This window comes from Wolffia australiana, chromosome 11, assembly GCF_029677425.1.
Source record: "Wolffia australiana isolate 7733 chromosome 11, ASM2967742v1".
Taxonomy (NCBI): domain Eukaryota; kingdom Viridiplantae; phylum Streptophyta; class Magnoliopsida; order Alismatales; family Araceae; genus Wolffia; species Wolffia australiana.
In genome coordinates, this window is record NC_135845.1 from 13,278,557 (window position 1) to 13,342,500 (window position 63,944).

At 36.9% G+C, this 63,944-nt stretch overlaps 4 protein-coding genes and 1 long non-coding RNA gene across 10 annotated transcripts; 3 read left to right on the forward strand and 2 right to left on the reverse strand.

Annotated features, from left to right (window-relative positions):
• Positions 1 to 6,770: 6,770 nt before the first annotated feature.
• LOC144709759 (arabinogalactan protein 41-like) lies at positions 6,771 to 7,397 on the reverse strand. Its single transcript, XM_078583391.1, has 2 exons — positions 7,169 to 7,397; positions 6,771 to 7,050 (listed from the first exon to the last, which is right to left on the reverse strand). The coding sequence occupies exons 1-2, from the start codon at positions 7,284 to 7,286 to the stop codon at positions 6,947 to 6,949; spliced, it is 222 nt and encodes a 73-aa protein (XP_078439517.1). The 5' UTR covers positions 7,287 to 7,397; the 3' UTR covers positions 6,771 to 6,946.
• Positions 7,398 to 10,906: 3,509 nt separating this feature from the next.
• On the forward strand, positions 10,907 to 14,167 carry LOC144709900 (uncharacterized). 4 transcript variants are annotated; one of them, XM_078583564.1, is made up of 3 exons: positions 10,907 to 11,155; positions 11,846 to 13,753; positions 13,880 to 14,167. In XM_078583564.1, the coding sequence occupies exons 2-3, from the start codon at positions 11,878 to 11,880 to the stop codon at positions 13,987 to 13,989; spliced, it is 1,986 nt and encodes a 661-aa protein (XP_078439690.1). In that variant the 5' UTR covers positions 10,907 to 11,155; positions 11,846 to 11,877; the 3' UTR covers positions 13,990 to 14,167. The 4 variants fall into 4 exon arrangements, with proteins under 4 accessions (XP_078439690.1, XP_078439691.1, XP_078439689.1 ...); XM_078583565.1 differs by having other exon boundaries at positions 10,908 to 11,155; positions 13,830 to 14,167; XM_078583563.1 differs by having other exon boundaries at positions 10,910 to 11,155; positions 13,838 to 14,165.
• Positions 14,168 to 34,223: 20,056 nt separating this feature from the next.
• LOC144709574 (ethylene-responsive transcription factor CRF1-like) lies at positions 34,224 to 35,969 on the forward strand. The gene is made up of 2 exons (XM_078583153.1): positions 34,224 to 34,784; positions 34,873 to 35,969. The coding sequence occupies exons 1-2, from the start codon at positions 34,771 to 34,773 to the stop codon at positions 35,792 to 35,794; spliced, it is 936 nt and encodes a 311-aa protein (XP_078439279.1). The 5' UTR covers positions 34,224 to 34,770; the 3' UTR covers positions 35,795 to 35,969.
• A 13,764-nt stretch (positions 35,970 to 49,733) lies between these two features.
• LOC144709683 (uncharacterized) lies at positions 49,734 to 52,943 on the reverse strand. The gene is made up of 3 exons (XR_013583086.1): positions 52,117 to 52,943; positions 51,480 to 51,565; positions 49,734 to 51,271 (listed from the first exon to the last, which is right to left on the reverse strand). It is a non-coding gene; the product is annotated as an uncharacterized LOC144709683 (long non-coding RNA).
• Positions 52,944 to 53,719: 776 nt separating this feature from the next.
• Positions 53,720 to 59,446, forward strand: LOC144709298 (S-type anion channel SLAH2-like). Of its 3 annotated transcripts, XM_078582802.1 has the most exons (8): positions 53,720 to 53,844; positions 54,010 to 54,074; positions 54,182 to 54,375; positions 56,644 to 57,003; positions 57,082 to 57,855; positions 58,113 to 58,144; positions 58,217 to 58,575; positions 58,730 to 59,446. In XM_078582802.1, the coding sequence occupies exons 3-7, from the start codon at positions 54,187 to 54,189 to the stop codon at positions 58,542 to 58,544; spliced, it is 1,683 nt and encodes a 560-aa protein (XP_078438928.1). In that variant the 5' UTR covers positions 53,720 to 53,844; positions 54,010 to 54,074; positions 54,182 to 54,186; the 3' UTR covers positions 58,545 to 58,575; positions 58,730 to 59,446. The 3 variants fall into 3 exon arrangements, with proteins under 3 accessions (XP_078438928.1, XP_078438927.1, XP_078438926.1); XM_078582801.1 differs by lacking the exon at positions 58,730 to 59,446 and having other exon boundaries at positions 54,171 to 54,375; positions 58,217 to 58,641; XM_078582800.1 differs by lacking the exon at positions 58,730 to 59,446 and having other exon boundaries at positions 58,217 to 58,641.
• Positions 59,447 to 63,944: the final 4,498 nt, after the last annotated feature.

Below are 63,944 nucleotides of genomic sequence, written 5' to 3' on the forward strand. Positions count from 1 at the left end.
ATCATCTTCTCACTTGCCACATCCCTCATTTCATGATCTTAGATTTTACACTTATCTCATATCATATATATAATTTCCATTTAATCTTAAAAAAAAAGACTGAAAAACTCTGAAATGGTTACATTACTAATCAATAAATATTACAAGAATTAGTTTTTTCTTGGTACAAAAACACTTCAAAATATTTTTTTCTAACTTGTTTCTTGTATTCACGTTCAATTGAGAATTAAGCTAATATTAAATCTTAAAGTATTTTCTTAACTTAATATTGCCACATAGATTATGTAAATATCCACATTGAATTCTCTGATCCATATTCACAACATGTGGATGTTAAATCAATTTATTCTTGGCCGTAAAAGGTATAATCGCCTCCCATAGCTCAAATAATTAAAACCTTATAAACATATAAATTTGTATGTATAATTTAATATAATGCCACAAGCAGTATATTAACTTTTTATGTTAAAGACTATCAGCAGAAAATCAATGTCCCACTATCAAGTTTCAAAAAAGATCGCAGACTGTGTAATTCAAATTTCTCATCTACTGTTTTACATTTTCAATGTTCATATATAAATACGAAATAGTGTGTATAATAAGGCACTTCAATTTATGGAGTGGGAAAAGGTAGATATAAAAGACTTTAGGATGACTCCAAATGTTAGCAGAATTTGATTATAATTTTAAACCAGCAAATAATATCATTTATCTATAACTGATAATATTATATAAATAAGAAGATTTATATCTCTTTCTCTTGATCAAACCTAGTTCATAGCTGATTTGGATGCCCGTTATCAAATGATGGCATCTTTTGATTCACGACTAAATTTCAGGTAATTGAATATTAAATTGATAACTCTTTCATAACATGGGTGTAGTTTTAATATCATGAATTACTAATTTTTTTCAATACTTAGTCTATTATGTTCTTAAAATTTTATTTTAAGATTCCTGACATGTTTATATGAATATAATATTCCGCACATAATGGATATTGTTAACTAACCCTAATTGAACGTTAGGAAGACAAGCAGTTTTACTACTGATAAATATTTCCTAGGCACATGAGTGCATTTACAGGAATTAAACGGTATGATGAATAAGTCAAGAATAGAGTGATTTGCACTTTTGACTTGGTGATGCCCATTTTTATGTAAACATATCGCCAATCCATTAAAAGAAGAGGGACAATAGTCACCAACATGCAAGAATACTCCAAACACAAAGAATGAGGGGATGAATGTGTTGTAAAATGGATTTAAGGCCTAATTCTTTGGGATTCTGGGTTGGAAAGATGCACTTGTTATTCCTTTTGATTTGGAGTGAGATAAAATTGCAATTACATATAGAAAAATAGAGGTCTTGATTGAATCCAACTGTTCTCCTCAAGTTTGCCACAATCATTTTGTGATAACTTTGGCGATGTTGTTCTTACTCGTTACTCAACCAAATGTTACACTTTTGGTGGTTTATATATGAATTTGATTACTCTTTACATCGATATGTACTAATAGAATTGAGATTTGATCCCCCAAAACCTCATTTGACTAATGTATCTTCATGGAAGTTGCAAATTTTTAGGATTGATTCACGAGATCCATGTCTTGATATTTTACTCTCCAAATTGTGTCATTTCTTATATTTGTATTACTCTGTTTATCATTCAATTCATAACTAATTCATTCAATTCTTTCATCAATTTCTTTGTTAATTTCTTGACTTTTTCTGGATGCCTTGATATTGAAAAATTGGTATGAGCTTTATCTCGTGCCAAAAAATTACTGAAGTTATATGATAATTATAACTTATATCTCTATTTTCTTAAAATATAATTTTTGTAACAGTATCTTACCATTCTCACCCTAATCCATCTATGTCAAATGCCTTGGTCAAAGTCAACACTTTGAACTGTCGCTTGATTTTATTTTTATTTAAAATTATAAAATTATAAAAAAATTTAATAACCTTACATTATCCTCTTTCTGAAAGTATTAAAATCTTAGAAAAAATACCTTAAAAAATTATACATTTACTTGATCATTGATTTTTAATCACATTTTTAACCAGATTTTGATTGTTTTTACTTAATTACACTAGAATACTTCTTCAATAGTGAAATATTATCTTAATTCTTAACTCTTCTGTGTCATTAAATTTTACCTACTTTCACAGACTTAACCATTTTAACTCTTGATCTATGTTCGTTCACCCAGCCTCATCATTATGCTCATGTGTACACAAGTGAGTGATTTCAGAAAAGTTTTTATTGATGAATCTGGTGTGGAATCGTCAGCATAATTTTTTTCCATCAGTCTTCAGGGGCCAACTTGGAGAAGGAACATTCTGATCCCTGTTGATGATTTTGGCTGTAAAGGACTTCGCAACTACATCAAGTTTTCAGTTTCTTGGTTTCCAAGTTTTATAGCTTTAGGGTCATCACACAAAATCATATTAGAGCTAATCACATTACCTGGATAAATATCCCCACAATGTATTTAAGGGATAGCCTGGGCTGTATAAAACATAGCTGTCTCCAAAAAATATGTCCCAATATTTCACTTGCATCGAAAAGTATATCTAAAACACTCTATACATATTTCCACCTTTCACCACCACAACTGTTATGCCACCAACTAACGTCTGTTCCCAACTTCTGGATGTTTGGCACCCAATCCTTTTGAAATGGCTCCATTTATCTGATTCCTGATACACTAAATAGACACCACACCAGCTCAAATGTTTTCAGACTGCTCAATATGCCTCCCCCCAAACTAGTGTGGGTATTATCACGCCTGCTGCTCTTAATAGATACCAAATGCCGTTAGGAGTGGTCAAACCACGAAAGAATGTTATTATAGTTATTTTTAATACACTTTTACTCTAGAACATGACCATAATTCCCATACATTCTCTAAATTATAAATAAATTATTTACAGATGACAAGAGTATGTTCCATAATTTTAGAATAAGTTTTTACTAGTGTGGTTTATGTTTAGTCAACATAATTCTTAAAACATCTAAATATACATATAGTAGCTGAAATTTCTATCTCATTAGCTGGTCCATGTTGATTTGACCCTTACCCTGTAATGGGCAAACACTTAAAAATATTCTTGCATATAAAACGGTTCCCTTGGAAATTCATCTGCCGGATGAAGGACAAGATAGTTTTTTTCCCTCTAGGATGAAAAAACCATCACATCCACATGATAAAGGAGGAAAAACAAGGACGAATCTACCAAAATTGTATATTTTTTAATTTTTATCATAATTTTGGAACTTATATGAATCATAAATTCTATTAGTTACCATCCCGACTATATGTTGAATTGAGACACCAAAGGCACACTGGTTCCGAATGGTATTTATCCCTAATGGGATGGTCATATGAGATGGTTTTGGGGGTGAAAAATTCACGAGAACTCCAAAAAATGGGAATATGATGTATCATAAGATACATGCCAATATATTTGGAGGAACAACAAAGTAAGGAAATACATGTAGAAGTAAAAAAAATTTCATGTGAGGCTCCAACTCCTGTACTTATATATCAAAATCAATATGTCTTATATTTATAAACCTTTTCCAATCCATCATCTATAGTATTTCGTATTCCCAGGTACTTCCATTGAAAAAAAAATAAAGTATGAGGTATATGAACCCAATATTTTTTGTGCATTGAATTTCTTGTTTGCGTGGAATAATGGTTTATATGTGCACCAGGGATTAAACAACCTTCATTTTATTTATTATTTTGTATATTCTTTAAAAGACTACGAGGAATTCTCAACAAGAGTAAAACTACTTGGATTGGAAAAACAATCAAAGTAAATTTCAATTGATTTAGCTTAATAAAGGGTAAGAACTAGAGGAGTTAGAAAAAACTAAGTGGAAGTATTTATTGATAACTCATAATTGTTCTGCTGTATCATTTTCCAAAATGTGGTTCATCAAAGTTTTTCATTTTCCACCATCAGTAATAAATCTCGGCATATCTTCATCCCCTATATTAGGCTTGCAAAGTAAATCAAATATCATACTAATTCCCAGTGGGAAAATTCAAAATCAAAAGTGTAAATCAATTGGTCTAGGTATACCAATGCCAAATAATGGTCAGTAAAAATGTAACCTTATAACACTATTTTCTGATACTAATGTTTAGTATGAAAGATTCAAACTCAAAAATGTAAATTACTTAGTCTAAGTATACCAATGTCAAATAATGCTCAATAACACTCTACAAAATTTAACCTCATAATAAATATTTAGGGATATCTATTGACTTAAAATGAGAAATAAATAGTCAAAAGATTTAATAGATGAAGTATGATTGCCAAAGGCCATAGTGTATTTCTTAATTATATTTTTTGAAGTAACATTTCAGAAAATGAACTGAAAATAGTGAAATGAAGTTTATCACCATAAGAGTAACAAAATCATCCCAAGCCCTTCTATTTTTTATTACTTTTGTGTCTGGAATTATGTTATATTTTATATTGAATGTCCTTCAAATATTTTGGTTGTAAGTTTGTTTTTATTTATAATGTGTTTTTGGGTTAACAAAATGTGATTTGATTTCTGTAATCTCACAATCCTGTGAGTCAATGTTCCAAAATTTGCCTGTCATGGGGACAGCTAAATTGACATTATTTTGGGATTTTGTTGCATTTTTCATCGGCAAACTGCTGGTTAGATTTTAGGGCTTAGTGGATTTTGATGATTGTATCTTTTTTCAATAGATTGCTGGTCTTATATTGTTGAAACTCACTATCGTATGACTCAGTACCAAAACCTAGTTTTTTCACTTGAAAGTACTTTTGGAGTTAAGGTGTTTACTCTCTAGTATGTGTGGTTTGAGGTTATAACATGCTGCTTGAAGAACTTGGAATAATTATCCGATAATATTTGTGAAGACTCTGTGCCTCTGATCAGATGAATAGGAGAACTGTGTTTATCACTTTGTAGTCAATGCTTCTTTTAGCTCATGAGTATTTGTAAAAAGTCTCTTTGAATCTAAATATTTACCCTTAGTCATTCTTTGGTGAAGTCATAATCTGAAAGAAGTTTGATTAGAACAGAACAAAATGAGTAAGTCAGTCACCTTTTTAGGCCAGACCAGACTTTGATCGCCACTTTGTTTCAGAAGAGCAGATCAAAGACCAAATATATAATTATTATTTTATTTTTATTTTGGTTTTTAAGCAAAAAACTTACATATAGCTCATTAAATGTTTGAAATAAAACTTCCCCTTCACAGAAATATTTCCACTTTCCTAGTATCACTGGTCATAGAGTTGGCTGGGTTCAGGAAAACTTGCCCTTTGCGGAAATATTCCCACTCTCCTAGTCTCAAAGGTCGTAGAGTTGGCCAGATTCAGGAAAACTTGCCACTCACCACCACCAAGCAGCTGTCCCTTGGCACTGATAACCCTCTGTACAGCAGATGTAGGTAGATTGTCTTCCTGTTTGGTGATATTCTTTCAGAGCTCTTCATAATATTATAAATTCTGCTTTGCTATATTCTTCCATATCAGCAGATACCTGCAATTATGTTATTGGTTATTAAATATGTGTAGTTATATCTTTATATTACTTTTTCCATACATTGGTCTTGATTTTACTATATCTATGCAATGATATAATTCTAGAAATTATGTGATTACTTTACTATTTCTTTCAAGATTCTCTTCAATATATCAAAGTTCTATTAACAATTTCTGGAACAAGATCTGTTTATGCATTTATGAAGTAGGGATGGGAAGTTTGTTGTTTGTCAATGAACAAAGAACTAAAAAAATCATGTTTTACAGAACATGATAACTCTTGGGGAATCTTTGGGGTCCCGAGTAATGATCCAATTGATGGTGACTATCAAGAGAAGGGAGATAGCAAGAACATACCCAGTAGATTGGGAAATCATGTTGTTTCTAATGGTGTGGGAGATGAGGACAGAGAAGCAGTATATTGTACAGAGCAGTAAATTGTGGTGAGAGATGTGATTCAGAAAAAAACTTATGACACTTTCTTTGTAAAAGGGATGTATTGTTTGCAATCAAAGTTTGTGTTCTTGTCTTAAATTCACATCCCTAATCTTAAGTTAACAAAATAATATTTGCCTCAATTCTCTAACAGTGTTCTGTACTAACATTCAATATTCATCTCATTCTTCACTCCTGGTAAATAGTAATTTACTCTGATCTCTTCAAAATTTTATTACAAAATCATATGCAAGCTTGCCTCAATTTCATTGATAAATTCAAACCTTGATTGATTTGATCTTTTGAGATATTTGATCTGAACTGAGTCCTTGATTGATTTGTGATCAGTAAATATGAATTGTGGATACATTACTAAACTCATTCCAGATTCATCCCTTACTTAAGTCAATATTTCATTATCTCTTGATCTTTGATTCAATTCAAGCCGCTGAACTTCTGGAAATTTGTCCAGCATAGAAAACTTTTATTTTGTTAACAAATTTCTGATCATGAGCAACCTCCTATCTTTATTTTTTAAAATTGTACTTCCCAATATTGCACTTCCCAAGAAATTAAATTCATATAAGAGATACTAAGTAAGTTGAATAAGGATATCGTCCTCTCCTTGCTCATTAAAAGGTAGATACGTAAATTCACACTGAAGTATTTATGATTTTCAGAAAACTAAAATTTGCCCTTTAAACTATAGGTGAATGTGCAGAAACCATGGGCCCAGAAGGATGATAGGGAGCCGGCACGTAGAAAAGAGAACGTGGTAGGCCATGTTTCAAAGATCTTCGAAGCGAAATTCATTAAAAATTTGTCTACAACGAAATTCTCGAAGCAGAAGGGATAAACGAATGGTTGACCGAAGAAGAAATTACGAACAAATCACACAGGAAATGAATCTGGAGAAGAGCCTAACAACACAATTTCACCTGTCAATCGGCGATCAAGGAAATCAGAAGAACTTATACTCCGCGGCGTCCAGAGGATGGAAGAGGTAGGTGAGAACCAAGGCCACGAGCATCAGGACGTAGGCGACACCCTGATCGATCGAAATTCCTGCAAGGAGAGGGAAGCATTCGTCCGTTTCAAGCAAGATCGAGCTCGAAATCGCAGAAATTGACGGAAAAATCTTTGAATTGAGGGAAAAAAAGGGGATTTGAAGGGGAGATCGAACCGTCGCTCGTCGGCAAAGGAGCGGGGGCCTCGGCTTGAGCGCGGACGGCGGGGAAAGCCACGGCGAGGAAGGCGGCGACGATCAAAGATCCAATGGCGCTATAACTAAGACTCGCCATCTCGTTCGCAGATCTTCTTCCGATCGCTGCTCGCAATGGCTTCCCTTCGCCTTCTTCTTCTTCCTCCTCAAGATCGCGAGAAGAAAGCTCAGCCTAGGGTTTCTTCGAGGCCTGCAAATCAACACGTCCTTCAAATATATATAGAAAAAATGGCGTGGGTCCCGCATCTACACGTGGCCAGGCTGGCTGCCGAGCTGGCCCCTTCATGGAGGGGCATGAGAGTAAAATAATGTTGTTCGCTGGTATTCTGTCCTCCTGAAGGAGTTCAATTGGCTCATGTAACGGCCACGATGACAGTTGTCGGGCTTTGAGAGCGACACGTCAACCGCTTATTTGGCATCGCCACGCCAGCACTTCTTTTGGACCCCTCCTGGATGATGGATGACAGATGGCGGTTGCTTTCGGCTCCATCCCTATCTCTGTCTCTCAATATATCTCTGTCACTATCTCAACCTCTATCTCTATATTTCTCTATCTCTACACCTATATGTACCCTATCTCTATCGTTGTCACCCTTCTCTGCCTGGGCACCATTTGGCTGTTGTCTCTCTCTCTCTCTCTCTCTCTCTCTCTCTCTCTCTCTCTCTCTCTCTCTCTCTCTCTCTCTCTCTCTCTCTCTCTCTCTCTCTCTCTCTCTCTCTCTCTCTCTCTCTCTCTCTCTCTCTCTCTCTCTCTCTCTCTCTCTCTCTCTCTCTCTCTCTCTCTCTCTCTCTCTCTCTCTCTCTCTCTCTCTCTCTCTCTCTCTCTCTCTCTCTCTCTCTCTCTCTCTCTCTCTCTCTCTCTCTCTCTCTCTCTCTCTCTCTCTCTCTCTCTCTCTCTCCTCTCTCTCTCTCTCCTCTCTCTCTCTCCTCTCTCTCCCTCTCTCCCTCTCTCTCTCCTCTCTCCCTCTCTTCCCCCCTCTTCCCCCTCTCTCTCCTCTCTCTCTCTCCCTCTCTCTCCTCTCTCTCCTTCTCTCTTGTTGGGTTATAAAGGCCTAGATCTGGATGAACAAATGAAAATGATGTGCAGCGGAAAACTTTTGCGAATCAACGGCATCAACAAAACATTGAAACGAAGTACCTTTTCACGGATCGCATCCGTGATTTTTTCAATCCCGGAGCGAGAAGACTCGAGCTGCTCAAGTATGCAGCCTCTAAATGTATCCACGCGGTCATCGGCACGTCGGATCTCCTCCTTCTTGTAGACGAGCTCCGTTCTATCTCCGTCGGCGTCGTTATGTCATCCCGATCACATTAGGGATGGAGAGGGGTGTGGGGAGAGTGGAGAAGAAGGGGAAAGGCCCCTGAACAATTCTGGCCTGGGTGAATTTTGTTCAGGGCCTTCCCCTATTTATACTAAGTGTGTATTTTTCATAAAACCCCCAAAACTTAAGTATATCTTCCAACGTCCAAAAGATCATTTGCGTGTGACCCTCTAGGCCCATGTATCAGTCTAGTTAACGACTCTAGCGGCCCAATAACCTTTATTGGCCTTCCAAATTAATTAACTATATCATCATATAGATTAGTTAATGTCGGATTGATTTAACCCAATCGATAGGTCGAGACTCCGACATGTGGGGTGCCAAGCTACACCTCGTGTCCTAGAAAATACAAAGGAGTGTATATCGACTCACTCATGGAACTTGTTCGTCATCAGTTACCGTGTATGTATAATCCCTCATCCACTTGACGCTCTTTGGACGACTTAAGGCATGGTCAACTGTCAAACCCTAATTGGTCATCCGAGTCAGTACTGATGCATTCAGAAATCATCAGAGAACTCTTCTATGATATCTCACTACCTTGGCCAAGGACTTAATCGCATCATCTTCCTTGAGCTGTCACCTCTTATACCGAGGGTGGACGATCCCATCTTGACCACTCAATCGCCTTCGTGTACTTCTTGATGCACCCGAACTAAGACCGTTTAGAATCCCATGATTAGAGACTCGTTGTCCATAGCCAAAGTACAACCGTCCGTCCACAAGACGTCTTTGGTGTCTTAAGTCTAAGGACCACTCACACAACCGTGACGTGAATCAACCTGATTGACAGTTCGGTATAATACCATTTAGGATTAAATGCGGATCAATTCAGTGAACTCTTTCCACTAAAGAGCACCCACTATCTATCCTTAGTGTCGCCACACTAATGGCTACGGGATTGGCCATACTCATCATATGAGTGAGGCTAGATAGTGCTATTCTATCCGGATACTTCGATGTCCTTCTCGCGTATCCTTTGAATAGGAATGTTTAGAACACATGCTTAAAGACTAGTGATCTCTGTATTATGATCTCATCCTAATTCACCAAGTCCGATCATGTATTCATGGACTTTAGTATACGCATCACACGTGCTCTATAATGAATATGTTCTATTAATGAACATGGAACGAGATGTGGAATGTGTGATTGGCTTGCCGGCCACATATATTTCCATCCTCTCTCCTCTCTCCTTCTCTTCCCCCTCTTCCCCCCTCTCTCTCCCTCTATCTCTCTCTCTTCCCCCCTCTCTCTCCCTCTATCCCTCTATCTTCCCCCCTCTATCCCTCTCGCCCTCTCTCTCTCACTTTCCCCCTCTCTACCCTCTCTCTCCCTCCCTCTCCCTCTCTCTCTCCCTCTATCTCTTTCTCTCTTCCCCCTCTCTCTCTCTATCTCTTTCCCTCTCTTTCTCTCCCTCTTTCTCTTCCACCCTCTCTCTATCTCTCTCTATCTCTTCTCCCCCTCTCCCCTCTCAATCTCCCGGTCTTTCTCTCCCCTCTCCCTCTCTCTCTCTCTTCCCCTTTTTCCTCTCTTTTCTCAGTTATATGTCCATCATTTCCATCATCAGTCATCAGCCATCTCAGATGGAAACAGGAAGGTACTTTTTACAATCATGCATCAACTAGTTTGATGGATGACGTGTTTGGACAAAACAAATTATGATATCACCAAGGACTAGGGTTCGCCATTTTGGACGGGGGACCGGTCAGAGCAGACTGAACCAAGATCAACAGTCCGCCATTTGAAAGAGGACAAGTCGGTCCATCGCGATCTGGTCCAAGAGCCTAACCAGACCAGCTCCAAATTTTGGTCAACTCCCACTCCCTTTTTCTCTTCTTCTAGTTTACTTCTCTTCTTTACTTAATGTCTTTTTCTTCTTCTCTTCTTCATTTTAATTTTCTTCACTTCTTTTATTATTCTGATTCTCTTCTTTTCTTTTTCTCCTTCATATATTCTTTTTCTTTAATTGATCCAATTCGGCTTCTGTTCAACCTCTCACAATCTTCTTTTTTTGTTTCTTTCTTTTCTTAGTCTTCTCTTCGTCTTTTCTTCATTTTTTTTCTTTTTGTGCATGTCTTTTTCTTTTACTTTTCTTCTTTGACTTTGGCATTCACTAGTCAACGCAACTTGACCAAGGCAAACAATACCTGATCATTTAGTTAAGGTTTAGGTCTTTGCTAGAAGCCGAGACTGGACTGGGTCACGATGCCACTTGTCAGCTATGTAGTGAGACACGTCAGCAGTCCGACAATGCCTTGTTTCTCCTTTAAGCAGCAACAGCGTTGACCGTCAGGCTAAAAGACCATCGCTTTTGTCGCCACGTGGCGGGGTGGGGGAGCACGGAAAGGACGGTCAGATGTGGGGCGCGAAAAGGGATCACGCAAAGGACGGCTAGATGGGGGGTAAAGAGGAAGGTTGTTGTTGGTCAGGTGGTTAGCAGTTAGGGGTCAATATCACCAGGTTGATACGACACAGAAAGGAGACGAAATCGAATCGGTGTCGGAGACGTTTGATCTTCCGGAGAACCCGGATCGGAGGCAGATGAACAGATTTCCGCGCGCGAATGCTTACAATTGTTCCTCTACCTCAACCAACATTCGTATCTACCGTTTTATTTCAAGAGGTATGACTGTTTGCCTGATTTTCGCGTTTTTTTTTTTGCGTGCGTTTTTGCTGTGGAATGGATCTGTTTTTGTGCGGTTGCTTCAATGGACGATCGGTTCTGAGCTTGATCCTTTGATTTTTCGTCTTCCTGGTTTGTTTTTTTGTTTTCGTTGATCTAGTCTCGCCGATGTGGATCGGATCAAGGTTAATTTCATGTATAATTGATTTCTGTTTTGATTCGTATGTATGATTGATTTCTTTTTATGGATGAACCTTAACGGAGCAGTCATGGAATGAAAATTTGCTACATATTTCACTGTACAAATTTCTAGTTCTGAGTCAACATTTCAAATTGTTAATATTGCATCGTATGATTATGAATGAAAATCTGATTCGTTTAAATTAATCTAAGAAACGATGTCTGACAACATTAATAAGAAAGAGAGGCGGATATGTCGTCTTGTCGGCAAGGGGCTTATTAAAATAAAAGGCTGCCGTCCGCACGTATGTGACATCCTGTATTCAGTTGAGTATTTTAAATCCTAAATTTTAAATATTCATGGATTAGATGGATATCTTGGTCCATGAAAAATATGATAACATGAATTAGTATTTTTTTTGCGGTCGAAGTTTGTTTTCTTATTCCTTATTTTGAATTAACCGATGTTTGTTTGTCCGAAATGATATTTAACTAAACTCTTTCTTCCAGTTACCAGTATTTGATGAAGATTTGGATCTATCATGGAGGAACTTCGAAAGATTGGTGAGGCCTTGGGAAGCCTCAAGTCTCTAATGGTATTCGAAGACAATATCCAAATTAATAAACGGCAGTGCTCTTTACTCTATGATGCATTTAACCTTGCATTCGATGTGATCACAGAGCAAATAAGGATGAAAATGATATTTGAGGACAGATTTACCAAGTGGAAAGCTCTTGAGAGCCCTCTGAGGGAATTTAACAGAATACAAAGAGAAGGAGAAGAGTACATTCGACAGTGCATGGAATTCAATGAATGGTGGGGAAGAGCTATTTCCCTTGGAAAAAGTAATGACTGTCTTGAGTTATACCTGCATGAGCTACTATTTTTTGTCTCTGTCATTCTAGAAGCCATTGAGAGTTCTGCTGAAAAATCAGGATATGTCCAACATGGAATCAATCGCAACAAAATTATTCATTCGAAGAAATACGAAAGCGTGTGGATGGACCCAAAGATGTTTCAGCAACTATTTGGGAGAGAATATCTAATATCCACAAGTATTTGTGACAGAATGGACTCGTCATGGAAGGAAGACCAGTGGATGCTTCAAGAAATGGCCTTGGAGAAGAGATGTTCGTCAAGACAAGAAAAGAAGTTGTCTGACATTTTTGGTAGATCAACAGGAATAATACTGCCAGTTTCGATGCTTGTGGAATCGCCAGATTATCAAGTTAAAAGGAGGTTGGGAAGTGAAGGTCATCACAGAGAAATAATATGGATGGGAGAGAGTTTTGTCGTGTGTCATTTTTTTGGGGATATCAAACCATTGATTCCAAAAATTTCCCTTTTATCATCACTCTCCCACCCAAATGTGATGCCACTAATTTGCTGCTTCTTTGATGAGGAAAGGAAACAGTGCTTCCTTCTTACAAATCTAATGTACAGGAGCCTATACAGTTACATGAAGGAGATCATCAGTCCAAGAAGAAGAATTGCATTCTCTCTTCCAGTTGCTGTAGATATCCTGCTTCAAATTGCAAGAGGAATGGAGTATCTCCACTCACATTGCATCTTCCATGGTAATCTCAACCCTTGCACCATCCTTGTCAAACAAAGAAATTCTTCTTTTTCATCGGCATCATCATCATCATCATCCGAGGTATATCTCATTGCCAAAGTCACAAGTATTGGGATTTTATCTTGCAAAAATATAAAAAAATCAGCAAAGAATATCTCTTCAAATCCTTGCATATGGTTCGCTCCCGAGGTTCTTCTAGAGCAAGAGCAGAAGGGAGATGCAGTGGAGTCCAGAGTCACAGAGAAAGCTGATGTATACAGCTTTGGGATGATTTGCTTTGAATTATTAACTGGTAAGGTACCCTTTGAAGACAGCCATATGCAGGGAGATAAGATGAGTAAGAACATTCGAGCCGGTGAGAGGCCATTGTTTCCCTTTTCATCTCCAAAGTGCCTCACCAGTCTTACAAAGAGATGTTGGCAAGCTGACCCATTGCATCGCCCAAGCTTTTCCTCTGTATGCCGAGTGTTACGTTATATTAAACGTTTCATCGTCTTGAACCCAGATCAGAATCAATGTGATTCACCATCTTCAGTTACAGACTTCTTTGATCTTGACACAAGATTCTCCAGACTGTTTCCAAATTGGGTTGTTCCAGAGGTCACACCCATTTCCATGGTCCCATTCCAAATGTTTGCATTCAAGGTTATTGAAAAAGAGAAGATGATGGAAGTTGGAAGTGAGTTGGCATCAATTGATGAGGATGAGAAATCATACGGTTCGAGTATATCTGATGATCATCAGTTATCTCCACTAAAACAGTTCCTTAATGACTCAAAATTGAAGAGTGTGTTGCCTCAGAAGAAGAAAATGAACAAGGGGAGGCCAGCCAAGCAACAAGGTAGCATAATTCAACATATTTTATGAAGTTTTGTTTTTATGTACTTGTAAATTATGATTTGATAATGAAATTTAAGACTCACAGGAATTAAAAATCAAGAACCCATGAACACTTCACAACTTGCAGCACGTGGACGCACCATGCGAATGAATTCTGAGAGCCAACTGCCAAAGTTTCAAGTTATACTAGCAAAGAGAAGACCATCTGGCCATGTTTCTGATTCAGAGGTACCTTAGATGAATGTATAATGCATTTTTTATTCAATACCTTAATATTAGTTCCTCATATGGACTATTCATACTCATCCCATAAAGTTACTTCAGCTAAAACTATGACTTAAATATAAAAACAAGTAGATTGGTACCACATCTCTCTATTTTCTTAGTTATATCATTTATCATGCATATCTTTTTTTTTTTAATATCAGTATCCATCTCCTCTTTCCCTTAACTCATTTTCTGGAAAAACTCAGGAAATAATATTAAGGAAAAACTCAGGAAATAATACATAAATATAGCTGGGCTAAACAACTAATATAACCATAATAATGAATAACTAATTTTAAGTATTAAAATTTAATATAATCAGACATTGGTTGATAAATTAATATACATATATACACTAGAATAATCGTTAATGATATTTCTAGAAATGAAAGTAAAAGGTTTCCCTTCTTTATTCCAGATTACATCATTACGCATAAATAGTTGTTTTATTTATTTGATCTCTATAAAAAAATTAGTGGTATTAATTTTATCATTAATCTTGTAACATACATAATCTATTTTCAATTAAAGCATGATTTATTTTATCCAGTACTTCAGTTTGAGTTCATGGGGGATTCCATAAATTTGACAAGTATACCTGCTTTTTATGCACCCCTATGGATAAAAATAGATCAGTATACTAAGGAAAGTTTTCTTATGTTCCTTACTGATTGCTTGGTAGATTGATATTATATTAAATAATTTAAAGATCTCCATTAATAGAGTTACTGTAATTAGATTTTTTAGTTTATTAAATTAATAAATATATTTGTGATTATTTCATTTAAAACTTATGTTCCATCTATATGTTATCCATTCATTTTATCATTAATAATATAAAACAGTGGCCTTTATGTAAACTATTCAAGTATCAATCTTTTTAGATCTCTGTGTTTCATTGGATAAATTCCATATCTTAGTCACAACATAGTGATAGAATAATACCATGTTTATTATGCTTGGACTTCTAAGTTTTTTTTATATTTAAATAAGTTAATACCATGTTTAGCATGGTTCTTAATAATGATTTTTGCATCTCTTCAAAACTAATTCATAGAGGTCATCCATATTTCATATTATTTTGAAAAAAAACTTACTCTTATCCAATTAATATATAAAATACACAATTTTATTGATATAATATATATATACACATGACTACCAGGCAGTAAAAAATTATCAGTAATTATTTTATAGTTCTATTTTATCTTGTCCAGTAAAAACTGTTGAGGTACTATTGTATTGCTCTTTTATAATTCCCTTTAATAAATTAAAATGGAATTTCATGTCTAGCTTTTTTTAGAAAAAACAGTGCAATGTTTTTTTTTAAATAGATTCTGATCTGTGAGGTATTGTAACTATTTAAAATTTTTATTTTTCTAAAGAAATAATTCTTTGAAATAATGATTTACCTATATCACATGCATCGATACAATTGACAAATCGAGTTCGAGAATATCAAGTCTTTGATGATTCCTTCATACGTGATTGAATTGGAAATTCTAAATTTTAATTAATCTCTTTATAGTGTCCCCCTGAAATGTAAGGGATTAGTCCAAAAAAATATGGGGTTCAAAAACTCGTAATTTTATTTAAAATGATTTATTCAACCATATCTCTTTGATTTCATGTATCATTTGAAATCCCTAAAACCAACTAACCCTTAAAATGAACACTTATAACCCTTATGATGATAATATTAGCTCATAAATAATAAATTACTGCAATGAATTCAGTGATAACATTCTACAAAAGTAATAGATGAATAATCGTATAGGAATTGCAACCTCAAGTATGAAAAAAGAATGAGGATTTATTGTTTTTCAGATGAATATATATGAATATGAATTGAATTATTTAAGCTTGAGTTTCTAAACAAAACATTTGAAAATAGAAAGTAACTTTTGGATCTAATCCAATAATGACAAAGTATGAAACCTTAGTAAGGGGTCAGTATTAACTAGATATCCAAAGATAACTTTCATCGCATGTGAACGTTCACTGAATGAAATATGGTTATTATGGTTAAGATTTTATAAGGTTATTAAGGTTAAGACTTTCATCGCATTATGAGCGGCCAAGATTTTATAAGTTTACCTTATTAACCATATCTTATTCATTGAACATTCACATATCTCATCCAATGAGCCTTCACATATCTTGAGCAAATACTAACTCTTAAATTATTAAAATACATATGTTAATGAATCTTAGAGGTTAAGACTTTATCATTTTGTTAATGAATTATTTTAAAGTGTCTTCAAAATCAAGGATATGATGTTCATATATAATTCCTACATAGGTATTTAAATAATTTAAGAGTTAGTACTTAATTTAAGAGTTTGTTCTCACAACAAAGTGAAATCATAGTTTAGATATATGAATGTTCACATTAGTAATTATCCGTTTTATCTTTTATGTGTCCTCTAAGTATATAAATATCCGTGGCATATAACTGATATATAATATGTAATTAAGAACAGTAAAACAATAATAATATATGATACAATAAATCAGTCAGAAAGGTTATGAATTCATGAAAACCGGTGAAATTAAGAATCAAAGCTAAGTCACTTATGTAAAATTCATAAATTCACATTCTGATGAATGTTCAAAGTTAATATTATCCCTTGAAGTATGAATTATTGGGCAATTCCAATTTCAATTTCCAAAATGAGATTCCCACTGCAGAGGAAAATCAGAGTTCAATTGACTTAGAAACATAAAACTAAAGTATTTGATTATCATACCACCACACGGGGAATAAAATCTTCTACCACTTGATTGTTTGTTTTTGTTACTTCAAGTGGCAAAATGACCAAAAACAAGACATCCAAAATAATTATGGAGGTGAAAAACGGCGGAACTATAAAACCATGGATCATTTCATCCTCTTATCTCGAACACATTTCACTACAACTTGGTTTCTTGGATAAGTTTCTTCAAGCTGTTCACCTTCTCAACAGGATCTCTCAAAAGGTAAATATCCAGTTGACTATATTTAAAACCTTTTTAACAGATTTCAGATATTTTAACTTTCCTATCACACTAGAAATTGAGATACTTTTTATAGGGAGAGAAGCCAAAGGGGGCACCCAATCCCGGTTCCCCCTTATTTAAATATTTTGGTTGCTCTTTATAAATCACTTATAATATTGAGCATATTCATGTATCTGTTAAGCCTCGCTAATAAGTATATTATCCTGATAATATTTATTGACCAGTCCTATGACTTTATTATATCGGAATATATAGTAGTAAATTCAAGATTGAGTTAAGCTCATCAATATGTAAAGCTGCCAGACCACGGGATGCCAAGGTATACCAAATGCTCTAGAAGATATAGAGGAGTATACCAACTCCCCCATGGAACTTTTGACATTATTGATCACCATATACATATAATATTTCATTATTGTATGACTCGCAAATGACTTAATGTAAGGCTAGCCATTAAATACTGATTTGACGTTCTATTTAGAACTCATGTGTAACAAAATTATTGTAATCACAAAATTAAATGTCTCTTCTTCCATGGTACAATATCCAATTTTACAAAGGACAGGTGGTCCCTTCTTCACAATCCAGTCATATCCATGGACTTTTTTTGCATCATGAGATTAATTAAAATCTAATTATTTGAGACTCATAAGTAATTTTCTAAACACAACAGTATGTCCACAAGGTAACTTTTGTGTCTCATATTGTAGGACCACTTGCACGACTGTCACATTTATCAACCTGATTGATAGCTAAGACTTTCTTATAAACATAACACAATAATAATAATGAATGAATATTCGTTTCGATGAAAAGATAGGAGTATGCTTGGATTAAAGGGAACTTAATATCCATCACACAGTTCCTACCCTTCTTATTCATTCTATAAGTCCACGAGGATCTTCTCAATGTTCTAGGCACACAACAAGGGAAGGCCAATCAAGGATAAAACATAAGTGGGGAGCCCTAGGAGATAATTGTGTCCGTTTGTACTTAAGAGAGTATTCTTTGGCCCAATACTCAAAGTATATCATGTGACATCTAATTAATCATATCTGTGTGAAACTTCTAGACTCATGTACCAATATATTTAATGATTCAATTATCCCAAAAACTCCTTATTAGTAAGTCTAACTTTTTAACTATATATAACAAACATATTAATTAATCTTTTACCAAGTTAACCAATTTGATTGGCTGTCTCCTACACATAAAGTGCCAAGGAACCCTATGTGTTCCAAAAAAGTTTCAGACTTAGATAAAACTAATTTCCAAATTGTTACTATCTTTTTTATGAAAATTCTGAGGATAAATATATGGGAGATTAAATATAGACACGGGAGTAGATATATATGGGGTATACATTTTGTATCCTCTAATAAATCCACAAAAAAAATTATCAACGAATAGATTTTTGTAAGTAATAAAGTATATGATATTGATCTACAAGACCCTGATTAGCTTTTTGATAATTGATGAAATTTTTTTTCTCAGTTTTCATTAATACACTGGGAAAACATTGGTATATTCTTTACTCTCTATTTCAAATATGGTCAAATTGGAGATATATACTCAAATAAATCACGTGCATAACATGCCAATGATTTCAATAAGTTACTGGATTTTATATATAATTATATAAATACTTTAATGATAATTTTTGCACGTTATCATGTATTGAAATGATTGAATTCAATTTTAGAATCATATTCTAAAATTTCAATTCAGAGTTAATTTCTGTCACATCAGTTCTGGATATAAACTTAAACTATAATCAAGTTTGAATTTATAGTGTTTTTTAATTAAACCTACCACAGTTTCAAAATCAAATAGTTGAGCTGTGCTAGTTAAAAATGTTGTATAATCATTAGATGTCAAATGAATGATTGCCAAATTATATTTCATATTTTCTTATATTGAAATATGGCAAATGTTCTAGCATCAATAAGAAAAATGACCCTTTTAATTTGAAATGAAAATAGATGTGATAACACCAAAAATTAGGTCTTTATTTCAAGAAATTAGCACAAATTTATGCATTTAAAGAGTTAAAAATGGAGTTGTTATCATATATTACATGTGAATTAATTTTTCCAAGTAAATTTTAATAATTCCCTAATTTTCTATTAATTTGAGAATTTTAGGGAATTTATTTAAGCTTGGAAAAATTCTGTTTAAATGAAAATTTCAGGTTTAAAAATTAATTTTAATTTTAATTAATCTGGGGACGAATTACTAAATTTTCTAGATTTTATAGTATTTTATTGGATTTTTGGGAATTTATTCAAGGAAGAAATAAATTCTTAAATAGGAAAAAGATATATTTATATGGAAATATGAGTTTTTAAGCATTTCCTAAAGTTAAAGGGGTTTTTCTTAAACATTTGCTGTAATTATGCCCTTAAAACAGGTCTTGGTCGTGGTTGTAAGCAATTAAAATATTACTAGGTTTTATTGAAATTAATCCGTATTTTTTATTTAATGTTTTCAGCAAAATATGGAGGAGAGAGAGCAAAAAGGATATATACACAAATATTTTTCGGGCAGCGTCAGTTTGCATGTGCGTATTTAATCATGGATTTTTTTGCAAAATTCTAGGCCATTCTCTCTCTGGGAGGTAAGTTCACCTCCCATGCTGTGCATACAAAGCGCACACGGAAGGTGACGTGGCACTTTGTGATTGGGTTAAACTTTGAAGGCACACAAGTAAGTGCAAATTGCTTTATATCATGTCTATTTTATTGTTTTTTTCTTTATTTTGATTTCAGGACAAGGGGTATGTGGCACGCCAAGAATCAACCAGCCATTTTAAGTTCAAAATTCTCCAGCCAATCCGCCATCGACACATCATTGCGTGTGAAGAAAAAATAATAATTAAAAAAATGAATTTTGATCCAACGGCTAGGATTGATCGTTTATCAATAACTTTTGATCCTTACGTCCAGTTGAGATGATGTTTTTATGGATTTGCTCGTCTCAACCTCCACTTTCTATCTGTATGGTTGAATCATTCACATCAAGCCCACATTCATGGATAAAAATTAATTACTAAATGAGGGTAAAATGGTAATTTTTACCATGTAACCTAAGTATAAAAGCCAAATTTCGAGAGGAGGGAGTCATTCTGGAGGTGGCTCTATCACAGCTACAAGACAGAGAGGAGCTTCATCCTGGATCAACTCTATTAGGTGCTTTCTATTTCATGGTTTTTGAATTTTAGTGTAATTTGGATTATGTTTTAGTGAAGTTTGTGATTTTTCCTCTTGAACTTGGTTTGAACTTCTAAATCGCTTGGCTTGATAGGGTGGTTGGATCCTTTAGTTTTCTTCTTATTCCCTCTAATTGACTCCTTTGATCCTTTAAATTGGATCAAAGAAGTCAATTTAGAGCTCCCTATTTCTTCTATTCTTCTCATCTCTTCTAGCCCCCTTTATACATTTATCATCTAAATAGGGTGGTTGGATCTTCATTGAAGAGAAAATTAACTCTAATTAGGGTCAAATTATTCAATTAAATCATCAATTGAACTCCTTACTAGCTTCCCTTGGACGATACCCATACTTATCACTACACATCTTAAGTAGGTTTTTTATAAATTTTCTTGTATAAGCTAAAATTAACAACGACAAGGGATTAATTTTTTTTCAAAAGTCACCCCTATTTTTGGCTTATCAAGGGGCATGAGGCACAACACTATTTTTCAAACTTTATGATTTTTAGCTCATATAATAAGTGTGATGAATGAAATAAACATCCCTGCACATGCGCAAAATGTTAACTGAATAAAAAGGGGAAATTTTATGACATGGCTACACATTTTTAAGCGCTATTTTGAAATTTTTTAGTAAATATTTCATGAGTATTATCATATTGCATATTTAGGTAAAACTTGTTTGCCTTCAAAAGCCGAGAAAAGTATTCTTCTCTAAACTTCTAATATATGTGCACTTCTCAAATTTGTTAAGGATATGGAAGTTTAAGATGACCCTATCTGGCAGGTTTAGAGAGGGGATGAAATCAATGATCCTGAGTTATAACCTTCTTGGCATGCCATTTTAAGGGTAGAATCATCTTTCTAACCTGTATTCATCCATATGAGGAGAAAACAAAAACAAATATACTTCTCATTCCCCACTAACCTACTTTTACAAGAGGAAATAAGGCATCAAATTATCATTATCAAGTATTCAAAATTCATCTTTGGATTCTGCTCTCAAATTATTGTTGGCTGCTATGATACATATTTACTTGATCCATTTTTTTATCTACAAGAGTGTGGGACAGAGAGTTAAAATTTGATCAATATTCTTAGAGGAAAATCTCCACTCAACTCCTAGGGTTGGGGTTTGTGTGGTCACTTGTATCTTTATTAAAAATGATTATTTGTTCCATTACTCGTGGAAAGCATTGCGGAGGATAACCTAAAAGTTAAACTTTATCACACTCAAACGTCATATTAAAATTTATATGCAGCTCAATTTATTGTGAATTTACACAATTTCAGGTTCCAGCCATCACCCCTACCAACCGCCACAAACCACTTCTAGGAGCACAACACCAACAGCTACTGTCTGATTTTGTTGCCACCCGAATCCATCAATGGTGGTTAATATTAATAAAACAACCAATCCAACTAGGTCAACTAAAAAACCACTGAATCAACTTTCTCAGCTTCTATACATTCGCATGATAGATTTCACAACCTTTCTCTACAAAAATTAATCCACTATTTTACTAAAACTGTGACTCATATTAAAATATCCTCTTTTCAGTTGTTTGACCCTTTACTCACTATATTGTTGGTTTATAGTGTTTATGGTAAATTAAAAAAGGTACATTTTACAAAAGCGTTGATATATTATAATCCTAAAAATGACTTGTCATTTATGCTTTCATGGTTCATTAAAACCTTTATTAAGTAAAAAATATGTGTTTACTCACTAGATTCATGCTTATGAAAATAATTGAGTTTAGATATGAATGCCCACGCATCGAATCAATGATTTTCCTTGTATTTTCCTATTACATTTGAAAATTCTAAAACTAGTGAATATTTTTATCTTTTGCAAATGATAGGGTAAGGAGTCACATGCAGGAATATTTCGATTTATCCCTTGGTTTATATATCTCGCTACATTTGAATGATATTTGTATTTCTGATTCCGAAAATAATTTATCTTAAGACCAAACTCAAAATATTAAAAAAATAATAGATTATTCCAATTTTAGAATCTAAAATATCACTAATGGCATGTGAAACAACATGCACACTGAAGTTTTTTTAAAAAATAATGTCCCTTATAGATTTTACTAATCTTTTTAAATCCATGAATTGTTTTTACTCTGGACAGAACACACCACCATGTTTTTTTTAAGTTCATTGAAAAAAAATATTACTTCATTATTATTCTATAGTGATGTTTATATTGATATCAATGAATACATGCAATCACATAGTGAATTATCATGAGATCATAATAAAATGATTGCTAGTCTTTAAACATGTATTCTAAATATTTTGATTCAATGGATATTTGAAATGGAAATCAAATTATCTTAGATACAATAGCATTAACTGATCCTATCAATACGATAAGTATGGTAGTTTGACGACACTAAGGAGAGATAGTGGGCGATCTTTGGCAAAAGAGATCATTGAATTGATTCGGAAAATCCCTGAATGACATTATACCTAAACGTCAATCAGGTTGATTCATATCATGATTGTATAATTGATCCATTGACTTGAGGCACCAAGGACATCTTGTGGATGCAGTTCACTATAGGATGACAACTCATTCCATCTGCAAAATGATGGCGAAATTGAAGTTATAAATAAAGAAATCAAGAAGACCTTTAAAAACATTGTATGACCTGATAGAAAATATTGGAGGGAACGATAGCTTGATGCTTTTATGGACCTATAGGGAATCCTATAAATGGTCAATTAGGATATCATCCTAAAGGCTAATATTTGTAAAGCATGTCATCTCCTAGTAAAGATTTAAGATCAAAATTATTGGTAAATTAAGAAGTTTAATATTTTTGTGAATATTTGAAGAAAAATTATATGTTGCCATAGCAAGAGCTAATTTAGTCTACCTAAAGCTAAAATTAAATGTTTTCATCAACGATATTAAACACTGACTTTTTAATTTAAATCAGAAGGTGTAGTGTTAGTACTCATGATTAAGTTTGTTTTGAGAGAATTTAAAAAATGCTGATGTGATATCCAATCAACATTGTTAAACAACTTGATTTATCTACACCTGGGCACTACAGTAGATCTTCCTGATAATCCAAGAGCTAATCTTTTACAATTTATTTTTTCTTATTCTTATACCTTTTTATCATGTGTTGTTTCAGTATTTTATTTAAAAAAAATATTCAATGAAAGCTTATTAACTACTATGGTATCAATATCTTTAATTCCAAAGTCTTGATTTTTTGAACCAGGATTTCAAACAGGAAAACATGTTAAACCAGCGCAAGAATTATGGATCATTATTCCACAAGATGATGGATCACAATAACTATTTTTTCATTTATTTTGTTTCATTTTCTCATGGATTAAGACAATATTTAGGTTGGGGCATGAGAAAATGGGATTTTATGATTTCCAATTTGTCATATATCGATAAATTCTGAGGGATGAATCTTTCAAAGATATTAAAATTGTGTCCATTTTTTTTACTGTATTCCACCTTGGAAAGCTTGTTTACCACATAAGCTGGAAAATTGAGAATAGAAGCTAGGTTCCTGTAGCAGATTGAAAGCATCTCTAAATAGTATGATCATGATCTAAAAAATGTTTGTCAGATTCAAATTGGCTAGGATTTATAGTAAACTGAGGAAACTTCATAAAAATATAAACTTAGAAGTATTATTATCATGTAAAGGAGAGATTGTTGAGTTGAGTAACCTCACATACCCACTTTCTCTCTTAGCTTGCACATATCAAACTCATGTATCTATCATCCTCTTTAGATGAACTATTCTTATGGGATAAGATTGGTCATCTCTCCTAACTATAATACATAATTACTTCTCCTTCGGCTGTCTGAAGCTAAATTTCATGCCTCCCATCTTAACCCAACCCCTCGCCATTAAAATTTCCATCATATATATATATATATTTTTGTAGGAAAAATATGTAATAAATTTATGTTGCATGATATTCCTACTCTCAGGTATTATCTTCTCCCTCTTTTATTATCTATTATTCTCTTGTGCCTCTTTATTTTTCATATTCTTCTTCTTTGCTCATTTTACTTAAACTCTCACCACCTGAATTCTTTTTGAGATGGGATGAAAACTGCTCATGTTTATCGAAACAAACACTTTATAACATGCATATTGCTTTTACTTGTCCACCAGGGTAAGAGATCAGCCGTAATTTTAAAGTTCATGCACATGTATCTATCATCCCATATTATTCATTGACATAAATTCCTTGATAATAATATTATTTTTGTTTCTCCATTTGTTCAAATTAGGATTGATAATTTTCCATTTTTTTCTATAACCTCTTTAAGAGATAGAAATGATTCCAAGTCATCTGCCTCTATAAAAAATAAGGGGGTGTAAACATAAAAATATGATGGGGGCTTGTAGTTTTGAATTTAAATTTCAGTTTCAAAATATTTATCTTTCATCTCCATGGGGATATCACCATGATTTTTCCCCTTTATTTCTTCTCGATAATAGCCATTATTTTCATACATTTTAGATGATTTTGGTCTTTTTTTTTCTTACATTTTAGATGATTTTGGTCTTTTATTTTCATACATTTTAGATGATTTTGGTCTTTTATTTTCATACATTTTAGATGACTTTGGTCTTATTAATCTTGACTTTATTATTTTATTACTTGGAGTAACTGAATATTTATGCATCAGCTATAAATCCCAATTTCTGTACATTATGGCTATTTTTAACTAATCTAGTTGACTTTAAAGAAGTCAAGAATTTTTATTACTGCTGTGTATTTTATAGTTCCACTTGTGCACAAATTTACAGAAATGAGAAGATGCAACTCTTAATGAGTTGGAGAATTTTTGGGAGTTCATTGACTCTACAAATGGGCTTGAAATGGTAAAATGGTGTTGTGGACCTGCAAAAGATCAACCAGAAAGGGATGGGCCACGACATTATCTGACTATTTTGGCTCCCAAATACTTTAAAAAAACAAAGAAGCTGAAAATTAGAAGGAAAAGCTCTCAACCAATGGGAAAATGAGGCAAAATGTCAATGAAAAAGATTAGAAATGACCAAAGGGGTATTTTAGTAATTCTCCCTATGTATAAATACTCTTTTCCTCCCTCACTTTTTCACATTCTTGACATCCTCTAGCATGTCGCTGGCCATCAAGACAAGGCATATTTCAGAATCCTGGTTGCTCAACCTGCTTGAAGGCATGTCTGTTGAAGTTTTCATTCAATCTCATCTCTTGTTTGCATTTGAAACAGTCTGATCCTAGAAAATATAAGGATTCAGACTTGAGATGAAGCATTGAGGGCTTAATAGACTTGCACTGAGGTTTTACGAACTTAGATTTCCAGTTTCCCATCAATCTCTATCCATTTCCCCTTTGAATCTATCAATTTCTCACTCTAAATACCTGTTTTCCAACTTTCTCTCTCTAGAATCAACTGTTTATCTTTCTAGAACTTTATCCATATCTCTAATTTTTTTTCCAAAAATTTCGTAAAAAACCATACCAATTTCATCTTCAAATTCCACTCCAAACCCCTTTTATACCACTTCTTCAATTTCTCTCTCTATCTCCTCATTTTGACCACTTTCTCTCTATAGACCTATTTCTTGCTCTCACTTTGTCTCTCAAGAAAATTTCATAAAAATCATGTTTATACATTTTAAAATCGAATTTTCACATCAGTCGTCACTGCTGTGAAGTGGTGTGTGTTGCACATCATCTCGCGTGCGCCAGCCCACCCTTTAGCGCGCTGGTCACGCACGTGTGCAGCGGCGCACCCGCTGGGCACAGCGGTGCTCCCTATGCTGAAGACTTATCTGAATTTCAGCTATGTCTGGGAGCGCCGAGACCGGTTTGAACCAATCTGAACGTGACCAAACCGACCTCAAAATTTTATTTTTTTGCATTTTAAAACATAATAAAATTCAGAATTTGTTTCTAAAATTAATATAATACATTTCTAATAATTCTAGCATTTAAGAAATTCCAAAAAATCTCCAAATATCATTTTTATTTTTTGTAGTAGTTTTTTGGTGTGAATTAACTCCAGAAACAGAAAATGTAGACTTGTAGAATTTTATGGAATTAAAATATTTTAGTGTTCTATTTTTATTTATGTTTCAATTAAATTCCTAGAAAATTATATAAATTAATAAAAAAATCTCATAAATTATATTTCTCACTTTTAAACTCATTTATTTCATTCCAAACCTTAAGAAAATATCTGAAATTAAACTTCTGCCTCTCTATGGATCGACCCCTTACTTCCCTTTGTTAGTTATAGAGTCTTTAAGTGGAAATTTTCATAAATATTGTAGGCTAAGTCTACATTGAAACAACGATATAAAACGCATAAATTTGGACTTATCACCCCTCCTTTGAGAATACGTATACATCATTGTGAATTCACATTCTATTTCACTTTGTTTTATTTATACAAACCTATGTTCTTGAGCTTTCTCGTCTCACTGTAATAAGATAGCTAACCTAGTTATATTACTATTCTGGAACCTCCTATTTTCACATACCCCACGAATTTTTTTTCATGTCATTCCACCTTTATCTTTCCTCTTTTATCTAAAGTTGTCCATGCTTAAATTGATAGTTATGCATTTTATTTTCTTCTTACTCATTTCACATTACGCGTTAAAAATGAGAGGAGAAGAGTTTCTCTTTTTACCTATCATGGGATGAATGTTGGTGGGGATTTTGATGCATTGAGTAGCCACACATGGTAGAGATACCATGATGGCTAAAGATATGAGGCCCACTTTTCACCAAGAGAATGATATATTTCTATGATGATAGTATTATACCTGGAAGAACTATGTTTATGCCATTATGACCACTAGCCCTTTCCAACCCATAAGATAATTAATCATGAAAGTTTATACTGAGAAATTTATCATGGATGTTTGATTAAAATAAATTTATGCCTTAATATTATTAGAGACGTATTTATTTATGCTAATATTTAGTTTAATATGCATGTTATTTTATAATTTTTAAAAATAGACGTATATCACAAATTTTCTAATTAGTTATGTATCCACATTATTCCCTGCAACAAAATTATGCCCTCATGAATTTGTTAACACCCAATACATGTTGTAAACATTCGTCCATCAAATTATGTGACACCCATGATAAGTGCCTATCTTATTTGATGTTTTTAAATTAATGCAGGTGGGGTGCAGAAAAAGGGAAGCCAATGATTGGAGGCATTAGATTGCCATAAGACCAAATAGAGGGGAAAGATAACTCTGCATCAAAGAAGCACAACAATTGTATTTGTTGGAGATGCATAGCATGAGGGAAGTATCGCAGCATCACATAAGAAAATTTTTTTTTTCCAAATCGTATTTATGAATGGTATTATTGTTTTAGGTATTTCAGCCCAGGTATCTTGAAATCTACATGAAGAGAACCTATGACGTTGTTATGTTATCTTGAGTCTTGTCCTCCATCAACCGATATCCAGCACAACAACATGTAATAAAGATCAAGTTTGTGTACTATTCTGAGTCTAATAATAAGTGATCTTGTTCATTTTGACTCTCACTTGCCCATTGAGAAATGCCTCTTTTCTGCTTAATGTATATGCCCTTATGTGAGTAATTTCCTTGAGAGTGCCTCTAGTTTCCAATAGATCCCACTACAAATAGTAAAAATTGGTAAATGTCTTTTCATGGAAACATTAGTATTAAATCATCTGTGATATTTCTAACACATTATGTTCTTTAGCCCATGATCTATATTTTCTGAATCATTGATTACATAAAATAGGTAGTGATAAATATCCATTATTTACATTTTTATTTATACATTCATAAAGATTATAAATTATTTATGAATAAATTAGAAAATATAAATTACCTATCATGTCCTAATTTATTAAATTTATTTGTTTTTGGGAATAATAACCCCACTTCATTCAATTGAATCAAACCAATTATTTTTTACTATTTTCTTGATGTTCTATTGAAATTTAGGATTACATTAAACAACATAATGTATGCAAAAGGGAGATGAGGAGAAGCCTATGCCATGATATGGATGTGAATAGGAGGCCCAATATTCAAGGAGGAGGAGAAAAGGACCAACTTAACCCTCCTCCGAGACCCTCTTGAGGATGCATGAATTGCGGCATGATTTGGAAGCTGTTTTCTTGTTGGGAAATGAAAAAAAAAATTGACCTAGACTTTATTTGAAGATCTACCAGTATCCTCTATTAAAACCCCCTCTTTTATCACATCCTTGAATAATATCTCAACACATTGTTGGCGGCCCAATTGCAACAGTTTTATTATACTATTTTTATGGGTGTCAGATTGAAAGCTCATTGATCCAGATCCATTGATTTTCAGAATAGGAAGACAAAAGAACACCATCCAGGGCCATAACTGGGAGGACAAAAAAGGTTTCTGTGTTCATTTTAACTCTCCACATATTTCTCCCATCTTTTATTATGGGGTTATCATCTCAAGAGATAACCATGATCTAGACCTTTTCAATACATCAAACCATGCTAAAAATTCCTTGTGTCAAAAGTTACACCATTTTTTGTACTTCCCTCACCATAGTCGATTTCTGTTGCATGTGGCTATGCCCAGCAACCACCTACTCTATGTGTAAGCACCCACAACTCGTGTTGCCAAAGGTAAAACAAAAAAATTATTTCTAATTCAAATCTAGGTTCAAAATTTTCAAAAAAACGTTTAAAATATACTGGAATTTATTAAAATAAATAAATATTTATTTTATTTATTGCATTAATTTTTAAGTATTTTTTTCATTTTTATTGAAATTAATTCATATAAAGTTTAAAATTTTATTTTAGATATATCCATGGATTTTTGCTTTTTCAAAAACTTCTATCTATGGATTCAACACTTAATCGCTGTGTAAATAAGAAACTTTAATATATGTAAGGAAATAATTTAATTTTTTCCATAAATAAGAACCTTTAACAAAACAATAAACCCTAATTTCTGGTTTGTCAATCATTGATAGTGATGAAAACATTGTGGATAATTTTGGTACTATCACTTGTCTGATTATCTATTTTTCTGTCACTTCTATCACATTTATCCTGCTTTTAGGGTACAAAACATTCATCTTTGTTGAAAGTTTTCCTCTGGGTATCCACCCCTTATCACAATACCTTATTTCAGGGCCTTAAGCTGAATTATAAAATTATTGAACAAACTTCACATAAAAAATGGGACGATTACTGTCCTTAGACTTACTGGTGGTATTCAAACTAAGAGGTATCATTGATATAATCAACACTCCATGAGCATGTATTTTATGTTCTCAAGGTACCTGTATCATCTAAGTAAACTTCAAGGGCATTGTTAAGGAACTAGAAACAAACTATTTGGTAATGCGATAACCCACCAGATATTCTATTTGTATCATTGACTTTATACGTCTAGAAAGATGTCTATTTGGAATAAAACAAATGACTTTACTTTTTGAAATATCAACTGCTCAAATTTTTCTGGAGTAAAATCAAGATATCTTAATATTTGTTGATAAAATTGGGATAAATATTTAGAAGCATTTTTATCTTTTGACCTTCTATCCATTCATATGGTTGAATATTTAAAGAGAGGATAAAAAGGTCATAAATTGACTTTTGGAAGCGTCCTCCAACTTAGTCAAGTATCTTAGATCTTGAACTTAAATTTAAAGTTTTCTTCTTGTCTAATTAAGTTCTTCTTATATTTCAGACAAAAATCAAAGGCATGGACAGAATGTACATACCCTCAAAAGTATTTGGTAAGTTAGAGGATAGAAATTTATGTCTACAACATAACTTAGGGCCAGAAAAATATTCTATGATGTTCTTGACCAACATCCATATCTTAGATTCTTAAAATTATGTAACATCATCTTAAAATGAAATTTCCCCTAATTAGTTTTCAAACTTTTCTCTGTACACCAACTTATTTATATCTTGAAATTTAATTCATACTGTATATCTCTACTATTATGAAGTCAATTTCATTATAATTTCTCCATTTCGGTATATTTCCCATTTATTTTGTGATCAAAATAAGATTGTCTGTTACTTAGAAAAGCATTTTTGTCTTTTTTGCCTTGACACATCTTGAGATTGGATTTTATCGAATGGTGACCAATCACATTTTTTCACCAGTGATTTGTGCACCTAATCATTGCAAAAGTACGATATTATCGCATCACAAATTGGAATATGATATTGGCCAATCTTGAGCTGATGTATGGTGACACAGATCAATAGAAAGACGCTTAACTTAAATTCCAAAAATTGTGTTAGCGCATAATGTGACAAAGGAATATGTTTTAGGGCTTAAAATTTATATATTTATTTTGTATTAAATCCTCTGAAATTTACATCAGTGGCAGTCAAATGTAACATTCATGCGGCGCATATATGTATCTATGCGGTGCACGTGTCAAGTCATGGGTAGCAGAAACTTATAAAATATGTTTATGTGGCATATCATTATAAAATATGTCCCATATTTTTCATATAATTAAAATTATTATTTTGTCCTTTTTGCATGGAGGATCATAGCCTTTTTGAGCAATGGATCAAGAAAGAAGCAAAAAAATCCGTGCATAGTGTGTTTGAGAAGAGACAACAAAGAACGGGATGATATTACATGCACCTGCAAATCACCATGGTCCTAGTGGAACATAATGACCATAGTTATGTCGCTTGTCCTTACATTGTCTCATTTTCAATCATTCGATCATATGGTCTTCCAGTTTTTCATTCTCAACAACCATTCATTTGTGACTCTTGTAACGTCTCAAAATCCCACAAATTACCATTTTCTTCAAGTAATCACAAAACACACAAATGTCTTGAACTCATTCACTCAGATCTTTGGGGACCATCTCCAGTTCTATCTCACTCTGGCTTCTCCTACAATGTTGTATTTGTTGATGATTTCAGAAAATACACTTGGCTCTTTCCCCTAAAGAAGAAAAGTGATGTTCTAAATGTTTTTGAACTATTTCAAAAACAAGTAGAAAATCAATTTTCCTCTAAAATAAAATATGTTCAGTCTGACTGGGGAGGGGAGTATCAATCTCTCCACTCATACTTTAAGACTCAAGGGATTGTTCACAGGGTATCCTGTCCACACACCCCTGAGCAAAATGGAACCGCTGAACGAAAACACAGACATCTCATTGAGACTGCTCTTTCTCTGCTTCATCATGCCAAAATGCCCAAAAAGTTTTGGGATGAAGCCGTTGTCACAGCCGCATTTCTTATAAATCGCCTAAACACTCCTATTCTGCATAATAGATCTCCTTAAGAAATTATGTTCAATGGCAAACCGGATTATACAATGCTTAAAACCTTTGGCTGTCTATGTTACCCTTTTACTCGTCCTTATGCTAAACATAAGTTGGAGTCCAGATCGGAGAAGTGTGTATTCCTTGGATATAGTGCATTGCATCTTGGGTACATGTGCATGTCTCTCCACTCAGGTAAGATCTTTATCTCTCGCCATGTGATATTTTTTGAGGAATCGTTTCCTTTTGCTCAATTAAAATACAGTTCACTCGATTGTGGAATTCTTGGATCATTTCATACAAACAAAAGCTACTCCTTTCCTCAAACTCCTGCACCAAACAATCTCGACAATACAGTTAATTTCCTAAACACCCAACCAGACGCTGAGTTAGATAACCCAACATCTTCATCTGGTGCATCATCTCCACATCGTCCAAACTCATCCTCTACACAAAACTTTGACCCATGTAATCCCTCTCACTCTGAAATTCCCATTTTAAACACTTTAGATTACTCTCCAGAACCCGGTGAAATTCTGAAAACTAGATTAGTCAAAGACGTCTATCTTCAAGACTCCCTGTCGAATAAAGCTGAAAGGCCTATGTCTCTCATAGCAGTCAAACACCCCATGCCGAAATGCCTCTCTGTCACTTTAGCCCGTATTGAGGAACCAAAATCCTACAGCATTGCATCCAAAAACACAGACTGGATGATAGCTATGCAAAAGGAAATGCAAGCTTTACTGCAAAATCAGACTTGGAAATTAGTCCCACGCAATCCAAACTATCACGTCATCGGTTGTAAATGGGTCTACAGACTCAAGTACAAACCAAATGGGGACATTTACAAATACAAAGCAAGGCTTGTAGCCAAAGGCTACAACCAACAAGAAGGCTTCGACTTCTCCAAAACCTTTAGCCCAATCATCAAACACGCTACCATTCGCTTATTACTCTCTATTGCCATCAGCTGTAACTGGCTCATTCATCAGCTAGATGTCTCTAATGCATTCCTGCATGGAGACTTGGATGAAACTATTTTTATGGAACAACCAACTAGCTTCAAAGATTCTCGATTTCCTCACCACGTTTTTAAACTCCAAAAATCCATATATGGATTAAAACAATCGCCTAGAGCTTGGTTCACCAAATTAACTAATTTTCTTACTAAACTGGATTTCACTGGATCAAAAACTGACGCTTCTCTATTTTTTAAACTGTCTTTTCCAAAACCTGTTTTCATTTTAATTTATGTTGATGACATCCTCATCATTTCACCTTGTTCTTTGACCATTAACTCTCTTGTGTACCAATTACAACAACATTTTGCAATCAAAGATTTAGGTCCAGCTCACTACTTCCTTGGAATAGAACTAATCAAACACAGCAATGGTTTTCTCTTATCCCAATATAAATACTTGTCTCAAATCCTCTATGATGCAAACATGGAAAATTGTAAACCTTCGCCCACTCCCTGCTGCTTGACAAAATTAACCTCACCAAGTGACCCATTTCCTGATCCAACTTTATACAGAAAAATCATTGGCTCTCTTCAATATCTCACTCTAACTAGACCTGATATTTCCTTTGCTGTCAACAAAGCTTGCCAAAAAATGCACTCTCCCACTCTTCAAGATTGGAAAATTTTAAAACATCTCCTATGATATCTCAAAGGCACTATTTTACACGGTCTTTTTATTCATAATAACTCAAAATTTTCTATAAGAGCATTTAGTGATGCAGATTGGGCTGGCGATCAAGAAGATCGCAGGTCTACTGGAGGCTTCCTAGTGTATCTCGGTAACAACTTGGTATCCTGGAGCTCCAAAAAAGCAACAAACAGTAGCCAGATCGAGCACAGAAGCCGAGTATAAAGCTCTCGCCAATGCCGCAGCAGAAGTCATCTGGATTCAGTCTCTCCTACGAGAATTACATCTCAACAGCAACTCTCCCCCCAGCTTGTGGTGTGATAATATCGGAGCAACTTATCTAGCTGCCAACCCCGTCTTCCATGCAAGAACGAAGCACATCGAGATAGACTTTCACTTCGTCCGAGAGCAAGTCGCAGCAAAATCACTTAGCATCTGTTTCGTCAACAGTGAAGGACAACTCGCCGACATTCTCACCAAGCCTCTACTTTCCACAAGATTCAACTCTCTTCGGGGCAAGCTCAACGTCTCGGTGTGCTCACTCCCTCCCCGCTGAGCTTGAGGGGGGGTGTTAAGGAGTTAGCACCAGGAAGACAGTGCGCCAACTCGCGCACGCGGCGAACTCTTTCTAGGACTTAATCCAGATTAGTTAGTAATGAATCAGCATATATACTGTACTCGTTAGAGGATTAGATGCAAGGATTAAATATAGGTACAAACATAGTATAGGATTAAATATAGACGGATAGGATTACATCTAGATAGAGTTATAACGGTCAGGATTATATTGGGTCCACAGCACCGATCTACGGTTGTGATCGGTGCGCTCATTTAGTTATAACGGTCCAGATTTAATCTGATCAATATTTTAAGGTAGAGGATACGACACCGATCGACGGCCATGATCGGTGTACCCGTTTGAATTATAACGGTACAGATTAAGTCTGGATTCAAATGAAATATATCCGTTGTAAACCGTTACAACGGATATATTTCAATAACAGAAATTTACTATTTTCTATCATCTATACGCATTATAAAAACCAATATGATGTAATCTAAATTGTGGGGAATAACAACGATCCTACGCTAGCACCTCTTTTCTTGGTGTTCTTCTTCTTCTCTCTCTCTCTTTCTCTCCTTCATCTTCTACCTTCTTCTTTCCACCTCTGTCGAAGATTCTCAACAATTAGCTGCTCTCTCATACGCTGCCATAGAAGCTGGGTCGCCTCCCCCCGCGATGAAGACGTTGGTTGCCTGGACACCTGGCATTACGAACGACGCAGGAGAATTCAGAAATAACTCCATTCCCCGTTCTCCAATCCCTTCCGAGAATCCAGGATCCGACGGCGAACTGGCCCGGCACTCAACCGTCGATTTAAAATCCGCGTGTATAAGGAAGTGACAGTGCATGCATAGCCGAGCGCGAGTGCAACGGAATAGGCAACACCCAAATTCAGAAAGAGAGAGAGAGAGGTTTCCGGAGTCGGGTTCTGGACTTGGTTATAAGCCCGATTCATCATCGCGGGCCGAGTTTTTCTTCTCTTCTCTTTCGCTTCTTGCCAAAAGGGTAGCGGTGGCATCGTTCGGATGTCAACTTTCAGGTAAAAATCTACTCTCATCTCTTCTCTAACAATGAGATCTCTTCGTTTCCCATCTACCCCAATCTTGAGTTTCGGCTGATTTCTTCAGATCTCGCGGGGCGTTCATCTCAGAACAAACCCCGTGTTCTTCCTCGGGGTACAGAGAACTTCCGAGACGAAGAAGTGAAGACCCGTCATTTCCACCGTCCCAGTTCAGATTCTCGTTGGTGAGAAGGCAAGTGAAGAAGGTCATTCCAAGCCAAGAACAAGCCACAAAAGGGAAAAAATCCTCGTTTCCCAGAGTCATCCGGATTTCCGTTGTCGACAAGGATGCGACAGACTCCGAAGACGACGACTGTAATCTCCATCAAAGACGCCGCCGCGTGAAGCGCTACGTCGAAGAGATATCATTCGAAGAAAAATCTCTCAGGCCTTTATGCAGCGGTGGTGTTGAGAACGCCAAGGCATGCAAAACTGTGAAGAAGAAGGGGGAGAGAGTTGAAGGTAAGCCGGTCCGGAAGATCCGGGGCGTCCGTCAGCGGCCGTGGGGGAAATGGGCGGCCGAGATCCGCGACCCGTCGACGAAGACCCGCGTCTGGCTCGGAACTTTCGATACGATGGAAGCGGCCGCCATGGCCTACGATCGCGCGGCTATGAAGCTTCGTGCAGGCGGAAAACCCCTTCCGGGCACCTCCTCTCCAAAGTCTGTTCTTTGCGAAGGTTTAGAGAAGGAGAAGAACAAAGAAATGAATTCCTCTAAGGCCAAGAAAATCGACGCGCCTGTCGTGGAAGCCGCGAGAAATCCAGTGTTCGTGGAGCTGGATGAACAGTTGTTCTTTGATAGCGAGGATCTGAACGTGTCGACCGCGTTGTTCTCTGCGCCGAGCTCTCTTTTCTCTGATTTGGAGCTTGTGGGTCTCGCCGTGGATGATGAACCGCTGCAGTTCAGGGGAAGCTCGTCCGGAGAAGGGTTTGCGGATCTCGTGGACATTGACAACTTCTTCAACTTTGATCCGTTGGACGCGTTCTAAGTGCACGCAGATGGTGTCGTGTCATTTTTTGCCCTTCATCTCTGAAAGAGACGAAAGATTGACCCTGACTAAATAACCCTAGTGATTTGTGCATGATACATAGTTGATTTTGTAATGAATTTGTCCGATCGTTTGACATTTGGTGTATTTGGAGCCTCGTATGGCGTCTTTTTTTTGTTCCACGAAACATAAAACATGATCAAGAGAAGTTCTGGGAATTGAGTTTGAATTTCCTTCAGGAAGGTAATATGTATTATTGTAGATTATTAGTAATCATTTTACCCCTTATAAAGTCTTCATTTAATGTCAGTCATAGGATTAATGAATTTATTAAGTGTGGGGTTTAATATGTGGAGGCCAAGGCTTTTTGAATACAATGATGGTATAATTTAGGATGGACTCAAGGAAATATGCCTAAAGAATGAACCAGTCCTTGAGTCAAGAGACAAGGTACTCTATTGGAGTTCCCATTGCTCCCAGGACTGACATGTGCTTGGACTAGTTGACTCACAAATCTAGCTCTTATGGTGGTCGACTTGAAACAGACTCAGAAGTTCCTCTCTTAATTTTATGATTTATGTGTTTATAAATCTGTATTAAAGCTTGCAACAGACTCCGAAGTTCCTCTCTTAACTTTATTACTTATATGTTTATAACTCTTTATATATGTTCATAAATTAATTCATAAGTAGTAAGTAATCTCAAGAGGATCCCTCCAGTTTCTACTTTACGAAGTTGGATGTATATCTCAACAACATGTTTCCAAAAAATGAAATAAAATGAGGTATAGAACAAGGCCTACAAATAAATTTATGAACATGGAAAATCGTTAAATTAAGAGAAGATGACCTCTTGGTTAAGATACTTCTTTGGTGGATACATCACAAGAATGTGAGCAGGAGGTCACCTATATATATCTTATCGTAAAGAGTATTTTAGTTATTTTGAGTTTATTAGTTCAATCACATTGTCAAGTTACATGACTGATACTTTAAGTACTGGGGAACATTCATGCCTATGAATTTTCAGCCCCTAGAGTTAAGTCAGGCCCCTAGAATTAAGCCAAGCAGTTTGGTTCTTTAGCCTTTGCATACCAGGGTATGAGCAGTAGTCTTAGTTTAAGTATGACCAATCCTCATAATATATTTTTATTAGTCTTTAAAAATATTTAAGCATTTATTGTAAAATAATAACTGAATTATTATGTGGATTTCGTACATAGAACATAGAAATATAATGTGACAAATGATTAAAATATAAGTAATCAGTTTTGATTAAGGGAATAAAAAAACTTTTTAAACGGTTATATTATTGATTGATTTCATGTATAATGGAAGCTATTTTATTTCACCTTAAATCAGTAGATGAATTCTGTTAATTTTGCAGTTGCATGTGACATGAAAATAACAAAGTTAATTTATGGATATGAGTTTTTGGTTTCTGGTGCCTTGGTTTAATCATAGAATACATAATTTTTCTATGTAACAAAAGTGATTATCAATTATTCTGGGTGGCCACTCCCCTATTTATATTTTAATTAAGATTTTTCTCTAAAACCTATCAAGTAAAACGTATCAAGTAAAATTTATTATCCTGATTAATAGCTTTAGTAGCCCAATTGTAAATATTAGCCAACCTTATTAGTTTACTATATCAACATAAATATTAATTAACTAAGAATAAATTCAACCCAATCGATAGGTTAAGTTTCCAGCCCGTGGGGTGCCAAGCTACACCTTGTGCTCTAGAAGATATCGAGTAGTATTAAAGCTTCTATTCAAATAAAGTAAGAGGGGATTTTCCAAATACCCGATTCCATTAAAAACCTAGTATCTTTAAACTCTCTTATGGAACATTTACCATCATTAGTTAGTATATATGTCTATTCCTTCATCCATGAGAGACTCTCGAAGGACTTAGGGTATGGTTGATCATCAAACCCTAATCCATCATTCGATTAGTACTAATGTGTAATGGGGATCATTAGAGAATGCTTTCCTGCATCATCTTGCTTGAGCTAATCTCATCTTATACCACAGGTGAATGATCCCATCTTGACCACTCAATCATCTTTGTGGGTTTCTTCCTACATCTGAGCTATGTCTTGTATGAATCCCGTGGTTAGAGACTCATAAGTCGCAGTCAAAATATAGGTGTTCATCCATGAGATTTCCTTGATGTCTCATGTCAACGGATCACATATACAACCATAACATGAACCAACTTCATTGGCATTAGGTATAATACCATTCAAGGATTCTTCGGATCAATTAAGTGAAGTCTTTCTCCAAAGAACAACCACTATCTCTTTTTTGTGTCGCCACATTAATAGTCAAAAGATCAACCATACTTATTGTACAAGTAGGACCATATAGTGTTATTCTATCCGGATAATTAGATGTCCATCTCGACATCCCATGGAATAGGAATATTTAGAGTATATGTCTAAAGCTTTGCTATCATTGTATTATGATATCATCATTATTCAATAGGTCATTTGGCATATTCATGAATTTTATTATAAACATCACACTAGAATAATAATAATGGATAATATTCTATTCAATGAAATTAATTAAAACATGGTGGTGTGATTTGGCTTGAATGCAACATAATATCCATCATGAGTTCCAATTATATATCTTGAAAATTGAACTTATAAAAAAAGTATTTATCCATGATAATGCATGTCAAATCCATATGTAATCACCAACTTATGTTCATTTACCTTCACCATCAAGATAACTAATCAAAATATATCACACACTAATCATGATTGTTATATGTAAATATTTAAATATTCAAATTATGTTTACCTTTTTTTAATATGCATCTCATAAAAAACTAAGATGAGTTAAGCATTAAATTTAAAATTTAAAAAGAGGAAAATAAATTTAATTTATTTATATTGTTTAATACTATTTCTGAGTGAAAAATGGCGTTTCCATAAGAGTACATTCTGATCAAACACACTATGCTGAAAGAATTTTATGGAAATGAATAGAAAATTTTAAATATCATGACACCTAGTGTGGACAACATAGACGATATACTCACATATGCTAAATTGGTGAAAAGACTAAGAACTTCAGTATAGTGAGATAATTTAGTCAATTTTATTAGATCAGGCAGTGAATAAATGATAAGACATGGGAGCACCTTTATTCTAAATAGATGGCATGACATTTATGAGGTCACTACTTGATATTGTACCATTTGTGAAGATTATGCCCAAAGCGGTGAATTACTTGTTTAGGTTGGTTAAATGGTAGGCATGCTTCATAAAGGCTGAGCACTAGCTGATAAGTAACCACATAGAATACTATAAGATATTATCTTGATAATGGAACAATGTTGATTCTTTGTGGATTTCATAGTTGCAGTCATGACGGTGACTGACTTGCTAACCCAGGCCTGATTTTTATGAGGAGACCTTCTGAATTGGAGTACCCAAAATGAGACATGAAATTATACATATGTTAATGTTATTTTTGCATCATTTTTCCCAGTTTATCTTCATTTTTATATGGATTATCATTTCATACATTAAATGGGTCATTTGGTTCATCCAAAACTTTTTAATATAACTTTTTGCATAATTTGGAGGCCCATTTATTCTCATTGAAAAGAGCTTAACTTTAAAGGGTGTAACTATTTTCTTGAGTATGTTAATTTATATTTTCCAGGGGTAAAGAAATGTTAAAATAAATAAATAATAAAAGAGATAGAAAGAAAAAATATATAAATAATGGTTAATAGTAGAGGAGCACCTAAGATATTGTATCTCTCAAGCCGACTACATGCATGCTGATATAGAGCACTCGAGCGGCTTGCAGCCAGCAAGCACAGATGCACAAGGAGAGACACAACAAGGACACAAAAGGGCCTAATGAGGTGAGCCATACATTCTAGAGTGGACAGCATAGGTAATTGGCAGGTGATGCAGAACTTATATAGTGGGAATTGTTTTAAACTCTCTGATGTGGGATCCATTCTCTTCATCCTTAGTTTCAGCTAACGTGGGTCAGTAAAATAAATGAGAAGATGGATCATGGCACAGCGGGCCATAATCATAAGAAGCCAACCATGACTGGGCTTCAAGCCAACCCACCCCCAAGCATGTATCATAATTGATTTTTTCAAATACTCTGATATTAATTTGGCTGTCATAACTTTTTATGGAGATCTTATTATTAATAATATAATCTTTCTTTTCTTTTCCAGGCCTCTGATTGGCCACGATGGCTGAAGAGGATTGTAAGACCTGTTGACGACCAAAACAAAATGAGCAGCTACTAACAGGGCCAGTGAAGTGCATGGCTGACATGCTAGGGATGCACCAAAGATTAAATGGGTCCACGGATACAATTTAATCACAGTGGTTAATATATTTAAAGGGTGATTCAATGGCCAGGGGTGTATTCATCAATCTCAGGCTCTGGCTATCATCCTCTGGCGAGGTGGTAGTTTCTAGTCAAGGGGAATGACTATAGGTGATCTAATGGCCTAGGAGGTCCCCCAAGGCCAGTCTACACCATCTATGGACATGGGAGGTCATTCCTAGAAGGACTCGATGGCCCCTCAATTTGCATCTTCTGATGGAGACACTCAACAGAAACAAGAGATCTGTCTTTAGGTTTTCCTCACTGTCTCGAGGTGATGACAGCTACCTGGAGGCTTGGGGATCCTAGGACGGCACCAATGGAACTCCATCTTGCCCTGGATTTCTAAGAACACAAAAAAAAGCAGTCAGAGATGCATAACAATGTTAGGGGGTTGCGATAAGCACCCCTATTCTCCACCGGCTTGTATCAGAGTGATTCAGGTGGTCTGCTGCATTCCTCACAATAGATACCTGGTAGTTAATCCTTTATAAACTCTTAGATCTATTACTAACCACAAACAAACTTGAATTTCATAGTATTTTAGCATTGCGGCCTCTTTGAGGCATTTTATTGAACATCTATCGGGAAGTGATAAATTTATCCAGTTTTACCTTGATTTTTTTATAAAAATACTTATTAAGTATATCCTTTATGAAATACTTAGATCAAATTCTTATTGCATATTTATTCAATACTTATGAAATAACTATTAAACAAAAAATAATACAACTATTTACCTATTAATTCTTCATATTATCCTCTATTGCTCTTTCTCCCTCTCAATCTAGTTAATTAAACTCCTTAAATCTCCTTACTTTTAAACTCTTACTATGGATAAATACTTCTCTATTTCACTAAGCTCTATAGAATTTGATCATCCCTTTATTATTATCATTATAATTAATGTCCCCATATCTCTCCATTATCCTTCTTATTGCATCTTACTAAAATAAAATAATCCTATTCACTACTATATCTATTTCCTTTCTTCCATGTAACCTACTTTTAATAAAAATAAATAACAGTATTGCAATTAACATCTCTTCACCTTACTTCGCCTACATCTTAATTAAAATCCAAAAATATTTCTTTCATTATCCATTGTAATATCCTCCTTTATTATTAATACATTTCAGTATCACTACCTATTATTACTTATTATTACATATAATCTTGAATTCTCCATTATCCTAACTCAACTATAGATCCGTCTCTAAAGGCCAGTTCCTGTAGAGACTACCTCACTCCCATTATATGCATTTGATTGGGTTTTTTTTTATTAAAATTTTCAATTGATTTTGTAAAATTAAATTTAAAGCGACATAAAATAACACCACAATTTTTTTCCATCATTAACCACTAGGAAAGCCATTATCACTCAGAAAGAAGCTAATATAGTTAAAGGTTAGAATTGTAAAAGTGAATTTGAACATTGCAAGATTGATAATATATACATTTAGACAGACACATGGTGTTGGTGTAGTTGAATTGATCAAAGAAATTGTGGAGAAATTTTAGAAGTCTCTAACTTTGAAGGAGGGCAATGAAAAGGAAAATTTTATGGAGCAATAAAAACCTGCATAATGAAAAGGGAGACCAACTAGTCAAGGATCCCAAAATTTCATTGGGAATACATGTAAAGTATGCATCACCATCTAATATCATCTGTGTACAAAAACCCTGGTCATGTGTAATGAATTTATAAAATCTGAGAGGATTTGTGCCATAAAATGTCACTTGGTTAATTCCACTCAGAGTTGTTTGGATTCAACAGATGAATCGTCCATTCCTTATGAGAATGTGATTAGAAATAATAATAAAAAAGAGATAATGTATGAATGTATAAAGGGAGATATTAAGGGACAGATATCACAAGGTTATCAAAAAGAGGGAGATCCACAAACTTGGGATGTAAGCATAACATTACTGATAGTCTCAAATGTTCAGAGCTGGATTATTATGTTAAATAACAGTATATGGTGACGATGAAATGTAGGTGAGAGTATTAGATGAAGATGATTCTCATAAAGGTTCTGAAGAAACGAGTTAGGTGGATAATAGGGTGTTTTTCTCAGGACTTGAAGAATTACCTGACCCATTCACTACTAAATATTATATTTAATGAAGGAACTTGTCACTCAAATTAGTATTGGAAATCTATCAAATGAGGGTATTCCCATGAAACATTGGCTCACTCTCCTATCTCATACCCATATTACTTTCACTCTTCTATTTTTCAACCCCCCAACTATGTCCATAAGATATCTGACGTTACACGACGACCGGCTCCGGGCGGTTCGTGTTCCACCAAGGAAGGTCGAGATAAGAATGCGATGAAGGCAAAGTAATGATGCGAATATTTAAGAAAATTCAACGTGAAGTACGATGGAAGTCGAATGATCCGAGACGAGATTCAATTAGACGACACCGGACAGGTTATGACACAGTTAAGACTCCCAATGATCCGAGTGTTCAGTTTGCGAGCCGAGGTGATGGGGAATGTTCACCGTCCGTGAGCGTCCTCACCGTCCCCATGAACAATCTGAGTCGATACCGACAAATAAAACCCTAACTCAATCGGGGTGGCTAACCTATATTTCATATCAAACTCTCTCGAGGAAGCTGAGTACGCGAGGACAGCACTAGGAGAGATAACAATACTGAGAAATGGGGGAAGTGGAAAGTACCTAGATCAATGGCGATCAGAGGTCAATGAGTCTGCCACCAGAACTTGGTGCAGTTTGCGAGTATCCACAAGACAACTTGAGTACGATCTCAGCTCTCGACCGAAGGTAATTTTGGTGTCATTTGGTAAGAGATGAGGGCACGACCATAATGACGCGTGGAGGGGAATTAGCCGAAGTGAGCGGATCGAATGACGTAGCAATCCTCACAGTCAGTGCGACCGACTTATTGGAGAGTCAGGCGACAAGACAAATTCACAATGAGAGCCAATGTAAGAAACAAAGGTTGACCGTCAAACGTCAAACAAGCAGTTGAAGCCGAGAGTGTTGAGAGGATAGAAATGGGTATTTTCTGTCGAGCGACTGAGGAGTGCTGACCGTCAAACAACAAAAGGGTCCATCGCTAACTGGATGGGGGATAAGTTGATTTGTACCAGCAATGGATGAAGGAACTGATGGCCGATGATAAACCCAGGTTGAAGTAGTCCACGGAAAGACTCTCGATCGTTTACCTTGGCAGAAATTTCTCCATGGGCAATTAATCACCAAGATTTTCACCCGCCAAGCTTAGTATCAACGATGACGGTCGGGATGATCGCAGGGATGAATAGATGAATTGTGGGGCAACGACAGTCAACGGGGTAGAGGCTGGAGCAGAATAGGAAGAGAGATTTGACAATCCAAAAGGGCGTTGAGTTCCCAGATAAACCAGCAGCAGCGTCCGATCGCAAATGTCGATGATGACCAAGATTCAGCTAAATCAATGATCAAGATTCGACCAAATAGGTGGTCGTTGATCAGAAATGATTCATTCTGGAAGACATAACACTCCGATGTCCCTTTTGTTTTCTTTGGTCGATGATGAATGAAATCTGCAGCTCGACTTCACGATAACCTTCCCTTCTGCTACGAGACATTCCTTCATCTTCTTTGAGGACTTCTTCTTCTTTGACGATGGATACTTCTTCTCTCAGGAAATAAACGACGGACAAAGAAAGTAACTGTCAAATGGAACTTCAAATCTGAATTCTCAAAGAAACAAGCATTAAGCCTCCCACGTCCACCCTTCCTCCTTATAGAGAGGAAGTGGCAGTTGTGGGAGGCCCAATTGGGCTCCCTTTTAAGGGGGAAGGCCTATTGGGCTTCCCCTTAAAAAGGGATATTTAAGGGGAGAAGAAGCCCAATATGGATTTCCTTCCCCTAAATATGGCAGGAGGCCGGTACTCTCGTAGGAGGGGCCTCTCGACAATCCAAAGACAATGAAAAGAAAATAACACAAAGGCGACACGGCACGCTCCAAGACGACGCGAATGTTGCGTCATACCTGATAGTGGAAGTGTTGGTTCTTCACATCTGCTCGGGCTCCGCGTAGGGCTGGCGACGAATCTGGACGCGATCAGCTGGATGGTCCTCCATCAGTATCCTTACTATTTAGAAATTCTCATACATGATCTCCAAATGCAAGGTTGGTATCATTTCCAAAGGCTCATAATTGACTCAAAGTTTTAAACTTATAAATTCACTATCATTGGATCCAGGATGGAATACATCTCTTAAGATGGGGTTATCAGAATCTATCATTTATATAACAGAAAATCTCACTCGAAAAAATTAATCATCATCTCTAAATCATTAACAGAATAAACCAAAATGTCTTAAATATTCAGATGTGGGGTATTCATCTTCTTCATGCATCTTTTTACAACTTTATTTGTACTCGTGGCTCCCCAGTACTCCAAAAATTTATGACGATAGAATATGTGGAAAATAAATCTATGATAACACAATAAAAATCAAGTTAAAAAAATTTAAAAAATAAATATGCTAAGAATTAGCCGATATTTTTTATCTTCTTCATGAGCTTCATGAAATGGTTCAGCTTCCATAGCCTTTACTTAAGCTATAAATTATTTCAGGTCTTACGTCTCATAATCGTTATTATCCAACCTTTTTAAGCTCTTATCATGAAAGTGCTAATCCTAATTTTAGATGCCTGATAGTTTTATGTATGGCTTCCTGTAATTTATTGAGTTGGAACAAACATAGTTTTAGTTAATCATTTAAAGAAAATTTTGGTGTTTTAGTATCCCAATACGCTTTATGATACAGGTAAGCACACAAATCATATGTCTTATGATAGATTTGGAAGGAAATAAGACGTACACCAACAACTTTTCTAAGCTTTTTTGTAAAACCATTAGACTTAGAAAAAGAATCCTTCAAAAAATATTCTTGATAATCAAAACTTGCATACTTAATAATGATAGGTTTTTAAGTTATTTATTAATTAATTTTAAGAGCTTGACTAGATAGAAATTTAAGATATAAATCACAGGTATCTTTAAACAAAGAATGCAACCAGAAACCAGTTCCCAATACTTTACGACCTCTTACCTTTTCCAGGGAACTCCTGCAAATGAATGGTTAAACTCTAAAAGAATTTCTCTCCATTTGGAACACATCTTCTTAGTATATGTTTCAGTACTTGGTAGAACGATTATCATTCCTCCAGAGATAGGACCACTGTCTTTTGAGAAATTTTCATTTGAAATACACATTATGTTCATACAAATGTAGTTTATTACCCTTAATGGTTGGAAAAATGCTCGTCAGGAGATACATATCTGACAAGAGTAAGATATGCATAATAGTTTATCATTGAAAATAGTCTAATGTCATTTATTATCTATATTATGAATATAAAATTCTTATGATAGTGAAATACACTTGATCATTCTTTTTTTAGCTGCTTTGTAGTAAAAATTATAAAGTATCGGGTTAAGGGAAAAATACCTTATTTCCAAGAAAATTAAGACTTAAAATTCACGCACGACAATTTACAGTAATTAATTTTCTGTGGAAGAGTAATTAACATGTGCATGTTGTAAGGTCTTTCAAGAACACCAGAACACCACCATATTATTTTTCTTCCTTTCTTCCAATACTGATCTCACTCTAAAATCTCATGCATCACACACGACTTTAAATGTCACAGGTATCTTTAAACACAAGACTTTTTAAGACAATTCTGAATATAATGAACACCTATAGCAAAGTCGACAGTGACAAGGAATCATTGAAGTGACATTAGGTTGATAGGAGGAATTAAACTCTTTATCAATTATGTCATTTCATATTCCACCTCCAGCCCATCCTTGCCAACTCTATGTCCTAGCACTATTCCTTCCTGTACCATGATACGAAATTTTCCCCAAATGAGTATCAATTTTTTTAATGCATATATTCAGTACTTAATGTAGGTTTTATAGGCATGTCTCAAAAGAAAATATATATACTAAAAAGTGATCCATAAATATCTCACACATCTTTCAAGTAAGAAAGGAGCATTACATAATTCAAGGGACATTCTTCTAAAAGCATATATTTTTACTAGACTGGTAAAATTAGATTCTCAAGGACATTAGGATGAATATTAATCCGGATGTAACCTTTAAAAACATCAACAAAACAAGATTAACTAGATCTAAATTTTTCCCACAATTAAGGGATACTGGTCTTTATTTTTAATGAGATAAAGTTTTATATGATTTACAGGTACTCTACATCCAGAGGCTAATTTAGTTTAATCTCTTACCTTTTCCTTCTCAACACAACTATGATGTACATGTACTCTCATAACTATCTAAAGCAGCAAAAAAAACATCAGCTTTCAACCATTCAAGAAAATCTCATTTATGACATTTAAGATGTGAGTTTTTAACATATTTTTAATATACGTACATAGTCTGAATTCATCTTCAAAAATTCAATGGTCATCCTCCATTTTGCCATCCTCCATTTTATGTTTGCTTTCTCACGACAAACCATTAAATCATGTTCATTTTTAGTAGTCTAGTTGGCTGACATAATACCTAATACTATTTCCTTTGAACCTAGGAAAGCATAATCCAATTAGTATGAAAACCTTTAAGAGTTTCAGGCGGTGTTCTCTCTCGATGTGATTGGATGGTGTAACAATGATGGTATACAGATAATGGGGCCTGTCAATGTAAAGGAGGAGACTAAATCTCTCGAGGATCACATTGATGTCTATAGACTTGTCTCACTTGATGATCTGAGAGGTCATTGTGTTAAGAAAACATGAATTCTTCAGTTTTCATCTCAATCAAGGCCCTAGAACCTGACACTATGAGGCCACACTTGTTGAAAGCATCAAACTTAGAGACAAGTTGGTATCTGTTTTCATCTTCATTAAACTCTTTTTTTGCTTAAAGAGGATTGACATACTTGTACTTTATAGGTAGATATGTATATTTTCATGAAAGTTATTCCATTGGTGTTGCGATTAATATTTTAAAAATTTTAACTCTCATTACTCATTGGTTTCATGAATGTATGGAAAATTTAAGGAGGACTAAAGGACGTTACTTAGGGACTAAGAATGATTTGAGTTGGTAGTACTTAAGAATATCAAATATATAGAGATAATTAATTATGACTATGTATGAACATCTCTTATTAAATAATTTTGTATCTCTGAATACAAGTTAAATATTTATTCTAATTAAAATTTTAAAATCCTATTTACCTAAAAAATCCTAATCTATTGAATTTATTTTTTCATGAGATTAATCCTAGTCAAATTTCTTGAATCAACTGGATTATTGTTTCCATTTTCTTAGAGTTTATTGAAATTCATAATTTATGTAAATTAGAAATTAAATTATGGATGCAAATTGGAGATGGGAAGATGCTTACTTCATGACAGAGATTGGAGTAGGAAACCCAGTATTGAAGAGGGATAAGAAAAAGCACAAGTTGACCCTATTTAAAAGCCATGTCAATGAGGCATGATAGTGGAACTAACTAACTCCAGAATTAAATTTGGAAGGTTATTTCCTCTTTGAGGATAAATAAAAATATTCATAAAGACTCTATTTAAAGTTACAACAGCACTCTAATTCCCTAGAATTAGATCCAAATGAAGACAACATTAGAACTCCTCTATCTAAACATTAGAAATCCATCCTTAAATTATGTCCCAGTACGCTGTATTCACCCTTTTTACATCAGTTTTCTTTGTTCCTCTTTTCAGATTGATAGGTCAGCAATCCAATTATATTGCATTGGATACAAAGAAGAAAGAATGACATCTGGAGACCTAACCAGAATGACAACCAAGTTGGTGTGTTCAATATGTTTTCTCTCGTATCTAGTGCTAGAATAACATTCAGGAAGATAGCCTAAATCCAGTCCTTTCCAGTGCCATAAAGCACACTCCAAGTGCCCCATGTAGCAAAAGATACATCACTGTTTGGACATTGCTTGCCGCAGCCCTATTTTAACGTTCACCACATGCACAATGCTCTCACAATTATACACTTTGAGCACAGCTGCCCACAGCTGCTGCCCAAGAAATGCAGGTGAAGGTATATTATTGATTTGAAATTGATTTCTTGCCATAAAAATTCCAAAAAAATATTTTATTATGTAATAAAATTATTTAATTTTATTAAAAATTAATGTAAATTTTATTGTAATTGTTAAAATTAGTTTTGTTTCATTTTACTGAAATATTTTTTCATGATCATAAAAAAATATTAAAGCGCTTAAAAACCTAAAAATATATATTAATGATAGCTTATGTTTTCAATAATTACTCTCTGTACATTAAAACCTTTCTCTTTGCTTTGTAATGAAATTATTATATTTTTTGCATACATCAGAAACTTAAAATAATATTTTGTATAATTATGTGTTTATCCCTCCCACTCCAAAGGGTTTGTTGACAGTGGTTTAGCTCATTCTCCATGTTGGGTTCTAGTTGTCTTTTATCCTCATCCTCTTGTTGTAAAAAAGATTTATTTTTTATTAATCTCCCATTACTTTTGTAGTTTCTTTCAAGGACGTTGGTTCCGTTCTTCTCCCTAACTATCAAAAAAGGGGCAATCTATTCGATCTGGTGCTGTACATATAAATGAACGAAATTACGGTGTTGTACATCCTCTTATTGTGTCAATTGTCAGGAACATTGTTGATGATATTCTCAATTTATTCTTGCACTCATTAAATTTAGGTTAAAAAGATATAAGTTGATTCTCTAAAGACATCTGGTACCCCATAATTGATTCCCAGTTCATAAGCATGAAACTGAAAATAAAAGCCATCGTTGAAGGTTTGATTAATGCACAAAATTCAAAATAATTTCTTATTATGTATAGAGTAAGGGTCAAATACAAAAAATAAGTTACTGAAAAAGATGTAAATCATGAAGAACCGTTATAATATGTTCTTAATTATTTTAGTATTCTTAAAAAATTAGTCTTTCTAAATTCAAATTAATTAAAAATAATTTTTAAAAGGGCAAAAATATTTGTTTTCTTTTAAAATAATATTTTTAAATTTATAGAATTTTTGGGAAGTAAAAGAAATTTTACAGGGAAACAAAATGAATTAAAACTAATTAGAATGGCATTCAACGGTTTAAGACATATTTATATGGTAAGCTGGTTTGACCGGTGACCAGTTGATTTGATCAACCAAGGCAACTAGATTGATCCGAGTGTACAAAACCTATGAAGACACGCAGGAAATGTAAAGGAAGTTCCTAGTGCTGGCACTGGCATTGGCTTTGAAAGATTCGGATCTTGGAAATCCATCAAAATGATAATATTGCATAATATGTAAGAAACATCAGATTGAAACAGATCAATGACCATAAAAACCTCTCTTTCTATTGTTGTCGCGTGACCAAATACCCAACTAGGACAAATGCTTGAATTTAGCGCGTGCCAGCCTCAGTGCTTGGAGCAGAACACTTAGCAGCCTTGATCTCTTGCAGCGAAAGTCTTCGTAATAGCTTAAGTATGCATAGAAGGGGTTAGAGGAGATGGTAGGTACGCAGTCCCGTCAGGGAATAGGATCATTGCATTAACATCATAAAGAGGTTACATCGTAGTCATGAGCATTACATGGGGGAAGACAAAGGATGATATCGAAGTAACGAGACATGGCACGTCACTCCTTGGTAGTGTCGCTCTTTCGCCTTGAGGCATGCCGCTCTACGCGCCCATGCCCACCCGGGACGGGTGTCGCGCGCCCGTGGGCATGGCGATCACACACGCCATCCCTGCCTTGGTGATCACACACGCCACCAGCATCTGCACTGACACCTATCGCCCGCGGATCACGCAAAGCCGGCGCCTTCGGCGCCTCAAATTGGGTGGCGCGTGCCTAGCACTACCCGCGGGGGTGCCACACGCCCGCGCCGTCTCAGCGCCCTCTATGTCCAATGCCTTAGTCTCCTGGCGGGATGCTTCCCACCCCGTACCACGCACACACGATACCAGTGGCGCGCACGCACAGTGCGCCTCACCCGCACAGCTCCGCACGCCACGCAACGGCACTGTCGCATAGCTTGTGCATCCCACGCACATACGCAGCGCCTGTCGCCCGCGCACGAGCTCTCAGCATCCCGCGCGCCCAGCCCATAGGGGCCTTCCCTGATCTGCCGCGCTTGAACGCTGACGAGCACGCTCGCCATAACAACAATGGCTTAAAAGATCAGGGTTGGGCATCACCATTCGTAGTGTGTGTCGTGGCATTGCACCGAAGGACTCAATCTCCAAATTGTGAGTCCATCACACAAACATGTTCCCGCAGTTAGCAAGGAATGCAGCATACTTCCGGGCCTTACACGCCCTCCAACCGCAATAGGGAGCAAATCCAAGGATAAACATTACAATTAAGTTTTTGGAGATTAACTAGAGCGAATCCAACACTCCTGGCTTTCAGATTTTCACCCTAAAAATTGAAGCTCCTGGATGACTTTATTTGTAACCTCATATCCTCTTCCTCAATGGTCCAAAGCTGGAAAGTCTAATTCAAATCCCCTTCTACGAGTACATAGTTTTTTCCCAAGTTTTTAAATCGGCTGTAATCCTCAATTTTGCTGAATATTTTGCGATAAGACTTCCCTAATCTCAGAAGTCAAACTACCCTTTATTAAATATCATCACTCATTTCGAATACCGGTAATGAATTTCCCATCACAGCTACGGGAATACTTATTCGTCCAAGCTAAGGTTATACATTCCCTGGCATTTATCAGCGTCACTATCCAGTTTTCTAATAAATAAACCGGGACTTCATTTTTTGATACATTTTGCTTGTGGGTTGATCACTAAAACGAATTTTGATAACAAGAACTCTGCCATGTCAGGTGTTATCTTAAACCTTGGGTGTTAAGTCGCAGTTATGATTGTGAAAACTAGTGGGGCCCGCTCGCAATGCTCGCTTGGGGTAAAGATGGTGTTAAAAAGCGGGGATGTTCTCATTCTGAGGGATAAAAATTCCACATTTAGCTTCTCTATCTTACCACACAGATCTCAAGATTGTAGATAGTGATGGAGAAGAAAATTCCAGATCGAACAATATATCCCTCCGATCTGTCAAAAAATTCCAAAATTATTTATATGATTTGAGAATAATTTTCAGTATTATTCTTCAACTTCAAAGGGTACCAATGAAAGTGATAAAAACTTAAATTTATGTATATGGAATAAAGTGAAACGTGATATTTATTGAATAAAAGAAAGCATGAAAAAATTCAAACCCGAAAATAATATATCCAGTAGTTGAGAGAGATAGTCTTACTCTATCGCAGCCTATTGGAGATGACAGTGTAAAAATAGTCAGATCTGCGAATCTATCCCGCAGATTGAAGAATATATCCCTCCGATCTGTCAAAAAATTCCAAAATTATTTATATGATTTAAGAATAATTTTCAGTATTATTCTTCAACTTCACAGGGTACCAATGAACGTGATAAAAATTTAAATTTGTGTATACGGAATAAAGTGAAACGTGATATTTATCGAGAGTAAAAGAAACCATGAAAAAAGGAAAATTCCAACATAATGAAATCGTATGTTTTTCCTATGATAGAATAAAACGAATTAAGTTCTCAAATTACCCTCAAAATTGATGAGCAACAACCCCTAAGATCATTGGTACCCTAGAAGAGGGAGGAGAATGACTCCGGATGATCATTGGTACCCTGTTTCACGTGATGGCGTCGTATTTTTGTGAAATAGAGGAAGAAATTCGTAAAAGGGGATGAAAAAATATGTAGAGAGAAAGATCGTGACAGCGTGATTAGGAGAATAATATATACGAAGAGAGAGATGGTGAGAGAAATAGAGAGAGATGGTTAGAGCGAGACTAAGAGAAAGAAGATGGATAGAAATAGATAGAGCGCAAGAGCAAAATGGAGAGGGAAAAGAAACGTACCGGCACAATGTTGGCGTCGCTGCTCCCGCGGCCGATTTTACATAAGAAAAAAGCGCTTTACCTCTCTGGTGATCTGGATCTCCTCCGGTGGAGAGAAGAGAGAGCAAGAGGGGATGAGAGGGAGCAAGAGGTGAGAGATAAAGAGGGAGAGAAGGGGAGAGACAGAGAGAAAGAGCCAGAGAGGGAGACAACGGGAGAGAGAGATAGAAAGGGGGAGCGACGAAGGAAGAGAGAGAGCGTGAGAGGGAGAGATAGAGCGAGAGGGACAGAGTGAAAGAGAGAATGAGAGAGCGGAAGAGCAAGAGAAAGAAATGGACAGAGCGAGACTGAGAGCGTGAGTGAGAAAGAGACAGAGGGGGAAAGAGAGCGAGAGAAAAAGAGGGAGAGACTATTGGGGAGACAGCGAGAGGGATAGGGAAAGGGAGAGAGTCAGCGGGAAAGGGAGACGGAGAGGGAGAGGGCGAGGGGAAGGGAGAGGGAGAGAGGGAATGAGAGCGAGAGGGAGAGAGAAAGAGGGAGAGGGAGAGATCGATAGAGACAAAGCGAGAGGGAGAGAGAAAGAGGGAGAGGGAGAGATCGATAGAGACAAAGCGAGAGGGAGAGAGGTTGAGAGTGAGGGAGAGGGAGACAGAGCGCGAATGAGAGCATGAGAGAGAAAGAGACAGAGGGGGGGAGAGAGCGAGAGAAAAAGAGAGAGAGACTATTGGAGAGAGAGAGCGAGAGGGATAGGGAGAGAGTGAGCGGGAGAGGGAGAGGGAGAGAGTCAGAGGGAAAGGGAGACGGAGAGGGAGAGGGCGAATCAAATTCTCTTACTCTCCCTCTCTTCTCTCTCTCCAACTCTTCTCAGCCAATCAGAGGCCAGAAGGGTACACGAATTTGCTTTATAGTTATAGAGATAGAGATTCAAGGAGGAGAGATGCAACTCTTCTAGACATTTCGGAAGTTTTCTATTCCATGTCCTTAGAATTTTGTTGAAAGTTGTACCTATGGACTATAAATGTGCATGTTATCATGTATGTGATAAACGAGTGACGCAGGTATTCCTTTCTCCAATACCGCATTGTCCTGTCTCTTCTAGTGATCTTTGGGAATCAACGAGGTATCCCTGTTTTTTCCAACATGCCAGCTGTAGCGGAAAAAACAAATTGAGTTCAATTTACTCGTGTTATCTTATTGGTTTCGTGTCGTTCTTGACATCTAAACACAAAAATAATAAAGGGAACTCATGTCAAGTCACAAATCAGTACAGAACTTACGTGTTTCGTTTTGGCTCATAAGTCAGTAGTACGTCATCGTTCCTCGGTTTGGATTATAAAACAGATTGGAAGATTTCGTCATTGCTGAACAACAGTTCGTCCAAAAAATACCACACCAGAATCCTATTAATCTGCGGCTATGTCGCCGCCGTCGTACATCAAATCTTTAATTAATATCGCGTATTTTATTGAGTGGTCTCCACTGACCAGTGGACGATAAGGAACCTTCATTGGGTTTTGCCGCCCGTAAAAAATCATATTTCGTTTTCTTGTTGATTAGTTGACTTCAAAACTCTATACACCTGTCTCACACTCTCTTTTCCAACTTTGTCTTTATCTCCTTCCTTGCCATTATACAAAGGAATGGACGGGATACCCGTTTATTCATCAGCTCGACCTTCTTTCTTCCTTTTTCATGGTAGAGGAAGGAAAACCAGCAGCAGTCCTCTCCCTTTCATCTCTTCTGCAAACGGTGGGTTGCACTGTCATGAACTCTTAATGGCTGAGGAATCGCCCCCAGAAAAACTAATAGAAAAATTATTTCCTTTTTTTTATCCTATCAAAGCATTCGTCGAAACCCACGAGCTTGTTCCTGGCAGAAAACTAATATATTCTCCGTTCTTTCTGATTTTTGCAGGGACTCGTTCTTGTTAATAGGTCTTTCTGATTCTAGGAGCTGTGACAAGTGACTGCGAGATAGTTGTACGTTCTCCCAAAAACTATCCAAGTTTTGCGTTGGATTCTGCTGCATCATGTTTACCTACCAAGAAGAAAGGAGATGATAACGATTTTTTTTAGTGTTTGCGCAGAATTCATGGATGCTGGAAGTGTTCTACGGTCGTTGAACCAGATTAACCCGGAAGAAGAACTACTGCATCTTCTCGAACTGTTGGGATCGCGGATATCTCATGGTTTTGATCTGCCTCAAGATGGATCGGAAATGATCCAACTGCCGCAGATTTCTCCCTTATTCAACTCTCTTCGAGATCTTCAATCAGTCAGCGTAAGTCACCTCTCGCCTTTAACTGTATCGACAAACGATCGAACTGGCTTATTTCTCGGTTTTTCATCCAGAACTCCAAGTTTCTCTTCACAGATTTGTTTTGCTGGTTTATGGATAGATAATTTAACATGCAGTGAGAGACTGATTGACTTAATTAGAGACATTGGTGCGAAACAAATAACTCATATACCACGTTGTCATGGAGGAGCAAAAACAAAGAGGACGATAAGCCTGGTTTGGGGCACCGTCCGTTGACTTTTGGACAACCATGGTTGACTATTTATAACTAACTAGTGTTCTTTATATGTGTATAGTTATTTAATTATTACTGTACGCATTCGAATAAATAGTAACAAATTTTTATCTTTCCATATGGGATAAAGGGATTCCGAGTTTAACACAAAACCAGAATCCCTTTATCCCGTATGGCAAATAAAAAAAGTATCCTGTATATAATAACTTAGTTGTATGACTAAATAATAATTTCTTATGGTGCACCATTACCTCTGCGAAATATGAAATGTCAGCCGAACATAATTTCAGGAGAGAGAAACATGGTTTCATATGCTTCTCATATTTTTAGAGAGCGAGGCATGAAAAGCTAGAGAGAGAGGGAGGGGGGAGAGAGAGAGAGGTAAATAGAGCGAGAACGAGTGAAAGAGAGAGAGATAAATAATTCGATGCGGATATCGAAAACCGATGTCCGGTACCGTCATCTGTCCCCCTGAGACGAAGACGGATGCTGAACAGGATACCGGAAATGAATTTTCTGGTATCCATTTTTTCCGATATCCTGATATCGATTGCTACAGTGCCGATATCCGATATCGGTATCCATCCGATACCGGCATCTGTCTCCGTCTCAAGGGGACAGATGATGGCACCAGATATCGGTTTTCGATATCCGCATCGAATTATTTATCTCTCTCTCTTTCACTCGTTCTCGCTCTATTTATCTCTCTCTCTCTCTCTCCCTCTCTCTCTAGTTTTTCATGCCTCGCTCTCTAAAAATATGAGAAGCACATGAAACCATGTTTCTCTCTCTTGAAATTATGGTCGTCTGACATTTCATATTTCACAGAGGTAATGGGGCACCATAAGAAATTATTATTTAGTCATACAACTAAGTTATTATATACAGGATACTTTTTTTATTTGCCATATGGGATAAAGGGATTCTGGTTTTGTGTTAAACTCGGAATCCCTTTATCCCATATGGAAAGATAAAAAAAAATTGTCACTATTTATTCGAATGCGTACAGTAATAATTAAATAACTATACACATATAACGCTCTTAAATTAACGATTGTAGGCATAGCTATTATTTTAATATTTAAGATATATCGACCTCATTTAATATATACTAATAAAAGTTTCAAAAATCTCCCATGTGGGATAACTGGATCCAGAGTTTACGTTAACTTTGAATCCTGTTATCCCATATGGAAGAAAAAAAAAATGCACACTATTTAATAACAGGCATTAACTTTCAAAATCTACTAATGTGATTTAAACTAACTAATATAATGTCTGAAGGATGATTATTTTATCGGTCGGTATCGGATATCGGATATCGGTTTTCCGATATCCAGATATCAGAAAACCGATATCCGGTATCCGATACCGTCTTCGTCCTCACCCCCTGATATCCAGTACCGATATCCGATATCCGGAACCGTCCCATTTTTTTCCGGATATCGGATATCGGTTGTCCGATACCAGATATCCGATATCGGGACGGCGAACACTAGTGCTGACATTGAAGGATGCACACCGCATTTTTTGTAGAAATTACTAACTGGGCTACGCATAAATTTGAAGGAGGCATTTTTAATCATGTCTTATCAACATAATAAAAAATGCCCTTTAAAGGGGATTGATTAAAGAAGCAAGGGATAGGAGAACAGCCGTCTGGGTCGGCGTCAGAGTCTTCATAGATCCTTTCAGAATAATGTTTTCAATGGAGAGAGTTCCTTTTCTTATTACTGCAATTACTACCATTCCGTTCTGTATTGCGTCCCCCGTACTAAGGGGCGACGTCTCCCCATCTTCTATTGAGAAACCAAATGTGGATTCTGAACATAGATCCGAGGACTCAAAGCCGACTAAAGCCGGTGGATCTGCCCTTCTGGCCTGCCACTTAGGTTGGTCTTTCTCCTTTCTCCAAAAACCTTAATAGATCAAAATTCAACCTTGGAAACATTATTCTCTCGCAAAAAAATCGCATGACATGATCATTTTCAAGAACCCATTTCGTTGCTACTCAGGCCCATCACTCTCACTCCATCTCCGTCAGCTGGCCGGCTTCTCCGACGGGACTTACCGTAAACGACGACGCCGAGAGAAGCTCCCCCGTTAAGCAGGACTCAGTCTCGTCTAAATTCCAATCACATTCTCAGCCTCTACCACAACCGAGAGCAGGACTTAGAGAAAAGCCTCGGCTGGGGAGAGACAGCCGCTTCGATTCCTTCAAGAGTTGGGCTGGACAGATCGATGATCAGACAGACGACATCCAACGGCTGCGACGGCGCTCGTTGGAGCTCTCCGGCGATGGCGACGAGCGGGCGGCGCCGCCCGTCCACCGCTACTTCGACGCTCTGGAAGGCCCCGAGCTCGACGTCCTCAGGGTTCGCTTCCTTCGCAGAACATCTCAACTATCGTTAGATTATCGTTATATTGATCGGCGAAGATGGTCTTTCTCCCAGCCAACGGAGGCCGCGGTGCTACCAGAGGGCAAGCCATGGCCGTTCCTTCTCCGATTCCCCGTTTCAAGCTTCAGTATGTGTATGGGAATGGGCAGCCAAGCAATGCTATGGAAGGCTCTGTCCTCTTCACCGTCGACCAAGTTCCTAAGAATAAGCCCGCTTGTCAATCTCCTGCTATGGTGCGCTACGCTCCTGCTGATGATCACCACCACCGTAACCTACACCTTCAAGGCTATCTTCTATTTCGAAGCCGTCCGTCGCGAGTTCTACCACCCCGTGCGCGTCAACTTCTTCTTCTCCCCTTGGATCGCCATTCTCTTCCTCTTCATCGGCCTCCCGGAGCTCGTCCACGTTAACTTTCACGGAGGCGCCGCGTGGTACCCTCTCATGGCGCCGATTCTCTGCCTGGAGTTGAAGATATACGGGCAGTGGATGTCCGGCGGAGAGCGGAGATTGTCTAAAGTGGCGAACCCTTCGAACCATCTCGCTATCGTAGGAAACTTCGTCGGAGCGCTGCTTGGAGCCTCTTTGGGTCTTAAGGAAGGACCCATCTTCTTCTTCGCCGTCGGCCTGGCGCACTACGCCGTGCTCTTCGTTACGTTGTACCAGAGGCTGCCCACCAACGAGACTCTGCCGAAGGAGCTGCACCCCGTCTTCTTCCTCTTCGTCGCGGCTCCCAGCGTGGCCTCCTTGGCCTGGGCGAGGATCGTTGGCACCTTCGACTACGCCTCTCGCATTGTTTACTTCATCGCGCTCTTCCTCTACGCCTCCCTCGTAAGTGATGAGAAATCCCACCGCCCTTTTCTTCAACTTATTCATTGATCTTCCCGTTTTCTCTGATTATCCGATGCTCTATCCCCGAGTTCATGTTTTATAGAGCTCGCTATTTGGGGTATTTTCATAGATTTTGCAAGCTTTTTTATCATGGGTTATTCGCGGATAATCTAACCCACGGGAGGATCACAATTATCGCTAGCTTTCTCGATTTTTTTTTGCTGAAAGATAGAAATTAAAGAGTTCTTGCGGTGCAGGTGGTTCGGGTCAATTTCTTCCGCGGATTCAGGTAGATTTTGATCAACATTTAAACGATAATTCCCGTATTTTTTTTTCTCATCGGCGGCCTATCACGGCGCAGATTCTCAATGGCATGGTGGGCGTACACGTTTCCGACGACGGGAGCGGCCATCGCGACGGTGAGATATGCAGCGCAAGTGAAGAACCCGTTCACGCAGTCTTTGTCTCTGTTTCTCTCCGCAGTCTCGACGGCGTTGGTGGCGCTGGTATTGCTCGCCACTGCAGTCCACGCCGTATATTTAAGAGATCTCTTCCCCAACGATATCGCTATCGCTATTACTAGCGCTCCGCCTCGCTCCGGGAAGATCTCCCCGGGCCTCTCTCTCAAGTCTTCTGCGACTACGAGGGAGAAGGATGAATCCATCACCATACTGGTCAATGGACGCTGATAATCGTGGCAGCTCGCATGGATGCATGCATGTATGCGACGTGTCGGCTGATTTTTCTCTTGGGTTATTACTATGAAGCAGCATGAACTTTCAAATTTGTCAGCCAGACAGCATAAACTTTCTGACATGTAAAAAAATAGCACGCACCAATAAGGTCAACTGCTGACGTGGCTATCGATAGCCAGGTGGACTCCACGGTGGCATCCACGTCTCCGGCTGCCGCCGCCGCACGTCTCTGGCCACCGCCGCCGCGTGTCTCCGGCCACCGCCGCCGCCGTCGCCGCCGCCGCCCGTCGTCTCTATCTCTCTCTCTATCTATCCATCTCTCTCTATCTCTCTCTCTCCTCGCGGATATAAATAGCATGTGAACATCTCATCAAACCCTAATTGCGCCATTTTTCTCTCTCCTCAACGCCGCATCATCTTTCTCTCTCTTGAAGATCGATTTTCTCTCTCTCCTCAACGCCGCATCATCTTTCCCTCTATTGAAGATCGATTTTCTCTCTCTCCTTAACGCCGCATCATCTTTCCCTCTATTGAAGATCGATTTTCTCTCTCTCCTTAACGCCGCATCATCTTTCCCTCTATTGAAGATCGATTTTCTCTCTCTCCTCTCGCCTGGGACGAGTTTCTGTTTCCATCCACTTGCAGGCAGGTATAGCGGCATTTTTTTATGACGTTTGAGCGTCGACGGCGGCCGGAGAGGGTCTCAGAACGGCGGCCGAAGAGGGTATCCAAAATCGATATTTCAATATCCATATTTGGATATCGATATCGATATTGGGACATCCATATCAATATGCGAATATCGATATCGATATTCCCGATATCCATATTTGGACATTTGGATGTTGATATCAATATTTTGGATTTCCATATTTGCACATTGATATCGATATTCCACGATATCCATATTTGGATATCGATATCGATAATTTAGATTTGGATATTTGGACATCGATATCGACATTCCACGATATCCATATTTCGACATCGATATCCATTTTTTAGATTTCCATATTTGGATATCGATATCGACATTTTAGATTTCCATATTTGGATATCAATATCGACATTTTAGGTTTCCATATTTGGACATCGATATCGATATTTTAGTGCAGGCCATAAGAATCCTCCTATGTCATGCACCTCTAAGATATTCAGCCAAAGCAAAGAGAATGTAAGTATCCTATTCATAACTAAATTTCCTCTGTATAATTAATTAAATTATTCTTTTGTATCCGTTTGTTAAATAGGGCTGATGACCAAAGTATTGTTTTTGGTTTGGATTCAAGCGATGTGTGCTCAAGTGATCCAGATGGATATTCAAGCGAAGAATGGAATGAATAATTTGTTGACTGGCAGAGAAGTAGAAGAGAAGAACGTCAAGAAGAGTTATATGGTGATGACGAGGGTGAAAATATTTTGGCCACAATTCAATTGGGCATGACATTTGAATCAGGTTCACAATTTAAAGCAGCCGTGAAGGACTACACCATATGCAATGGGTTCAATGTTAGGTTTCAAAGGTCTACGGAGAATATAGTGGAAGTTGTATGCCAGGAACATTGTCCATGGAGGATATATGCTAGTTGGGGTCCTACGAGGGAGGCCTTTGTCATAAAGTCAGTAAATGATGAACATAGGTGCAATAGGGCTCCCACGAATATACAAGCCGATTATCGTTGGATCGCAGAACACTTCTTAGAGACTATTCGAAGGAATATGAATTAAAAGGTAGTAGATATGGTGCGAGAATTGCACGATAAGTATGGAATCATAGTTTCACGGGACACCTGTTATAATGCAAGGTCTTGGGCACGCAAGATGCTTCAAGGTTCTTTGAATGAGCATTATAACATGCTACACTGCTATGTGGCCGAGTTACAGAAAGTGAATAGGAATAGTACTTTCCAGTTGGAGGTGGAGCACGACATTCATAATTCTTTGCCTAAGTTTAACAGACTCTATATTTGCTTCAATCTCTAGCAAGGGGGTTCCTTGAGGGTTGTAGACCAGTGATTGGGTTGGATGGTTATTTTTTGAAAACCGAATTGAAAGGGCAGTTGTTGAGCGTCGTGGGGAGGGATGGGAATAACCAGATGTTCCCTATTGGTTGGGCAGTGGTAGAAGGAGAAAATCAAGCTTCTTGGACTTGGTTTATCAGCCTGCTGATGACTGATTTAGGAGTTGTTGATGGCTACGGTTGGACGATTATAAGCGATCAGCAAAAGGTATTTAATTGACTGGTTCGCCGTATTCTACTTATTTTAAGACTTACTCGGTTAAGGTGGAACCAATGTTGTGCACTAATACCTTGATACGCTTTGACATTTTGTAGGGTCTCGAGAATGCAGTGGCAGGTTTGTTACCGAATGCGGAGCATAGGAATTGCGCAAGACATATTTATGCAAATTGGAATAAGAAGGGACATTCCACTGACATCTTGAAGAACCTATTTTGGAAAGCAGTGAAGTGCACAACCCGTGAAGGATTCCAAAGGGTCATCAGACAAATGAAGACATTGAAAGCAGAAGCCGTGCAAGATCTTGTAGAGGTAGGCGTACAAAAGTTTTGCAGGGCTTTTATTTCTGACAAGCCGAAATGTGAGGTTATTGATAACAATATGTCTGAGTGTTTCAATAGCTTCATCTTGCCGAGTAGGTCTAAACCTATCATCGACATGTTGGAATACATTAGAACGGCAATCATGGAACGTATAGTTAAGAACAGGGAGTTATTCTCAGAGAGTGCTGATTCCTTATGCCCTCGGATAAGATGGGTACTCGAAGATAATAGACTCAAGTGTAGGACATGCAGTGTTATCCATGCAGGCCATCTTAAATTCGAGGTTAGCACACACGGAGAAGGATTCGTGGTTGACCTGCGTGCCCAACACTGTACCTGCAGATATTGGGCTATCACGGGCATTCCATGCCCGCATTGTATTGCCTGCATTCACTTTATCCGGGCGGACCCTGCTAATTACGTCAACGAATGGTTGAAGAGGGATTCATACCAGCTAGCTTATAGTTATGGTATCTCGTCGATGAATGGGAAAAACCTGTGGGGGAAAACGAGGGAAGCTACCTCTTCCCCCCATTGGCGAAGAAACAACCGGGAAGGCCGAAGCATAGAAGAAGAACTGACGTTAGTGAGGCAGGTCCTAGTGGTCTAAGATTAACCAAGAAAGGCGTGCAAATGCACTGCTCTCTTTGCAACCAAGGCGGCCATAATAGAAAGACATGCGGCAATAGAAGACTACAACCTGCATGCGAAGTATGGATTGAGTTTTTTGTTGAACTTCCTTTATAGCCTCGATTTTCATTAAACATAAAAGATTAAGCACGTATTGATCAATCATGCAGGGATCACAGTCTTCTTCAAGAGGATTCAACAAATTGTTGAAGAGCATGACCAAGTTCCAGGTTTGGTTGTTTCTTCATTTTAATTAACTACTATGTAATTTTTTGGTCAGTACTCGGATATTAATCGGTCACCATATTTCATAGGTACCAAAAACGAAATAACCTATGCCGCACTACTGATGCCCCAGAGGACCCACATAGATCTATTCACCTCATCTCAAGATAAAGAGCTAGCAAGGACCTAAACATGTGTCGCAACTTCAAACCGTCCGACTCGGACCCAAAAAGTTGATATTTGGTTGTGTATTAGTATGCCACCCGTGTTTGTTTTCGTGCGTTATAAGTTGTACATGGGAATATTGGATATCCTATATATTCAGGATATTGAAATATGGAATATCGATATCAATATCCAAAAATTGATTTCTGGGAATATCGATATCGATATCAAATATTGATAGTGGGGAATATCGATATCAATAACGGTAGAGGGTAAGAGAGAGAGATGGATGGTACATGTAACATGTAACATGGAGAGAGAGATACACAGAGAGAGAGAGAGGAGTGAGCAAACAGAGTGTGTGAGAGAGGAGCGAGAGTGAGAGAGGAGAGAGAGAGTGTGAGAGAGAAGAGAGAGTGTGTAAGAGAGGAGAGAGAGTTGAAAGTGAGTGAGAGAGAAGTGAGAATAGAGAGTGTATGTGAAAGAGAGAGTGGGAGAGATAGAAATCGAGCGATATCAAGTAATATCGATATCCATATCCAAAAATTGATTTCCCGGAATATCGATAACGATATCGAATACTGATAGTGGGGAATATCGATATCGATACCGGTAGAGGGTAAGAGAGAGAGATGGATGGTACATGTAACATGTAACATGGAGAGAGATATACAGAGAGAGAGATAGAGAGAGAGAGAGAGATAGAAAGAGAAATGGATAGATAGATAGATAGAGAGAGTGAGATAGATAGATAGAGAGATAGAGAGAGAGAGAGACGCGCGGTGGCCGCGGCCGGAGACGGACGGCGGCGGCGGCGGCTGGAGAGACGCGGCGGCGCGGCGGCCGGAGATGCGCAGCAGCGGCGGCCAGAGACGCGGGCGGCGACGGCGGCCAGAGACACACGGCGATGGCGGCGGCAGCGGCGGCGGCGGCGGCGGCGGTGGCCGGAGATGCGCGGCGACGGCGGCGGCGGCGGCGGTGGCGGCGGTGGTCGGAGATGGGTGGCGGCGGCGGCCGGAGATGTGGATGCCACTATGGAGTCCACCTGGCTACCACGGTGTAAGCCACGTCAGCAGTTGACCATCGCTGACAAAAAAAAATAAGAAGACGCCACTTGGCCTCTTCTTATTGGTGCGTGCTATTTTTTGAACATGTCAAAAAGTTTATGTTGTCTGCCTGACAAATTTGAAAGTTCATGCTGTTTCATAGTAATAACCCTTTTCTCTTTGTTTATCCTCTTGAAATCTGTGTATAGATTGGCCTTCCACGAGTCATTTTATGTATTGTCTTCTTTATTTCCTTATCTATTATTAAAAGGTAACATCTTGTTACCTACTGATATGCCTTGTCAACGTATAAGTCTATAGTTTCTAGAAAGAAAGCCAGAAGGATTCGATAGGGCCTCGGCCTAGGGAATGGCACTTCAGGAATGTGATGGCCTGGAAGTGATGGGACAGATGACATGTGGTGACAGACGGGGACGTGGAGAAAAGTTAGTCACATCTCTCGTTCCGTCACACATCCTAGGATATTTTGAAAATTCGTCACATTTGCATCACGCATCATCGAACACCATTGTCCAGACTTCGTCCCGTCATTGGACGGCTTGACGAAAATATATGTTCTGAAATTAAATAATACAATATTGTGTATTTTAAAATATTTTATTAATTTTTTAATTTTTAAAATTTCTATTTTTTCATGGTTTAAAATTTTCGTCACAAACGTCATCCGTGATGTCCGTCCCGTCACGTCATACGTCCAAGATCCTTCATCACTGTCACATCACCTGTCACGGGGTATTCCGTCACC

Excerpts from the sequence above, each read along its gene's own strand:
- LOC144709900 (XM_078583563.1), top strand. The coding sequence starts at position 11,878 with ATGGAGGAACTTCGAAAGATTGGTGAGGCCTTGGGAAGCCTCAAGTCT. Across the intron at positions 13,754-13,837 it reads GAGGCCAGCCAAGCAACAAG|GAATTAAAAATCAAGAACCC; the intron begins GTAGCATAATTC and ends TAAGACTCACAG.
- LOC144709759 (XM_078583391.1), bottom strand. The coding sequence starts at position 7,286 with ATGGCGAGTCTTAGTTATAGCGCCATTGGATCTTTGATCGTCGCCGCC. Across the intron at positions 7,051-7,168 it reads TCCTTTGCCGACGAGCGACG|GAATTTCGATCGATCAGGGT; the intron begins GTTCGATCTCCC and ends CTCTCCTTGCAG.
- LOC144709298 (XM_078582802.1), top strand. The coding sequence starts at position 54,187 with ATGGATGCTGGAAGTGTTCTACGGTCGTTGAACCAGATTAACCCGGAA. Across the intron at positions 54,376-56,643 it reads GAGATCTTCAATCAGTCAGC|GCCCATCACTCTCACTCCAT; the intron begins GTAAGTCACCTC and ends GTTGCTACTCAG. Across the intron at positions 57,856-58,112 it reads TCTTCCTCTACGCCTCCCTC|GTGGTTCGGGTCAATTTCTT; the intron begins GTAAGTGATGAG and ends CTTGCGGTGCAG.